Source organism: Saccopteryx leptura, chromosome 2 (assembly GCF_036850995.1).
Source record: "Saccopteryx leptura isolate mSacLep1 chromosome 2, mSacLep1_pri_phased_curated, whole genome shotgun sequence".
Taxonomy (NCBI): Eukaryota; Metazoa; Chordata; class Mammalia; order Chiroptera; family Emballonuridae; genus Saccopteryx; species Saccopteryx leptura.
This window is the reverse complement of record NC_089504.1, coordinates 345,162,090-345,231,073: the sequence shown is the minus strand read 5'-3', so window position 1 is coordinate 345,231,073 and position 68,984 is coordinate 345,162,090. Positions and strand designations below refer to the sequence as shown.

Genomic DNA, 68,984 nt, shown 5'->3' with positions numbered 1-68,984 from the left:
CCAGCTCAGAAAAGGAAAGAGCTGCCCAAAGCTCAACAGCAGGGGTCCCCAAACTACGGCCCCCTGAGGCCATTTATCCAGCCCCCCCGCGGCACTTCTGGAAGGGGCACCTCTTTCATTGGTGGTCAGTGAGAGGAGCATAGTTCCCATTGAAATACTGGTCAGTTTGTTGATTTAAATTTACTTGTTCTTTAGTTTAAATATTGTATTTGTTCCCGTTTTGTTTTTTTACTTTAAAATAAGATATGTGCAGTGTGCATAGGGATTTGTTCATAGTTTTTTTTGTAGTCCGGCCCTCCAACGGTCTGAGGGACAGTGAACTGGCCCCCTGTGTAAAAAGTTTTGGGACCCCTGCTCAACAGGTACCATCGCGAGGAGAATATGCAGTCTCCACGATGGCAAGTTCCTTGGGGTAAGGGCTGCCTCTCTCAGCTGTGGTCGTGAGCCCTGACTGCGCGCCCGCCAGTGCCCTGAAAGAGCGGCCCTCCACCACGCCTTGCTAACGGGAGGGAGCACATACTTCTATTTGGTGCAGTCGCCACCCCCACCCCCACCCCCCGCGCAACCAGCCTGCGGAAGAGAAGCCAGGGGGCATAACCCGCCCTCCCTGCCGCCCGCCAGTGGAAATTAAGTCTTGGTTTTCTGGAACAAACAGAACTCTGCTGAAAGCTTATAATTTTCCGTTACCATAGCAACATGAACATCTCTTTTCCCCAGGATGTGAGCAGAGCTAGCTGCTCTTGCCCTTCTCCTCAAGCCCCCTCCAAGTCCCTTCCGTCTCTGAGATTCTGTGATTCAGTTATTATCACCAATGCCCACACCACTCCTTTTGTCATTTACATTTAGTCCATCTGCTGAGTCACCGAGACCTGCCCTGGATGGGTGGTTATTCACCAGAACATTCGACACTGGTTGCCATGGATACCTCACAGCCTCCTTCCTTCATCACCTGTTAATTCTCGGCAAAGCTGGCTGTGAGCGTGGATACCATTGCCCGTTAGGCAGGACCCAAGGGGTCTCAAAACTCCTCCAGACCGGAAGGGGCTCCGATGACGCATGAACAAAAGCAAAATCTCTAGTCCCAGCTGCGGAAAAATAAGAACAGCCTAGAGTTTGTTACTTCTGTCCAAACCAAGTCGAGGCAGCAATTTATCAAACAGGACAATAAAGCGTTCTATTTGGTTTTCTGGAACATCTTGGACAAACACTTTAGTCTCTTTGCTAACCATTTGAAGATGTATCTTTATATTGAAAAGTGGTGAGTGCGCTATGCAGATTACTGTCTCCCCTTGAGCCTTGATGTGCAGGAGTCTCAAGGAACTGGCTCTGGGTAGGGGGTTTCCAAGAGGTGGAGGATGAGGGGCAGAACAGGGGAGATGCAGGGAGGAGGCGTGAGCCCAGCACAGCCCAGCACAGAGGGTGCAAGGAGAGGGGGCGATACTCAGGGGTTTCCAGGTAGGAGAAGGCGACGGGCCCAACCAGGACACGGCCACTAGACAGTGAGAGCGGAGCCATCAGCCCATGGCCCATTGCTCCTGATAACTATGACACGTCCTGTTTGCAGAGCCTGGCAGAAGGGACAGGGCAATAATATGTCACTCTATGTTCACACACTCCCTGACCTTCAAATATCAATATATGGTGAAATATGCTTTCTCTGAATCTAAGGTCATTTGGTCCATCTGCCTCAGCTGCCCCCCAAATGGAATATAGCCTGAGGGATGAGCACCACGCCTCTGACCTCAAGGACATGGCGGGGATTTTGTTCCTGACCCCTTTCCCCTGCCTGCCTTCAAGCCCAGCCGAAGTATCGCTCCTACCCTGCTCCTGCTCCTCATCATGAAGGTCAACTCCCCTTCGCTTCCCCCACATCCGGGTGACTGACTCTAAATGGCAGGATGGGGCAGGGGTTCTTCTCGCTGTGGGGAGCCTGGCGTCATGGGGGAGGAGGCCTTGGGAGGGGCCTTGAGGGCTTTATAAGGCAGGGCTGGAGCATCCAGTCCAGCAGAGAACCAAGAGGCACCAGACAGACCTCAGCATCACCCGACCCCCAGCTCTGCAGGTGAGAGCCCCCAGGAGGGAGGGAGAGGCTGGAAAGAGGGCTGATGGCACCCCAAACCCTATCAGGATTCCAAGCTCACAGCTCAGGGTTCCCACGCCTGGGACCCTTGCCTTAGCCCAAGGCCCTACTAAGTCTTAGCACTAGGACCCTGGCTTCCCAAACCTTGCCTTCGAGCAGACCTGCTGCTTCACCTAGGGCCCGGCCCTGACCCTCTTCTGCCACATTCACCCCAACTCTGGGAGGTGAGAAGGACGGAAGCTAATCTCCCATCTCTCAGGTGAGAAAACTGAGGCCCAGAGGGAGATGTAGCCCAAACTATTGGATAAGGCTGGGACTGGAACCCAGGGTTCCTGAACCCCATCTCAAGCTTTTTCCTAGGCCAGCACTGTCCAAAAGAACTTTCCATGATGATGGTAGTACTCTATATACTGCACGATACGGTATCCAGCAGCTGCATGTGCACTACAAATATGGCTAGGGCAAGGGAGGACCTTTTTATCTTAATTAATTTAAATATAAAGAGCCACGGGGGGGAGTGGCTACCATATTGGACAACACATGCGGCTAGTGCTGGGCACAGTGAATATGTGGGAGGTCTCCGAAGAGATCCGGTGAGGTCCATAACACAGCTGAGTGCCTATGTTCCTTTGGTGTTCCTTTTAAAGTTCACCTTCAATTACAAGACTGAAACATGCAGAGAGCTGCTCACAGGGACTCTGGCCTCAAACTGTGCATAACCATTTAGAAACCATTCCTCTAAGTTTTCAATTCCTCTGAGAAAAGCAGTCACTGGAATTAGGGTAGGCAAGGAGGAAAGGTTTAAGACTTGGGGACAGGGGGAACTGGCAGCAACAGTCCACAAGCCCCTGCAGAACCACAGACCTGACGGCAGGGAGGGGCCTGGAGTCCATCTGGCCCCTGCCTCTGGGTGCCTGGACGCCCCGCACTTAAGCTCGGCCATTCTCTCCTTTGCAGACAAGATGCAGCGACTGTGTGCGTCTGCGCTGATCTTGGCGCTGGCTCTGGCCACCTTCTCCGAAGCTTCTTGGAAGCCCCGCCCGCAGCTGCAGGATGTACCCTCAGGTCCAGGGGCCAAGAGGGGCCTGGAGCCACATTGGCTGGACCAGATGGACCCAGCCTCTCACCACCAAAGGCAGCTGAGGTTCCAGGGCCCCCCACACCTGGTGGCAGGTAGGAGCTGCTGACAGCCGTCCTGCTTGCCTCACCCAGCCAGTTTGGGCCCTGGCCTCAGTCCCAGAGGCCAGTCGTCCTTCCCCTTCCTCACCTCCTCTCCCACTTCTGGCCCTCAGACCTGTCCAAGAAGCAGGGGCCATGGCTGGAGGAAGAAGAAGAAGCGTATGGATGGATGGACTTCGGCCGCCGCAGTGCCGAGGAGGAGGCCCCACTTCCCTAGGACCCAGCTTCGGAGCTCGGTCATCCCCCCCCTCCCACCGCACCGCCCCCCCCCCCCCCCCCCCCCGCCCAGCCCGGCCCCGTGAAAAACCAATCAAAATAAACTAGCTTCTAACGGATCACATTGTGTCAAGTGTCATGGAGCAAGGGAGGGGAGCTGGGGTTGAGGCAGGGAGGAGAGTTGAGCACCCCTCTAGGTGATTCATCCTTCTTGGTTTCCCCAGAGCCTAACACTGAACACGTGTGGGTGGGAGAATGGGGGGAGGGGGTCACAACCAGAGCTCTTTAGAAGATAAACCCAGCCTGACCAGCGATGGCACAGTGGGTAAAGTGTTGACCTGGAACACTGAGGTCACCGGTTCAAAACCCCGGGCTTGCCTGGTTCAAAACCACTAGACACATATGGGAGTTGATGCTTCCTGCTCCTCCCTCCTTTTCTCTTTCTCTTCTCTCTAAAATAAATAAAGAAAAATCTAAAAAAAAAAAAAAGATATAGAGTGGCTCTGGTCGAGGCAGAGCGACACCCCGGAGGGGCAGAGCATCGCCCCCTGGTGGGCAGAGCGTCGCCCCTGGTGGGCGTGCCGGCTGGATCCCGGTTGGGCGCATGCGGGAGTCTGTCTGACTGTCTCTCCCCGTTTCCAGCTTCAGAAAAATACAGAAGGAAAAAAAAAAAAGATAAACCCAGTCGTGCCACTCCGACCCTCCAGCGCTTCCCTTTGCACTTAGACTCAAATCTATACTCCTTGTCGAAGCTCCGAGAGCCAGTCTTCATGGTGGGCGTCATCACAGGTGCCACATTTCTTCCTCCTCTCTCTTCCTTCCCCTCATGCAAATGCACTGCCCTCTTTCCTGCTCAGAAATCCGTGTCCTTGTGGTTCCCTGAGCACAAGTGTAGCTTGCTCCTCTTGCCCTCCTCGGAGTCTTGGTTGAAATGCCTCTTCCTGAGAGAGCCACCCTTTCTGTTCCCCGCCCTTCACACACAGCCCCATTATTCTCTAATTGCAGCATAATATTTTCTGTAGCGACCGTTTCACAGTCTGTAGTTATGTCTCCAGCTTATTGTCTGCCTCCCCAGTTAGAAGGGAATCTCTGAAGAGTGGGGACCGTATGTCCCTCTTCCCTGCTGTATCCCCAGTGCCAAGAACAGGAAGTACCCAATAAATATTTGTCAAATAGGCTCACCCTATGGCTGTGTCTCACCCACAGCCCCTCACGGTTCTCAGGTCTGCGGGCAGCATCCTCCCACAGACTCACGCCAATCCACCTGGGGGCTTTCCGAGCACCAGGCAGTCTGGAAGGGCTAGGGCAGAGGTCCCCAAACTTTTTACACAGGGGGCCAGTTCACTGTCCCTCAGACCGTTGGAGGGCTGGACTATAAAAAAAAATATGAACAAATCCCTATGCACACTGCACATATCTTATTTTAAAGTTAAAAAAAAACAAAATGAGAACAAATACAATATTTAAAATAAAGAACAAGTAAATTTAAATCAACAAACTGACCAGTATTTCAATGGGAACTATGCTCCTCTCACTGACCACCAATGAAAGAGATGCCCCTTCCGGAAGTGCGGCAGGGGCCGGATAAGTGGCCTCGGGGGCCCCATGCGGCTCACAGGCTGTAGTTTGGGGACCCCTGGGCTAGGGGGTCAGAACCTCCAGAAGCATCGCTCAGCCAATGACAGATAAGAGTTGAGTTGGAGGAGAATTGCAGTGCAGGAGGCCCCTCAGGCTGGCAACCTTTCTCTAAAAGGGTCAGATAGGGTGGTGGGCACACAACGCCATCAACAGTTCAAATGCTATAGAAGATGTTTACCCAAAACCTGTGTGTTCTGCCTGACCTGTGGTGGCGCAGTGGATAAAGCGTCGACCTGGAAGGCTGAGGTCGCCAGTTCAAAAAAACCCTGGGCTTGCCTGGTCAAGGCACATATGGGAGTTGATGCTTCCTGCTCCTCCCCCTGTCCTCTCTCTATCTCTCCCCCCTCTCCCCTCTCTCTCTAATAAAAATGAATAAATAAAATCTAAAAAAGTAAATAAATAAAAAATTTAAAAAAAAACAAAAAAACCCCTGTGTGTTCTTATTGACCAATGTCAATAAATAAAAATGTATCTATTTCTTATTAATTTCTAAATAAAAAATAAATAAATAAAAGGGTCAGATAGAAAATATGTTAGGTTTTGTGGGCCAAAAGGCAAAATCAAGAATAGTGTGTCAGTATTCCAATAACCATTTAAAATGTCATTATTTATTACACAAAAACCATTCTTGGCTTGCAGGATGTATAAAAACAGGTGGCAGATGAGATTTGACCCATGGGTCATAGTTTGCTGGCTCCTGTTCCAGAGCAAGTCACGCCATCTGCAGAGGAGAATCACTTACTACTTAAAAAGTCACCCCTGGCTTCTCCCGGGCCCTCATAAGGAATGAGCGCTTGACCATTGGATGTTTTTTGTTTTTGGTTTTTTTTGTATGACCATTGGATGTTGAGGTTATTATGCAACCATAGTGGCCCATCATGAGTTGGGTATTTTCAGACCCACCACGTCACAAGCTTGGGTGGGCCAAGCAGAGATTTAGTTTAGGATGCAAATAATGAATTTGAGATTGGGCCTGAGGAGGGCCGGAGGGCACAAATAAGTTACTCAAACAGTCACGCACACCCCCAGGTCCCGTTGTCTATTGCAACCCCACTGGCTCACCTTCATGGCCTCACTGCATGCTCCCTGCGGCCAGCTCATAGAGGAGGAAGAACCCCGGCCTGGTTCCCAAACAGGTAGACTTGATATACTGGTAAAAACTGAAAATGGACTGCTACTGAATTATGGCCCGCTCAGGGGTGGTCCCAAAAGACCGTGGTGAGGGACAATTCTTCCCGTGGGTAGAGTTTCAAGTAGTAGACCTGGTCATCGACTTGGTGTGGAGGGAGAAGTGGCCTGGGGGAAGGAGACACACGGACTTCTGGGCATTGGCGGGTGGCTCTCCTGATTGGTCCAGGGACTTGTAGAAACGAGGTTAGAAAACCAGAGACAAAAGACTTCCGGGGGACAGGCACGTAGATGGCTCTATGGAGAAGGTTCCACGTGTGTGGATCTGTCTGTCTTACATGAAGGCCCTCCTGAAAGCAGCCACCTGACAACCAGGCGGATAGGAGGGTTCATCCCGTGGAAGTCAGTCGGACATAGCCGGCAGCCACTCCACACTTGCACAATGGACCCATGAGTACAGTGACAATAATGGCAGAAACAGGTCCTGCACGGGTCTGACAGCCAATCTAACTGCTACCTCTGCTGAGTATCTGACTCAGCAGCAGTAGAGACCGGCTCTGGGCCCCTGATAATCATGCCTTGTGGAACCACCAAGCTACTTGTTGGTAAAGTGGTTACATCAGATGCCCTCCATCCTCCAGGGGGTGTTGAACCATCTTTGTAGGGACTAATACATGTTCCGAGTATGAGTTTGCCTTCCTGCCCACGGCCTCCACCAGCACTACACAACCACAGAGCACCTAAAGATTTACGGTGTACGACTTGCCACCATGAGATCTAAAACATGTCCTCAGACAAGGGACCTACCTGCTTTCTCGTGAAGGAGGTGCAGCGCTGAGCACATAATCTTAGGACCCACTTGTCCTATTACATACCATGTTACCCAGACACTGAAGGCCTGACAGAAAATTTGAATTAAAAGGTACAGCTAAGGCCCTGGCTGGATAGATAGCTCGGTTGGTTAAAGCATCATCCCAAAGCACAGAGGTTGCCAGATCGATTCCCTGGTCAGGGTACATATAGGAGCAGGTCAATGTTCTTGTCTTTCTCTCTCTCTTCCTCTCTTACTAAAATCAATAAATAAAAATGGGGAGAAAAAAAAGATACAGTGATGGCATTAACTTGGGGATGGAGAGAGATTGGGATGCAGTATATACTTTGAATCAGTGGTTACTAAACAGTGCTGTGTCCCCAACTGCCAGAACACATGGGCTCAAGAAACAAGGAAGGGATAGAGGAGAAATGGCCCCTATCACCATCACTGCCAGCAGCCCACCTCAGGAATTTGTGCTTCCTATCCTCTCAATTTTACACACTTCTGGACTAGAAATCCTGGTTTCTGGAGGAGGATGCTTCTTCCAGAGAATAAGCTAAATTCCCTTATCCTGGAGGTACAGCTGCTGCCTGGCCATTTTTTGGCTCTTTGTGCCATTAGACCAGCAATCAAAAAAAGTCAATTACTATCAGAGGAATTGACCTTGATTAGCATGAGGAGCTAAAATCACTGCCTCACAATGAGAGAAGGAAGGAGTGTTCAGGGTCTGGAATGGGAGGTCACTGGGGTGCCTCTTGGGGCTTCCTGCTTGGTGATATCCATAAACAGGAAGTTGCAGCAACAACAGTCTGACACCAAGGGCTCAGACCTCTCAGGAATGAAGGTATAGATTATTTCACAAGGAAAGGACCTGGGCCCTGACCACTTGGCTCAGTGGTAAAGTGTTTGCCTGGCGTGTGGATGTCCTGGGTTTGATTCCTGGTCAGGGCACACAGAAGTGACCATCTGCTTTTCCACCCCTCCCCCTTCACTCTCTCTCGCTCTCTCTTTCCCTCCTGCAGCCATGGCTCATTGGGTTGAGCAAGTTGGCCCTGGGTGCTGAATATAGTTCCATGGCGTCACCTCAAGTGCTAAAATAGCTTGGTTGTGGAGCAATGGCCCCAGATGGGCAGTGCACCACCCAATAGGGGGCTGTTGGGTGAATCCTGGTCAGGGATGCATGCAGAAGTCTGTCTCTCTGCCTCTCTGCCTTTCACTTAATTAAAAAAAAAAAAAAAAAAAAAAAAAAAAAAGCCCTGGCCGGTTGGCTCAGCGGTAGAGCGTCGGCCTAGCGTGCGGAGGACCCGGGTTCGATTCCCGGCCAGGGCACACAGGAGAAGCGCCCATTTGCTTCTCCACCCCTCCCCTCCTTCCTCTCTGTCTCTCTCTTCCCCTCCCGCAGCTGGGGCTCCATTGGAGCAAGGATGGCCCGGGCGCTGGGGATGGCTCTGTGGCCTCTGCCTCAGGCGCTAGAGTGGCTCTGGTCGCAGCATGGCAACACCCAGGATGGGCAGAGCATCGCCCCCTGGTGGGCAGAGTATCACCCCATGGTGGGTGTGCCGTGTGGATCCCGGTCGGGCGCATGCGGGAGTCTGTCTGACTGTCTCTCCCTGTTTCCAGCTTCAGAAAAATGCAAAAAATAAATAAATAAATAAAAATAAAGTTTAAAAAAAAAAAAAGGGAAAGAAACCTAGACCAGCTGCCCAAGGATGAGGGGAATATAAGAAGGTTAGAAAACAAAGGTGAGAAATAACTTCAAGGGCATTAGGCCCAATCACAGCAACAGGGATCACAGCTTATTCCATTTGCTTTCCAAGGGCAAATTTTATTTTATGTGACCAGCCCATCTTAAAGAAGCCATGTCAGCCAGAGTGAACTCCACATGGAAGTTAAGTACATCTTACTGGTACATGGGTGGACTGTAGCAGACACCACAGTGCCCTGCCCATGTCCTTGACACTCACCATTCTGGTACATGCTAACCATGTTCTGCTACAAGCACTTTTTCTGGCTGCAGGCCTTCTCCTCTGGCCATGTATGGGGAGCTCAGAGCGACAGTGAATTAATGCCCCCAGAAACAGCCCTTAGGACAAAGGAGAGCTGCCCCAGCTTCCCCAGCCCTGCATGGGATAACTGATGTGGGTTCTATTTTGGTGCATCTCCACTTTAATATGCATGGATATTGCCCAAGGACCATGTTAACATCTATACCAGTGGCTCTCAAACTTTTTGAAGTCGGGGCACATTTAAAATCCTACAAATAATTGTAGGCACACTATATAGAAATTTCTGAGAAATATTTTATAATAAGTCAAATATTAATGAAAAAATATAAAGTCCGAGCGTGCTTTTATGGTAATTAAATGAAACAAATATGGCAAAATTAAATTTATTCTGACATTAAAAAACATTTTGCTACATTTTTTGAGTTATGCTTTTTAGAATTTGTAAAAAAGAGGGGTTAAAAAATTAAAAAAACAACAAAACAGTTATCTTCTTTTTTTTTTGGTATTTTTCTGAAGTTGGAAACGGGGAGGCAGTCAGACAGACTCCCACATGCGCCCGACCGGGATCCACCCGGCATGCCCACCAGGGGGCGTTGCTCGACCCATTGAGGGCATTGCCCTGTTGCAACCAGAGCCATTTTAGCGCCTGAGGCAGAGGCCATAGAGCCATCCCCAGCGCCCGGGCCAACTTTGCTCCAATGGAGCTCCTTGGCTGCGGGAGGGGAAGAGAGAGACAGAGAGGAAGGAGAGGGGGAGGGGTGGAGAAGCAGATGGGCGCTTCTCCTGTGTGCCCTGGCCGGGAATCGAACCTGGGACTCCTGCATGCCAGGCCGATGCTCTACCACTGAGCCAACTGGCCAGGGACAGTTATCTTCTTATATATATATAGATACATTCTTAGTAAGATTTAGTAAATTTGGCAGGTCCCAGCGCAGATGTGTTAAGTTTTTTCATTCTTGTGTTTATGAGAAACATGAGCCTGATGTGTCCTGAAGATTTCTTCAATATTTGGGCATATATTTTAAAGGCAAACTCTCATTTCCTCGTCAATACATTGAAGAATTCCTCTCTTTCACTCTTAATAGTGTTGAGTGCAGAAAACTCCCACCATACATATCATCCTAGCTTTACACCAAAGGATAGAAGAAACTTGCCTCCAGTCTTTCCAGGGAACATGGGGGGGGGGGTAGTGTAAACAATCCAGCACCACAGCTTAACAGTCTTTTGCAACCTAATCAGGCAAGTGAGGTGGAGGGTTGGGCAGACTGTCAGCTTACAACCAATTCCCCACATCTCTGTCCCGCAAAATTCTTTAAGTCTTTATTTATTTATTTATTACAGAGACAGAGAGTGAGTCAGAGCGAGGGATAGACAGGGACAGACAGACAGGAACGGAGAGAGACGAGAAGCATCAATCATTAGTTTTTCATTGTGCTTGCAACACCTTAGTTGTTCATCGATTGCTTTCTCATATGTGCCTTGACCATGGACCTTCAGCAGACCGAGTAACCCCTTGCTGGACCCAGCGACCTTGGGTTCAAGCTGGTAGACTTCTGCTCAAACCAGATGAGCCCACGCTCAAGCTGGCGACCTCGGGGTCTCGAACCTGGGTCCTCTGCATCCCAGTCCGACGCTCTATCCACTGCGCCACCGCCTGGTCAGGCTGTCCCGCAAAATTCTAAACTCCAAAACCCTTGTTGTTTTTTTGGTCCCCAACAGGCACATATTTCTCTGGAATACCATAGGGCATACTTGGAAATCTTTTAGGGCGCACCAGAGCACCCTGGCACACACTTTGAGAACCACTGATCTAGACTGTCATTCTGTAGGTCTGGGATATGGGCTTAGATTCTACATTTCTGATGAACTCCCAGAGATGTTAATGATGCTAGTCCACAGACCACACTTTGAGTTGCAAAACACTACACTTCCCTGCGGAGGTCCCCAGGGGGCTGTGCTCAGTTACCTAAAACTCCCTTTCATTAGCTTCCTTCTGTTAAGTCCCCACTTCTCCCAAGAGTGCTTCCTGGGATCATCTTCCAAACATACTACTTATTTTCAAACCCTGTTCCAGGTCTGCTTCTGGAGGACCTCTCCCCAAGACAATGAGTGACTCTCCCCCCTGCTTCACACTTTGCAGCCAAAATGGGTCCGAGTCCCTGGAGCAGAAAGGATCAGGGAGGGAGCCTGTGCAAGCATGGGGTCCGGAGGTTCAAAGGCTCGGGTTCAAATCTTAGCTCTGTGACCACCTGTTAGACCCTTGGGAGGGTCACTTAACCTGCCTGGACCTGTTCCCTTATCTACAACTTTGCCCCACAGAAGTGCATTTGCACACATACGCACACACACACACACACACACTCACACACATACACACACACGCATGCCCCCTGAGAAAGATGTCTGGAGACTGAACCAGATGGATGGCACACGGGTACTTTATTTCCTGCACTGACACATACACAAGCTGATAAGCAACGGGACACTGAGAAGCACTGCGGGGAGCAGGGTCCCGAGCCCCTGACTCCAGCTGGTTATGAGTAAAGGGTGGGAAACAAGGAGATCCTATGGAGGGAGGAAACAAGGGCAGAAGGGAGGGCGTGGCTGGGCCTTGGGCAGGAGCCAGCACACTCATAGGCCAAGGCAGGGAGGTTGGGGAAAGGCACACCACTGGGCAGAGGGACTCTGCTCACACATAGAAACTCTCCAGGTTATAAACTAATTAGGGACTAAGAAAGGACCAAGAATGGGGGTCCCTAAAAGTCAGCAAGGACTCAGGCGCCTCCTTTAACTTGGGGGTCAAGGAATGAAGGGCAGGTTGTTGTTAGGAGGGTACTCAGAATAACTTCCTGCTCCCAGGGCCTGCGCCCTACCCCCAGCTCAGAGCTGGGTCTGGCAGCTGGTGCCACCCCCCCAGGCTGCTTCTGCCCCGGGGCCACCATGTGACTCAGGCCCAGCAGCCACAGCTCTCATACCAGCTGCAGGAGGGCCACCGTTCCTTCAACCTGTCCCAGAAGAGGGTCGAGGTCTGGGCCCTCAAGCTCTGGCCCAGGTTCATCAGGACAGAGGGCGGGCTGGTGATAGACAGGGGGTCCTATTTTGGAGAATGAGAAGGACGGTCTGGGGGTGCTGGAACTTGGCCAGGCAGCAGCAGGAGGGGTCTCAGGCTTTGTGTGGGGCCTCTGCAGGCTGCTGGGAAACGACGCCTGGAAGAGAAGGGGGCAGGATGTGAACTGGGGGCCTGAGGACCACAGGCCTGGCTGGGGCAGTGGGCAGAGGCAAGGACCTGATCAGCCATAATCAGAAAGAGAGAACCACCATTGCTAGTTATGCAGGTTGCCCACTGCCCAGCCATAGAGGTCACCATTCAGTTTACAACCTGCATGACCTTACCTGCTGACCCTGATGAGGCCACCCAGTGGTGACCAAAGGGCCATCTGAGTGGGAAAAGGCCAGATATAATGGTGAGGCTGCCAACAGATTATACAATTCACAGCTGACCCAGCAGGCCAGGCAGGCTTCCAGACAGGGAGAGGAAAAGGACAGGCCAGGGAAGTCATGATGGCAATGGCATAATAGTGACAAGATCAGGCTCAGATCCACTCTCGCTGTGTGACCTTAAATGGGTTCCTTTCCCTCTCTGAACCTCAACTTCTTTACCAAATAAATGGAGATAGTAATACCTACCCATAGCAGTGTGAAGATTAAAGAAGATAACATGTGACAGTAAATCATCTTTGATATCTCTGCAAGCTCCTTGGAGGCAGGGCTCACACAGCCTCGTGTAACACCTGCACTCAGCAGATACAGGTGCCCGAACTTTGGGGTTCTTAGCTGGGGGGGGGGGAGACCTGGACCCAACCCCCCCCACCCCGTAAGGAGATCTTACCCCACTTCAGACTCACCCAGGGGACTGGTCCGACTGTGGCCCTTGCTGGTGGAGGCCTTTTCCCCAGTGGCCTGGTGGCCCCGGAAAGCCCCTCCTCCTCCCAGGCCACGGGAGGGTTGTTGCCCTGTCCTCCTCCAGCCTTCCAAAGTCCCGAGTCCGCACCCTGGGGTGCTGCTCCGTGATCCCACCCCCCATGTTTGCTTTGGCCTGCTGCTGCCACTGCTGCAGGGTTGGGGAGCCTTGGGGATGGGGGAGGGAAGACGGGGGGGGGGCAGAGATAGGAAGCTGAGGCCCAGTGGGGAGCTGTACTCCCGGTCCTGATCCCCAGCCCAGCCTTCAGGAAAAAAAGGGGGTAAAGATCTGGAATCCTATGCAAAGTCCATGTAAATGAGCATCAGGGCCCCAGTTCCAGCTGAGGGGAACTTGAGGTACCTATGCAAATGAAATACAGAGTCCATGCAAACCAGCACACTGGGCAGGACCAAGCTAGAGTAAGTGAGCACTTGGGGGGCTCACCTACCCTCACTATTCATCGGCTTGACAATCTGTGGTGTGTCCAGCTGGCTGGAGGGAGGTCCCCATGGGAGCACTCACCATTCTGAGGCGTCTGCTGCCCGTAATGGGAATCCTGCCAGTTGGCCAGCTGCTGGAGGACATACTTCATGTCCAGGCCCGAGGGGCCCAAGTCGCTGGCCTCCAGGGACTGAGCTGCCTCATCTGGTTCCGGCTCCACCTCTTCCCAGGCCTCCGTGTCCTCTGACACCAGCTCTGCCTCTTCTGTCACGCTCTCCTCAGCTGACACTACCTCTTCTGCAGGCACCAGCCCCTCGCCGGGCACCAGCCCCTCGCCGGGCACCAGCCTCTCGCCGGGCACCAGCCCCTCGCCGGGCACCAGCCCCTCGCCGGGCACCAGCCCCTCGCCGGGCACCAGCCTCTCGCCGAGCACCAGCTCCTCTGCAGACATGAAATCCTCGGCCGGCATGGATCCCTCCTCAGACTCCTCACTGGAGTGCGGCTCAGACCTGGGCAGGGGGGCAGGAAAGCCTTTCCATGCCCCAGCCAGCCAGCCGGCCGCAGCCAGAGCCCCCAGGCCTGCTCTTCCACTCCAACACCTCCAGCCATGGGCCTACACACAGACCCAGAACAACAGTTCTGTCCCAGCCAGGGGAAGGGGAGCTGGGTACCAGCCTCAAGGCTTCAAACACCCAGCGCTCGCTCCCAGTACAAAGGAGGAAGAATGGGCTCTAATACTGCATAGGCCCTACCTTTCTCTAGGCCCCCAGGCCTGCTGCTAGCAGAGACCAATAGGGATAATACTCCTTCGGCTCCCTACTTCATTATTTAACCTTCCCACAGCTAGTTGCCATACGAACAAATCCATTCTAGAAAGGTTCAGATAGGTCAAGTGACTTGCCTAAGGATACACTGGCAGTAAAGAAATAAAAACTGGGACTCAGTTCCAGGTGTTTCCAGCTCCTGGAACAGTGCCCATTGGCCTCTCAGCCCCTGGTCAGGTAAAGGGAAGGTCTGGTCTCCACTAGGAGCCGTCTTAAATCAGACAGCCACCTTCGGGGCAAAATGTGAAGTAAAGGAAGCAACTCCTTCCCAGAACAACTTCCTGCTCAGCAGAAATCAGGCCTTCTCCAGGGCTGCAGGGTCACAGAACCGGCTTCAGGTGACTGGCTGGCTGCTGAAAGGTGAGGGAAAATGATGGGGGAGCCCCTGGCTGGCTTGCCCCAGGTTTAAAATCTCCTCTGAGTTCATCTCATAATTCCTTCTACAGAGAGAAGGGCCATTACTGTCCCAAGGCAATGAAAGCTAAACTTGCAAAATCCCTGGGGCCCCATTATGCAAAAAAAAAATCTCAGAAAGAAATGATGAGCCCAGATCCAGACTCTGTGGATACAGAAAAGGGTGGTGAATGGGTGGGGCTGGCTGACAAACAAGGCGGAGGGGGGGGGCGGGGTAAGGAGGCAAATGAAAGAAGGTAGAACCAGGTGGGCAAACACTTCCCACACTGCAGGAAAGGCAAGAGTGTGGGTCAGCACGGGTCTGGGGGCCTAGCACGTACCTTTCCATAAAACACGCAGGGTCTGAGACCATTTTCTTCACTGACTTTCTGAGCTCCACAGCCATGGCCTCTTGGAAATCAGGAAACAGCTCCTAGAGTAGAGGGGGAACGTTCCCAGAAGATCCCCACTGAACCTCACCCATATTTTCAGGCAGACAGGGACTGAGGCTAGAAGTCATTCAGCAGGGCTGAGATACGAGGGATACAGGTAAAAAGGCCAAGGGCAGGGGAGGCAGGGGGTCCTCACCATAGGGACAGTGTATGTGTAGTGGGTGACATTGCCCTCGGACTCTGGGGCTCGTTGGCGGGAGGTCCTCGCCTCCCTCTTGCTCTCCTTCCGTGTGCGCTCACCTTCCCTGCGCTTCCGCTGAAGTTCATCCAGCTGGAACACACCCACAGGTTCTGTTGGGACCCACGCACACCCAACCCACTGTCTCCCCAGGGTCCCAGAAAGCTGGAATAAGAGGCAAGAAGCCCAGATTCTAGACCACATGACATGCAGGGTGACCCCAGGCAGGTCCCCGGACTCCACTCCCCTCAGACTCCAACTGAACTGCCACCTTCCAGGCCCAGTGCCAGACACTGAGGGCACAGAGAGGGACAGACCCATCCCTGCTGCCAGGAGCCTGTCCTCTTAGGAATCAGGGTCAGGGGTTCTCGAGGACCTGGGCAGGAGCCCTGGGGGACCTCACCTGCTTTTGGAGATACGAATGCATTCCTTCCTCCAAACTCAGCCGGTGCTTCAAACTCTGATTCTCCGTTCCATACTGGAAAAACCCAAAGTGGGTGAGCCCCACCTGGAGCCTCCCCACTCCCACAGGCCCCCCGATTCCGGCAAGTCTTCCCAGGCACACGAGTGAGTCTTTGGCAGCCTCTTAAATGAGAAGTCACGCGGAATAAGGCCAAAGAAGGGGGGTGGGGAGGATGATGTGGTCTGACTCCTGGGACTCCCTGGTCCCTTCCTTGGGATGAGGGGACAGGCTAGGGGGCTCTCTGAGGTCTCCTCCCGAGAACTGGGGCCTGGCTGCGCGGAGCGCTCTAGGAGACGGGGGTAGAGGAAAGCTGCCTTGGGTCCCCTGGGGCCATGACCGGCGGAGGGAACTCCACATACACCCTGACGCACCAATTCGCAGTACTCCTCCAGGTTCTTGATATGGATCCACATCTCGAAGGCCTGCTTTTCCTTCTCGTCCAAGTTCTCCATCTTGTCCACCAGCACCTCTGACAGCTGAGACATCTGCTCGCTGGCCTCGACTGAGGAGAAGTGGGGAGAGGAAGTCAGCCCTGGCTCCCCTGTCGGCACCCACCCTCCGCTCCTGCAGAGTACCCTTGGGTCCACCAGGGTAGCATTCCCAATTCAGGTCTTCTTCCCAATGAACCTTTAGTGACTGACACGGAGCAGGGCACTGGGTGCGCAGTCAATAAGACTTGGTCCCACCCCACACTGAACCCAAGTTTAGCAGGAAGGCTGATGGCAAAAGAAATCACAATGGAGTGCACTACATACAGACTGTGACAGGGCAGGTGTAAAGGACGCATTGGGGGGGGGGGGGACGCACAGATGTGGCGCCCAGCCCAGCCTTGCTCTCAAAGCTTTGAAGCAAAGACCTCCACGGGGCAAATGGGGCTCAACCAGGCAGAAGGGAAGACATGGCCCAGGCAGGGTGTGGGGAGGCCCAGAGGACACTGGGTGGGAGCGGCTGGGGCAGCGGGCAGGGTCCAGGTCTCAAAGCTGGGTAGGGAAACTGCCTCATTCTTTGGCTAATGGCAAGTTATTTGGGGTTTTTAGGAAGAGGACTGACATAATCAAATCTGGTTTTAGAAAACTGATTTGCACTGTCTGCAGAAGAGCCTGAACAAGGGCAGGAGTGGAGCAAGGAGACCAGGTAAGAGGTGGTCTGGCCTAGAGGCAGCCGGGGTAGGAAGGAAGGAAGAGACTCGAGCCTATCCAAGGAGGAAGAAGCAATAGAGTATGAGGACTGGCTCTTCCGCCAGGGGTCTGGGGACCAGTGGGGCCACTCAGGGAGCTGGGTGGGAATCCAGGGGGAAGAAAGGTAAAGTTTGAGGTGAGGAGAACAGCTGTTGCCACCTTGAGTGTGCATCTGAGCTCTTCAGGGACTAACACCGTGCCTCACTCATCTTCATAAATGCACAGTGCCAGGCAAAGCCACTGTTGAATGTGGAACTCTAGACTGCCCCAGGCCCAGCGCCAGTGCCCTGCAGTGCCTAGTCTCTGGAAGCTCACAGCTCCCTCCCTTCCTCACTTCCAGCCCCCTCTCTCCTCTTACCCCAAATAACAAAAGGAAACTGGCTTAGAGGAGACCCAGAGCCTCTGCATAGCTTTTCACAGTTTGCATAAAGCTGTAGTAACCCCTGGAGAGGTCAGCATGGTTGAGATTATAAATCTCCGTTCTAAAAATGAAGGTTCAGAAAGGTCAAGGAACTTGTCCAAGCTCACACAGCTAGGAAGTGCCAGAAATGGGACTTGAATTCAGGTTTCTGAGTCCTGAGATTTGCCCTTTACCCCAAGTTACAACTTCACGTACAAAACTGCTCCATATATCCCAGAATGAACATCTGATCCTGCTCCTCAAGGACATCGAGTTGAGAGGCCTGGAGGGAGGAAGAGAGGACGGGGCAGGGGAGTCAACACTCGCTGCCCAAGGCTAGCCCTCTTCCCCCATTCTCACCTTCTCTCTCAGCTGCTCATTCTCCTTCTCCAGCAGCCTCAGCTGCTCCCGCAGGGCTTCCAGCTGTGGGCAGTGGTGCAGTGACTCTGAGGTCAGAGGTGTCCTAGGGAAGGAGTCGTAAGAGTCAGGGTGCTGCCAGGGGTGGGGGGACCCAGCTCCCAGCCCCACTGGGCTAAGTGTGAGTCTCAATTAGCCCAGCAACCCTGCTGGCAGGTGCACTGTTCATTCATGCCCATTTGCAAACAGGCAAACTGAGATCGTTCAGATAAATGCAAAGCCAGGACACTCACAGCTCAGGGCCTTTATTGGGATGATCATGCTGCTGCTCCTTCTCTTCCTTTTTCTTCTCCTTTTCCTCTACCTCTTCCTCTTTTTTCACCTCTTCTTCTTCGTCCTCCTTCTCATCATCAGAGTCTGAGTAGAGCTGAAGGAGGCCATCTCGCAAACTCATCTGGTGTCTAAGCTGTAAAATCTGGCAAGGGAAGAGGAGCCCAGGGTCAGGTGGGGCAAGGGCAGGTGAGGGTCCTGGCACTAGGGAATGTAGGAAAGCCTGAGAGAGCACACCCCTTACCCCCTCCTCCCTGCCCAGGTACCTCCTCCCTAGCTAAGTCCAGCATGGCTTCCAGCTTGCTGTTCTTCTCCTCCAGAACACTGTTCCATTTCGTCAGGGACTGGCTTAGGAGAGTTGCTGTATTCAGGTCCTGCTCTCTCTGCAGAAGAACCCCCAACCATGGTAAATAAATTCCTGATTTCTGGGATCTCCCAAACAGGTGAGAGAAGCCAGGGAGGACACAGGGCTTAGAGGGAAGCTAGGCTACTGGGGGAAAACCTCCCCACCCCCTAGTTTTCCAGAATACTACACAAGAGTCTGTTACTCATCCACTGTAGGACCTTACTCAGTTTTCCCCTATAGAAAAAGAGCAGAGCTCTTTCAGCCTGCTTACATCTTACATCTACTTGCTTTTTATAAGAGAGACTCCTAGTTTGGCCCCCAGAGAGGTAGCCAGGCAGGAAACAGCCAAGTCTCCTACCCTTACAGGATAGAATTAAAACAGGTCCCGGCTAAGGCTCAGGTCAGCCAAGGTAGGCAAAGCAGCACACCTCATCTAGCAAATTTAACATCATTTTGACATCTTCTTGGGTGATCTTCTTGACTGGCAGTGTTTGTTCAGAAGACAGTGCTGCAAAAGAAAGTGGAGCAGCCAGGTCAGAAGAAAAGGGGGTAAATGCCACTCTGCACCCACTATTTCTTGCCTTATCCCCATTCTCTCTCAATAACAAAGGTTAGCAACAAGACAGAATACTAATCCCCTTTTCTGCCCCCGTTATCCTCACCATACCCCCCAGTACTCAGTGCTCCCTCCCCTGCTCCCAAGACCAACTAGACTTTTTTTTCCCCCATTTCTGGAGGGGCTAGACTCTAGCAGGACCTCTAGCAGCTAGAGTGAGGTAAGGGGATCACAGTCCCCCCAGGCTCAGGTGGAAATGGGCTCTCAGGACGCCTGGGTCCCTGACACTACGAGAATGGAGGCAGCTAGCAGAAATACAGCAACAGACTGATTCATTACCCCTTACTCCTTACCCAGAGGTCAGTCAGCCTTGGCCAACTCATAAGCCTCATGGGTCTTAAAAGATATAGCCACCCACTCTGCACCTGTTGTGCGCGGAGAGAAGCAGTAGAGAGACTTCTCCGGCTCTGGAGTAGGGACACCTGAGCCCCTGGTCCCAAACCAGAGATCTCCCGCAACCCAGTGAAAGATGCGAGGAAAAAGTAGGGGCAGATTCCGCCGCAGGCCCCGCCCACTCCCAGACTGTAAGGGTAGGAGAAGCCGCACTTTGAACCCCGCAGCCAAGAGTTTGGCAAAACCACCTCCTCTGCCCACCCACCTTCCGGTCGCTGCGAGCCAGCGCAGGCTCAGAGCGCGCGGGCAGCGCCCTCCCGCGGCGCGCCCTCCCGCAGCCCCCCCTCCCATCTCCGGCACTGCGGAAGCCCAAGGAGGTGGGCAAGCGAGTGCGCAGCTCTACCACAGCAACAGGCGCGCGCAGGGGGCGGGGGAGCGCACGGGCCCCGGGACTTGCTGCACCGACGGAGATCAGAGACCGAGAGAAAGGGAAGTGGGGAAAAAGGTGACCGGACAGACATTGCAAACAGTGATATCGCGTAGGTGGGTGGAGGAGTGGGACTGATTGTCAGAGGTGGCGGCGCCCCCTCCTCCCTTAAACTGCCCTCGTCTCACCCGCTTCGGGGTCCCGGGACCTAGTTTACCTTCCTCCACCTCCCGAATAAACGTGGCGCACTCGCTGTCCGACATCCTCTGCCGCCCGCGGATAGAGGCAGCCGGTGTCTTCGAGATGTCCATCACCTTTCCAGTCCCCAGGTCAGTGGCCCGAGGACCAGAAGGCCCTGGGAATAAGCGGGTCCGCGGCTTGTCCGAGTTGCTGGGCACAGACTGAGCCTTCCCCTGGACGGCCGAGGATGCGGACGCGCCTCGGGCTCCCGCTGGGGGTCCCGAGACAGATGGAGATCCGGATGGGGATCGTGTTGAGGATTGGGATCCTGCTCCCTGTCCAGCAGCCGGTGCCTGCTTAGAGACGAGTTTAGGCTTGGTGGAGGGCTCTGGAGCGGGACTGGCTGCGGGCGGGAGTGCGGGGTTGTTCGCTGGGGGATACCCGGGCCCGGGTTGATTCCCCGCGCAGCTCTCCCCAGACTCCTTCGGACGCATCTTGAATCCGCAGTCGGCTGCAGAAGCTCGGCCTTTATAACCTGCGTCTGGCTAGGCGCCCACCGGGCCGGACCACGAGCGGGAGGGGGCGGCCCAGAAGCAACAGGTAGTGCCCAGGACCGGGAACCTCGCGGAGGCAAGCTAATGGTGGCGGAACAGAGCGGAAAAGTAAGAAAAAAGCAAGAAAAAGACTTAAGAAGAGGTTCCAGGTGGTTTTGTGGGCTTGGTTCTGAGTCCAGGGCTTCTCCTCCCCTCTCTACCTCTGGAGAATGGTTCTGCCCAAGGCCTCAGCTTCTTGGGGACTTGAAGGTCCTTAATTGTGGGTACCCCCTCCCTTCACTCTCGCCAGTGTTTCAGCTACCCTCCCAGGAGTTGGCTTGTGAGCTGGGCAAAACTGCGTCATTTCCCGATGGTTGAGAGATCAACTCAAACACCAGGACGATCCACGCGCTGCCCGGTCTGGTGCATCACACGCTCACTAATGCTCGCGCTCACACCTTCGAGCTCCAGCCACACGACAGCCCTTTTTCCTATTTCTTAAATCGTCTTATTGCCTTTCCTCGAACTTACATCCAGCCTGCATTCACTTTGCCCACCCTTTTCCACCCTGGCAAACACCTGTTCTTCCCGGAGAGCCTGCTTGGGTATCTCCCGGTGAAGAACTCCGCCGCGGTCCCCCACTCCCGCCGTAGCATCCCTCATCTGATGGCCGGCAGTGGTGTGAGTGTGTCTGTCTCCAAGACCAGACTTGCACCCCTTCCTCTCAGGGAGTGTGTCCCTCTGCGCGCAGCACAGGACGGATACTCCTGAGTCGCCACAAATTCTGAATGAAATGTGGGCGGTGGAGGAATCCGGTGGCCATTTCTGTGCCTTGGGACTAGAGCAACCTGAGAGCCAAAAAAGAGATGGCTATGACACTGGTTCTTTTGGAACCCTGGGATGGTTCTTGGTGCCTCAAGTCCCTTCTTTTCAATACCCAATCAATCAGCAAGTCTGGCTTAATTGACCCCCGGTGTCTCTCCTCTTCAGCCCTGCTGCTGTTGAACCTCTTCCTTTCCTAATGTAATACTCTCTCCCACCTTCCATCCTTGTGAGTCCTTCCCCAGGCCATCCCTCTCACTCATGCCCCTATCTAGTCTAAGAAATTCCAGGAGTCCCCTCCCCACAACCCCTACTGCAAGCCTGAGCCCAGGACAGGGACCCAAGATCTACAACTGGGACAAAGGCATCTAATGCTGACAAGGTGCCTTGGGGGCCAGATGTCCATGACACAGCATGGAACAAGAGAGACACAACAGGAAGGAGGATCAGGCACACAGGAAGGAGGATCAAAGAGCACACTGTCCACCAGCTCTCCAATGAAGCATTGCGATAAGAATGTTCCCTTATTCATCTGACAAATATTGATTACTATATATACCAGGCACTGAGTCTATTTTTTATACATCTATTACTATAATTTATTCATGTTTTGCCATTTGTCCCAATAATGTGCTTTGTAGCAGAAAGACCCCATCCAGAATCATGCATTGCACTGAGTTGCCATACCTCTTTAGTCTCTTTCACTGTGAAATGGCTTGTCAGTCTTCCTTTGATCATGACATTGTAAATTTTGAATATTACAAGTCACTGGTTTTGTAGGGTATCCTTCAGTTTGAGTTAGTCTATGTTTCCTCATGATTCGATTTAAGTTCTCTATTCTGGAGAGGAATATCACAGAAGCGATGCTGTGTTCTCACTGAATCTTATCAAGTGATGTATGGTCTCAATTTGTTCCATGATTGAGGATGTTAACTTTGATATTTTGATTAAGATGTTATCTACCAGGTTTATGTACTTAAAGTTATTCCTTTCCCCAATGTAATTATAAATTTGTGGGTTGGAGAGTACTTTGTAAAGTACTATGTGAAGTCCCATTCCTTATCCAAATTGGATCCATTTTAGCATCCTTTGATGTTTCTTGGCTAAAATATTTTTTATCATGATGGTTGCCAAATAGTGATTATCAAATTCTGTCATCCCTTCGGTCATTTATTCAATGGAAAAGTTTATTTTTTCTTCACTTATTTATTCATTTATTTATATCAGTATTAACAATTTATTTTGATGCTCAAATTGCCAGTATTCTATTAATGGGAGCCTCTTCAAACTAGCATTTGGGTCTTTTTATTTTTTTAAGGTTTTATTTACTGATTTTACAAGAAGAGGAGGGGACGGAGGCAAAGAGCAGTTGATTCACTCAAGCTGTTCATTGGTTGCTTCTCGTAGTGCCTTGACTAGGCAAGCCGAGGGTTTTGAACCAGTGGCCTCAGCGTTCCAGGCCAGTGCTCTATACACTGCACCACCACAGGCCAGACCATTGGTGTCTTTTAGATTTGTCTTTGTTTTAGACTAAATTATGTCTTTTCAAAATTCACACTGAAGCTCTAATAAAAAATGTGACTGTATTTAGAGATAGGACCTTTAAAGATGTAATTAAAGTTAAATGAGGTCGTAAGGGTGGGATCCTCATGCGATAGGACTGATATCCTTATAAAAAGAGAAAGAGCCCTGGCCAGAGAGCTCAGTTGGTTAGAGCATTGTCCAGAAGCCAGGCACTGAGTCTTAATTCGTTCAGGCTGCTATAACAAAATACCATAAACTGAGTGTTTACAAAGAACAAAAGTTTACTTCTCACAGTTCTGGAGGCTGGAAGTCCAAGATCCCATGTCTGGTGAGGGCACACTTCCGGGTTGATAGACAACCATATTTTCCCATGGTGTCTTCACATGGTGGAAGTGGGAGGGAGCTCTCTAGGATCTATTTCTATTTTTAAAAAATATTTCTCATTTTACTATATATATATATATATATATATATATATATTATATTTAAGGGGGAGAGAGAAAGAGAAAGAGAGGGTGAGAAGCATCTACTTGTCACTTTAGTTGTACATTGAGCTTCTTGTGTGACTGGGGCCATGCCAGTGTCCCCTTCCTCAAGCCAGTGACCTTTGGGCTCAAGCTGGTGAGCTTTGGGATCCTGTGGATGATCCCCTGCTCAAGCCAGCGACCCCACAAGCGTGCGCTCAGAGCCAGTGACCTCGGGGTTTCAAACTGGCAACCTCAGCATTCCAGGTCGATGCTTTATCCACTGTGCTACCACAGATCAGGAATTAAGGTCTCTTTTTTTGTGTGTGTGACAGAGACAGAGAGAGGGACAGATAGGGACAGGCAGACAGGAAGGGAGAGAGATGAGAAGCATCAATTCTTCGTTGTAGATCCTTAGTTGTTCATTGATTACTTTCTCATATGTGCCTTGACCAGGGGGCTACAGCAGAGCGAGTGACCCCTTGCTCAAGCCAGCAACCTTGGGTTCAAGCCAGCGACCTTTGGACTCAAGCCAGAGACCATGGGGTCATGTGTATGATCCCACACTCAAGCCAGTGACCCTGTGCTCAAGTTGGTGAGCCTGCACTCAAGCTGGATGAGCCTGCACGCAAGCTGGCGACCTCGGGATTTCGAACCTGGGTCCTCTGCTCTATTGACTGCACCACCGCCTGGTCCAGCTAGGGTCTCATTCTTTTTTTTTTTTTTAAGTCAGATTTTTTTTATTTATTCATTTTAGAGAGGAGAGAGAGAGAGGGAGGGAGAGAGAGAGAGAGAGGAGGAGGAGGAACAGGAAGCATCAACTCCCATATGTGCCTTGACCAGACAAGTGCAGGGTTTCGAACCAGCAACCACAGCATTCCAGGTTGATGCTTTATCCTCTGTGCCACCACAGGTCAGGCCGGGTTTCATTCTTAAGGCCACAGTTCTCTTTCATGAAGGCTCATGTCCTAATCACCTCCCAAAGCCCCAATCTCTTAATACCATCATGCTGGGGGTTAGGATTTCAACATATCAATTTGGGGAGACACAAACATTAAGTCCATAACAACCTTATCACTCTTTAAATAAACTGCTTCATTAAGCTATAATTTGCATACCATAAAACTTATCACTTAAAAGAATCTAGCGGTTTTCCCCTCTTTTTCTCTTCTCTCTCTCCTCTCTCTGAAAATCAGTAAATTAAAAATAAAATAAAATAGGCCCTGGCCGGTTGGCTCAGTGGTAGAGCATCGGCCTGGCGTGTAGAAGTCCTGGGTTTGATTCCCGGTCAGGGCACATAGGAGAAGCATCCATCTGCTTCTCTACCCTTTCCTCTCTCCCTCCTCTCTATCTCTCTCTTCCCTTCCGGCAGCCAAGGCTCCATTGAAGTAAAGTTGGCTCCATATCCTCCACCTCAGGCACTAGAATGGCTCTGGTTGCAACAGAGTGACACCCCAGATGGGCAAAGCATCAACCCTTGGTGGGCATGCCGGGTGGATCCTGGTTGGGTGCTTGCCGGAGTCTGTCTGACTGCCTCCCCGCTTCTAACTTTGGAAAAATACAAATAAATAAATAAACGAATAATTTTTAAAAGCCTGACCAGTGGCACAGTGGATAAAGCATTGACCTGAAACACTGAGGTCATTGGTTTGAAACCCTGGGCTTGCCTGGTCAAGGCACATGCGGGAAGCAACTATTACTGCTTCCTGCTTTCCCTTCCTCTTTCTCTCTTCTCTCTCTCTGACTCTCTCCTCTCTCTGAAAATCAGTAAATTAAAAACAAAATAAACAAATAAAGTATCTAATTAGCGGTTTTTAGTGTAGTCACAAAGTTCTGCAACCACTACTGTCTAATTTCAGAACCTTTCATCCCCTCAGAATGAAACCTTATTATACCCATTAGTAGTCATTCCCCATTCCCCCCGCTCCCAGACCCTAGCAATCACTGATCTACTTTCTCTCTCTAGGGATTTGCCTATTCTAGACATTTTATATAAATGTAGTTATATAACATGTAGCCTTTTTGTGTCTGGCCTCTTTGACTTAGCATAATTTAGCATGTTTTCAAGGCTCAGCCATGTTGTAGCATGTATCAGTACTTTATTTTCTTTTCCATTTTAAAAGTCATATTGAGGTATAAAATGGACACTTCTGAGATATAACAATACTTTTTTTAAATTATTGTTCCTTTTTTCTTTTTTTAATTTTTATTTTATTTATTCATTTTAGAGAGGAGAGAGAGAAGGAGAGAGAGAGAGAGAGAGAAAGAGAGGAGAGAGAGACAGTGGGGAGAAGCTGGAAGCATCAACTCCCACTCCAGGGTTTTGAACCGGCGACCTCAGCATTTCCAGGTCAACACTTTATCCACTGTGCCACCACAGGTCAGGCCAACAATACATTTTTAATTGTGCAATTTGATAAATTTTGATATACATATAAACTTATGAAACAATTATCATAATCAAGATAATGAGCACTGTCATCACTCTTGTATATTATTCTTTTTTTAAATAGTTTGTCTTTTAGGCCCTGGCCTGTTAGCTCAGTGGTGGAGCATCAGCCTGGCATGTGGAAGTCCTGGGTTCGATTCCCAGTCTGGGCACACAGGAGAAATGACCATCTGCTTCTCCATTCTTCCACCTCTCTCTCGCGCTCTCTCTTTCCCTCCCACAGCCATGGCCCAAATGGTTCTTGTTTGAGCAAAGTTGGCCCCTGGCGCTGAGGATGGCTCCATGGCCTCGCCTCAGGCACTAAAATGTCTCAGTTGCCAAGCAATGGAGCAACAACCCAGAAGGGCAGAACATCACCTGGTAGGGGTTTTGCTGGGATCCCAGGTCAGGTGCATGTGGGAGTCTGTTTCTGCCTCCCCACCTCTCACTTAATAAAAATAAAATAAAATAAGAGTTTATATTTTAGAGCAGTTAAGTTCACAGCAAAATTTAGCAGAAAGTACAGCGTTTCCCTGTACTTCCCACTTCCCCCTTACACAGCCTCCCCCACTATCAATACCTCACACCCGAGTGTTCCCTGTGTTATAATCAGTGAGCTTCACTCTTGGTGTTGTACATACATTCCATACATAGATTTTTACAAATGTATAATGACATGTATCCAGCATTATAGTATAATACAGATGAGCTTCTCTGCCCTAAAAATTCTGTGTTCCACTCTGGTTGGGTAGCTCAGTTGATTTGAGCATCATCCCAATACACCAAGGGTTTTGGGTTCAATCCCTGGTCAGGGCACATGCAAGAATCAACCAGTGAATGCATGAAAAGGTGGAACAACGAATCAATGTCTCTCCCTCTGTCTCTCAAATCAATAATTATTTTCTAAGTTTGTGTTCTACCTCCTCATCTCTCCCTCCTCCCAACCCCTGGCAACCACTAATCTTCCTACCGTCTCAGAGTTTTCTATTTCCAGAAAGTCATCTAGTTGAAATCATATCATATGTAACCTTTTTTTAAAATATTTTCTTTTTTTTTAATTTTTAAAAAATTTTATTTATTCATTTTAGAGAGGAGAGAGAAAGGGAGAAAGAGAGACAGAGAGGGAGAGAGAGAGGAGAGAGAGACAGAGAGAGAAGGTGAGGAGGAGCTGGAAGCATCAACTCCCATATGTGCCTTGACCAGGCAAACCCAGGGTTTCGAACAGGCGACCTCAGCATTTCCAGGTCGACGCTTTATCCACTGCGCCACCACAGGTCAGGCAGTAACCTTTTAAGATCGAATTCTTTCACAGTAATATGCATTTAAGGTTCTTCCATGTCTTCTCATGCCTTGCTAGCTCATTTCTTTTTCGCACTGCATAATATTCCATCATCAGGATGGAGGGACCACGGTTTATTAATCTGTTCACCTTCTGGTGTCCTTATATTCTTGAAAAGAGCCCTTATCTTTTAGAGATAGGTATTGAACTGTTGCATGTGAAATTAAATCTGAAATTTCCTTCAAAAGAACGCAGGAGACGGAAGCACAGATGAAACAAGGTTGGCTATGAGTTCAGAACTATTGAAGTTGAGGAGCAGATACTGGGGAATTGTAATACTTACTGTTTTACCTGTCTTGTGTAATTTAAAATAAAGTCATTTTAAAAAATTATTGAGCCTGACCTGTGGTGGCACAGTGAATAAAGCGTCAACCTGGAACACTAAGGTCGCTAATTCAAAACCCCAGGCTTGCCCAGTCAAGGTACATATGGGAAGTAATCACTGCAAGTTGATGCTTCCCACTCTTCCTCCCCTTTATATAATAAATAAATAAATAAATAAATAAATAAAGATTTTATTTATTCATTTTGGAGAGAGAGAGAGAGAGAAGGGGGGAGGAGCAGGAAGCATCAACTCTTATATGTGCCTTGACCAGGCAAGCCTGGGGTTTCGAACCAGCAACCTCAGCATTCCAAGTTGACCCTTGATCCACTGCACCATCACAGGTCAGGCTAAGTAAAATGTTTTTAAAAAATTGATGATTTTAGAGAGAGAGGGAAAGACAGACAGACCGAAACATCCATCTATTCCTATGTGTGCCCTGACCAGGGATTGAACCCAAAACCGCTGTGTATGGGGATGACGCTCCAACCAATGGAGCTATCTGGGGAGGGCAATAATAAAAAGTCACTTTTAAAGTAATAACACAGAGAAATACATTACTTCCTGAAGACTCCCCGTCCACTACAAGAAGGGCTGAAAATCAGTTGTCAGCCTCTCTTCTTCCAATTTGAACTAGTTTTACTGTCATCATGCCAATAAGAGTCCAATGTTTTGACACCATGTTCACACTGTTCCTGTTTGGGGCTTCCATCTCACCATCTGCACCTCTCTCCTCCACTCCAGCCACAGAGGACTCCCCACTCGTGGAAAGTGTCTCATTTTCATTTATTTGTGAAGCTGAAGCTCCGCCAAGTGGCTCCCCACCAGCCTCCAGCTTCCTGGACAGTCTCACTGTGGTTTAAACAGCTCTGTAGCTCCAACACCCAGCACAGGGCGTTCAGTAGAGAACCTTTCAACTCCTGATGAATAGATATTTGCTGAATTGCATTTTCCCTGATCTTGAGAAAGCTGCCCTGACATCCCTAGAAAGTTTGGAGTAAAGAAGGAAATGAAATGGAAAAGATAAAGAGATGAAGGGGATCCTCCAGGTTCCCAGTCAACCACACCACCTAGGTCCAGGCACTAGTGCCCAGCAATTCCAGCCACTGCCATCAGAGGGCAGTGCCAGCCCACATACCAGCACCCTCCAGCTCCCTCACAGGCAGGGTCAGTCACCCCACAGAAGAAGCAGAGTAGTCAAAGTGACCCGTTTTACAGACAGAGAAACCAAGGCTCAAACCCTGGGTCACTCTTCAAGTAAGCATTTGGCCCAGCTGCTAGATGTCTGCCTTTGCCCAGAAGACCCAGCAGACTCCTCTGGCATGGTGCCTTTCCGTCTTGTTCCCCTCCCATCCCACTGCTGCGGCTCTGACCTGAGAAGTCAGCAGAGCAGAGACCCTGGGCCTCCTACCCTCCCTCCCAATACTTACCAACAGACTCCTGCTGGCCCAGAGAGGGGCCAAAAGGAGGCACATGACTCACCAGGCTGTGAAGACAGGCACACGCCACCATCAGAGCCGTGAACTTGGGGCATAGTCACTCTGATGCCCAGCTTTGGACAGCACACACCTGGCTCAGTCCACTTCCCCTAAACTGACCTTGGAAAAAGTCATCATGGTGCTGGTCAGTGCCAGGAGTCTGGGCGGGGCCAGGCACCATAACTACCTTCTACATCTGACTGGGCAGCAGGACAGAGAGGGTGTCTCAGACAGGGGTCAGGTGAAACCACACACACACACACACACACACACACACACACACTCTGCTGTATGTCTCCTGCAGGACTCAGTGGAGCCGTCCTCCCTCTGGCCCCTCTTCCGCCATCACCACCCCAAACACCCAGGGTCCTCCCCCGCAGGGCCCCCTCTTTCCTTACTTCCCCTCTCAGGACCCTGGCTGGACTCCTGGGACATTAAGCCCCTCTGAGCCTTTCCCCGGCCTGGGAAAAGGATATGGAATGTGTCGGGGACCTGAGCCTCTCAGCCTGCTGTCTTCTGTTTTCTAGGATGCCCTGACTGGGACAGGGAAGGTGGAGAAGTAAAGAGAGAGGGCAGAGGGGGTTACCTGGGCGTTGGTGAGGGGTGTGGGCTCCAGCAGAGGTGGCCAGGATCTTGGGAAGAGAGCAATTTCCTCCCCTCTGACCCAACCACACTCTCTTCCACCAGGAGGATCTTGTCCTTATGGAACCTACGCAGTCTGCAGGCTTAGTCCTGCTCACCTCTGCCTCTTGTTCAGAGGTCAGCCTCCTCCTCTGGGAAGCCTCCCTGCTCCCAGACCTATGTGGCATCTCATTCTGCCCTCTCCTGCCATCCTCTCCTGCTTCTATTCTCTTTCTAAGGTTCTATTGCTTACAAGATGATTGTTTAAATAACAAGGAGGATAGTGTCTGTTCTGCATCCTTGGGACTTTAATAATTAGAGTAAGCACTCAGTGTTTGTCAAGTGAACACAATGGAATTTTATGGTGAGTCCAGGGAGGGGTTTGTAGTGACCCCCAAAGGCTCCGGAGAGAGCTGACCTGTCTGGTCAGGGTGAGAGACTAGAGCTCTGGACTCTAGGACAAGTGCTCCAGCTCCCCAGTGCTGTGAACCAGCATGGCTAGTAATTCCAGGTCCTGAGTGAGAACGATGCAGAATGAAGAAAATAGACTTAGAAAAAGGGTGGGATCCGGAGGCCTCTGCAAGCTGATGGCAAGTCAGAGCAAAACAGCTCCTGGTTTGCTTTATTATATAGCTACATACAAATAAGGAAGTCTCTGATACAAAGCCACAACTCTGAGGCAAAAACAGGAATTCTCTTAAGGCATAAACAGGAATCCATTTAAGGCATAAACAGGAATCGCCCCACCATGCATAACTGAAATCAATCAACATCTGAACAAACAAAGGGTGAGAGGAAGGGCATGTAAATTGCTTCTAGCAACTTAAGAAAGCAAGTGAAGGGGGGGTATGGGATGAGTGCAAATACTCAGCTTCACAGCCAATATGGGAGGGGGGAGCATTTAGCTTTTTGCTAAGCTTCGAACTTACAAAGGCTTTTTGCCACTTGCAGTTTCCCACACCCCAGTGCGGGCCAGCCCCACCAGCAGGCCTGCAGGGGGCGCCTGTTGTGAGAGAAGGAATTCAGGCAAGGACAGGAGCCACAGATCATCAGTGGGGCACCCCCAGCACAGTTACCACAGTTACCTCCCTCTCTTTTCATTTAGAGTCCCTCAACCCAGCCACCCACTCACTTCCTCCAGGAACCCAAGATGAAGGCCTAAGTGGAACACGGATCTGTGTTCTGCAGGTAGGCGGGTCACAGGGCGGGGCCTGACGTGGGAGGCTGCTGTGGAAGCAGCTAGGAGTGAGGTGAAGGGGCCCACAGCACCCACTATGAGGGAGGAAGGGGCAGTCAGACATGTCCAACCTGTGGGCAGGGAATGGTGGTGAGCCCAAGGTGCTGTCCTTTGGCCCTTGGTCTTGTGAGCTAAGCTACCTCCAGGCTCAGGGAGAAGTCTGAGGAGCCCCTTGTTCTCTGACTTCTGTCCCGAGTCAGCAGCTTCCTCTGATCCTTGGGTCCATGTCCAGACTCTGAGCCTTTCCCAGGGCAATTCACGGGACTGGAGGGCAGGGAGGGAGAGAGAAACACACATTCACTAAGCCCAGACTAGGTCCATGCTTTGTATGTCTTATTTCAGTTTATCATCACTGGAAGGATTTTATAAATGAGTAATGGCCCAGAGAGGTTAAGTGAATTAACCAAGGCCACACAGCCAAGAAGTATCAGGCAGATCAGATCAAAAAGTTTGACTAAGACCCCATGTGCTGGCCACTGTCCCACACTGCCTCCTCCTATGTGTTTTATCTTGGGCACTTAAAAACATTATTCCAAGAGGGGGCCCATAGACAACCCCAGACTGCCAAAGTTGCCTGCGGCACAACAATGGTTCGTGACCTCTGGGTTAGGGGAGAGCACTGAAGCATTGAGAGCTGGCCTGGCATAATGTCAGCTTTTACTTAAACAGACTCGGCGAAATGAGGGTGGTAGACACAAGAAGAGAAGAAAGTCAAATACTGCTGAAGCCCACGAGAATTCTTTGTTCTCTTCTCTCTACTTTTATGTATGTTTGCACATTTTCCAATAGTAAGTTCTTATAGATGTTTTCAAATATTTGCATGTGACAAATGTAAATAAACAAAAAGGTTATTAAATCACCCGCGATTCTGTAGCTACGCGGAGTAACCACTGTTGAATTTGCCAACACCTGCTTTGAGGTGTGTTTCTGTTTTGTTTGTTTTGTGTGTGTCAACCTTTCCATGCTGATAAGTGGATTTCTATTCTCGGTTCAATGCCTCCCGGGAAGTAGGTAAATAAGTAAATAAATGAACAAAGCCTTTGCTGATCTTGACTTAGAGACCCCACTGAAAGGACTGGGTCACAGAGACACCTCCCTCCAGGAAGCGCTGGATTCTTCTTCTCTGGGGATCACCTGTCCACTTTCTCTTCTCTCTTTTCGCAGCAGAGCCATCCACCTCTCAGAAAGCCAGAACCCCAAACAGCCCCAGTGATGCCCACCTCGCTGAACCCTGCAGCTCAGTGTGGGGAAAGGGGGCCGGAGAGCCACTGGCTGTGGGCGGGACCAAGTGTCCACGCTGAGTGTCCACACTGACTCTGTGAGACCAGGCAGAGCCTCAGCTCCCCCCAGTGTACACACCCCTGTGCCCTGACAGCTTGGAAACCTGAGCCCCACACCATCAGCCTTCTCGGCCACAGGACCGTCCAGCCCGTTGCCTCTGGAGGGGCTGGAGGTAAAGGAAGAACAGATGCCTGTGCCTTTGCAGATACTATGCCCACTCTTCCTTCTTTAAGCCACATTTCAGGTGCCACCTCCTCTGAGAAGCCTTCCCTGATGTAACCTGGCTGGATCTGGGCCCCTGCTCCCCACTGTGCTCCCCTCTCTCCCAACCCTCAACACACGGGGGAGGGGGGGGCAGGGGCAACAATGGCCTCTTGGCCCGCCATCAACATCTGAGCCCATAGTCAGGGGGAAACACTTTCCACCCTGACATAAACCAGAAATAACAGGGCCACCCTCACTGGTTCTAGTCTTCAAAATAATTAAGCCTGAGTTTTTCCCATGAACCTGGGCTCTCTAACAACAATAAGTCTGTTCCTGGACTTAGTTGTGCCCTTTGGTGAGTATGATTTGTGAAACAGTTGCTGTATCTCACCAGAGACCGGGTCATGTTGGATGGTTTCCTCTCAGTCCTTGCTGCTCCATATTTGGCCAGCAGTTCCTTCCTGCTCTCTTCGTTGGTAGACTTTCCCTTCTTCTAAGCTTCTGAGTCTCAAGTCTTCCTTCGGCCCAGGCTGTGAGCAGTGATTTCCCGGGCTCAGAGCAGGGGTTGGTGGTCTCCATCTCCACATCCCAGAGCCTAGCACAGGCTGCCAGGCTTCGATGCTCAATAAACACTTGAGGAATAACTTAAGAGGGCCAGCCAGCGAGCAGAATCCTTGTCCAGGAAGCCTAGAGCCTTCTCTGTCTTCTCCACCCACATCACAATCACTGGGCTCCCGGGGGCTGTGGGCTGGGTGAGAGTGGTTATTTAACTTTTCCTGCATGGAGAGGTCACACAAGGTCTCCATGTATGCTTGAGGTCACTCCACCTTGCCCCTGGTGGGAGCTGCAGAAAGGTGCATGGCTCCTTCGTCCTGCTGGAGGGTGTCGTGGTGCACATGGGAGCAAGGTGGTACCAGGGATGCCCAGGTGGGCTGGGCCTCTCACCTCTTCAGATGTCCTGCAAACGGGGAGGTGGCATCCACTCCTGCTCTGAGCTCTCAGTGCCCACTCAACAGTGGATGTCATAGAGAACCTTTGCAGAGAGTAAGAGCTCTCTGAACCTCTATGTTCCTCATCTGTAAAATGGGGATAACGAATCAAGGTCCTACTTAGTAGAGACTTCATGGCCAGGAAGTGCAGTAAGGAAAGGGAAGCATTTAGCATGCTTTGTAGCAGGTGTTCAGCAAGTGGCTACAAGGGTAACCCCTCAAGACCAGAAACAGATGGCTCTGGGGGAGTCCAGGGGAAAAAACTCTCACACCCCTCTCTTGGAGAGGGAAGAACAAAGAGCGGGGACATGTTTTTAAGTTTTTTCATTGTAAGGCTTACTTTAACAACTTATTTTTTTAATAACATTCTTTTTGTTGTTTTTGGTGGTATAACAGCTTTATTAGTTCAAATCAAGATATCGCATGTTCTCGCCCATCATGATGATGTAACATTTAGCTTTCCTTTGTAGCTGGAACTCAGTAATTCGTTTCATTCCATTTCAATGATTCCTGAGATGTTGTCATGGACACCAATCCTCCCAAGTGGTCATATGTTCTGTTAGAAACTTGCTATAAATTATTTCAAAGTCCTGCTTTCTTGTCAACACGCGAATCAGAGGAATGTTCTTATATTCAGCATATTGATTATTGTCAGTCTTATTGCTGCCGGGCCAGGCAAGTTGGGGACAGAGAGAGCTCTCTGACAACCTAATTGCCCTGCATACCTCATGATAAAACATTTCTTTAGAACTCAGACTACTAATTTCTTCGCAGAGCGATTCCAGCTCACATGTTTCACCTTCCAACTCACACTCATCTGAATCATCAGGAAGCACAATGTTTAAGGTAGCATTTTTGTTCAAACACACTATCTTTCAATTTAAGAATATGCTCCTGGCCTGACCTGTGGTGGCGCAGTGGATAAAGCGTCGACCTGGAAATGCTGAGGTCGCCGGTTTGAAACCCTGGGCTTGCTTGGTCAAGGCACATATGGGAGCTGATGCTTCCAGCTCCTCCCTACCTTCTCTCTCTCTCTCTCTCTCTCTCTCCTTTCTCTCTCCTCTCTAAAATGAATTTAAAAAAATAATAATAATAATAATTAAAAAAAAAAAAGAATATGCTCCTGGCCTGGTTCAATTACCTATTCCTGGACTCTTTTTTTCTTAAGCATTTTAATTTTATTTATTTATTTTGTGATAAAGACAGAAAGAGTCAGAGAGAGGGACAGACAGGAAGGGAGATGAGAAACATCAATTCTTCGTTGTGGCACCTTAGTTGTTTGTTGGTTGCCCTCTCATATGTGCCTTGACTAGGGGGCTACAGCAGACTGAGTGACCCCTTGTTTGAGCCAGCAACCTTGGGCTCAAGCTGGTGAGCCTTGCTCAAACCAGATGAGCCCACGCTCAAGCTGGTGACCTCGTGGTCTTGAACCTGGCTCCTCTGCATCCTAGTCCGATGCTCTATCCACTGTGCCACCGCCCGCTCAGGCTATTCCTGGACTTTTTCCTTGATCCTGTTGTTGTCTGGCAATGACTCTTCATTTGCTAAGGGCATTTTCTCAGGGGGCCTGGCCAGCTCTCCATCCTCCAACCAACTCACATCACACTGGATGGCTTCATCGACTTTGTTAACGGGGCCAACCAGGCAGCAGAGGAAACAGGTCCCTGGGGGTAGCTGTCCCTTTCTCCCACTTCCTCCTTATCCAGCTCCCTGCACAGCACCGACTCTTCCCTTGTCCCCTTTCTCCCTTCTGGTGATGGCTCAGAGGACCTCTCCAGCTCTGCATCCTGCACCCGTTCATATAGCACTAGATGGTTTCAGCAACTTCGTTAGACTGAGCCAACCAGGCAGCAGAGGGAATGGCCCCCTGGGGTAGCTGTCCCACTCTCCCACTTCCTCTTCACACATTTTATCCCGGAGGGGTCTTCACTCTTATGAGGGTTATCGAGCTCGCCTCTACTTTCATGGGAACTCTCTGAAGTCCCATTTTGCTGCACCTGCTGAAGTTCAGCTTGAGTCCCTTCGTTCTCGCATTCCCCATCGCCGCCGCCACAGTGCCGGCCTCTGTGCTGGATTATAGCACAGGGAATTCAGATCTTCAGTTAGGTGGAGCAGGCAAAGGGGGCCGGGACGTGAGGAAAACCGGATACTCACTGGGAACCACTGAACATGGAAAATACAGACTTCCATTTCTGAATCCTGCCCCAGGAACACAGAACGGATTATAGGCAGATTTTGGTACCAGAAACTTGGGTAAGGCTGCTGGGTCATGCCATTCATGTAATAAAAGTGTCTGTGGTGCACTGGCCTGATAGTTTGGTTGGTTAGAGGGTTGTCACAATACACAAAGGCTGCCGGTTTGGTTCCTGGTCAGGGCACATACAGAAGCAGATAAATGTGTTTGTTTTTTTGTTTCTCTCCCTCTCTTTCTAAAAATCAATCAATAAATTTTTTAAAGGGTCTGGGGTTATTTTATTCAGAATGTTTTTTCTTCCTTTTTTGAAATTAAATTTAGTGGGGTGACATTGGCCCATAGGACACACAGGTCCGTTGTCACACAGGTTTCAGGTGTACGTCTCCATGGCATGTGATCTGTATTTGCATTGTGCGCCCATCACCCAAAGTCAAACCACTTTCCATCACTGTACATCTGGCCCTCTCTACCCCCTGCAGAACGTGTCTTCTAGAGTGCATCTTCTCGGCTGCTCTGCTTTGAAGTCTGACTGGGAGAGCCCACAATGGCACGTCGACCTTATGGCCTGACCTCTGCAACCCGGAGCGTCTACGGTCCAACTTATTCTTTCTAATTGACAGACTACTTTTTTTAAAGATTTTTTTATTGACTGATTTTTAGAGAGAGAGAGAAGGGTAGGGGGAGGAGCGGGAAGCATCAACTGAGTTGCTTCTTATATTTGTGGACCAACCACCTCAGCATTCCAGGTCAACGCTCCACCCACTGCGCCACCAACAGGGCAGGTGACAGACTATTTCTTTAAGAGCAGTTTTAGGTTCACAAATGGTAACTTGTTTTTAAGACTTTTCTGTCTCTCACCCACTTGTCCCCATTTTTTCAGGCCTTGGTTCTTCTGCATTTGATAGAGGAACCTTCCCCTGCCATCAGCATAGCGCCTGCCATTGTGGTAGGCGAGCGTCTGTCTCCACTGAGACTGCCAACACCAAGGAAGAGAGGTTGACTGTGCAGGTGGACAGACAGGGCCAGGCTTCCTTGGGTGTGGCTGCTCAGTCAGGTCTGCCCACCTCACCCGAGCCTGTTTCCCCTTCTGGTCTCTACTCGGCCAGCGCCTCTGCTGAAGCCCGGACACTCACTCTTTGCCGCCTACCCTCTGTGCTTACGTTCAAGGATGAGGCTGGCGGGTTTTCATTCCTAGTCGCCGCATGTCTACCCTTGTCTCCTATGCCTCCTTTCATTTACTATCAGAACGCTGATTTTGATCAAGGGGGCAATGTGTGCAGCTTCCCATGCAATGAGGGAGGGCCATGTGACAATTTCCAGCCAATGTTCAGATATGTCCCCGGGCGATGTCTCTTATGGAAAAAAAGAAGAAAAAACTCTGGAAAAAAAGCTTCTCACCCTTTCCCCTTCTTCCTGCCTGGAACCCCTGTGTTTTCTCATTTCATCCTCATGTGCAGGAGGTAGAGCAGGTATTATCCCATTTTACAGATGAGAAAATGGAAGTTCAGAGAAGTGAATTGACTTTCTCAAGGTTATGGGTCTCAAAGAGCCCCTACACAAAAATAAACCAGCTAACCTCACTCCATTCAGGTGAAGTTGCCATAAGCGCCCCTTCTGGCTGGGCTGCCAGGAAGCTCGGCATCTGAAACAAAGCTGTCATGGCTAGTATTAACCCTTAGCCTGGGTTTTTTTCTGCCCCTTCCTTTCCTGTGTCCTCACTGCCTTCTGTTAAATTTGAGAGAGCAATCCTTCCTTGTCTATTGTCTCCAGTCTTCTTTCAGGAAGACTGGCTGGGGGAGGGGGCATCTTTCACGGGCCTCTCCAGGCCTTCACTCTGCTCCGGGCAGCAGGAGACAAGATGGACATCAGTAGGCTCTCTGGTTTCTACTTGGGTTAGGCCAACAGGGGGCACTGGTGGGAATGAGATCACAGCCTCTCTGGGCCGAAGGAGGTGCCTCCCCTTGAGGAATCCTCTCTGCAAGAACTCTCTCCCTTCCTGCCTGAGGACACCATCATCAGTACAGAGTACCACCCCCTCACCTGTTCCCTATACCTGTCCACACCTTCGTAAACTGTCTCCTTACCGAATTCTCAAATTATCCAAGTTGAGTATTTTCTGCCAGTGCCTTATTATGGGCTGAATGTTTATGTCCCCCCAAGTTCATGTTGAAGTCCTAGCCCTCAATGTGATGGTATTTGGAGGCAGGGTCATTGGGAAACAGTTATGACAAAAGTCATGAGGGTGGGACCCCTCCACTCATGGGATTAATGCCCTTATAAGAAGAAGGAGAGTTCATTCTCTCTTCAGGGGCATGCACCCAGGAAAGGCCATAGGAACATGATTTAAAAACGAGTAAGTAGGCTCTCATCAGATGCCGCATCTGCTGGGACCTTGATCTTGAACTTCCAGCCTCCAGAACTGTGAGAAATGTCTGTCATCAAGCCACCAATCTAGGATAATTTGTTATAGCAGCCTGAACAGACTCAGACAGGCCATGAACAGAGTACAGAGAAAACTGCATTGTTAAAAGGTCTCTGAGAACTGCCCCCTCTTCTCCCCAGCTCCCCTCGACGGAGCTCAGCTCAGCACCTCACCTCCACCTGCCTACACCTAGAGCTGGCTCCGGAACGGGCTCCCTGCCCTCCCCGCGGCGCCACGTCGGCTGCGGTGCCAGGAAGCCTGTGCTAACACGGTCAGGGCCTCCCTCCACTGCCCGAGAGCCAGGCGATAGAAACGAAGCAATGGACCTGGCCAGAGCACAGGTGCCACTGGTTCCCAGGCTGGGCAGGTGTGTTGTCACCAGACATCCCCAGGAAGGAGAATTTGGGGATGGGGGGGGGGGGAGACTACCACATAAGCTGATGAGTGAAATGATAACCTTACCCACGGGGTCAGGGAACAGAGAAGGGGTAGCAGCTCAGTCTGGCTGGGAGCCAGGAGGTTTGGAGGTGGTGTTGCTGGAGAGAGGGCTGAGTTAGATCCCAACAGGCGAGCAGGTGAGGGCCTTCCAGGCAGAGGGAACAGCATGCACAAAGATCAGGAAGCAAACAGTGTGGGGGAATGTTGGCTGAGGGGACATGGGGTAGGTGGGCAGGGGCCGGGGCGGGCCCACTGCAGACCACAGCGGGGCCTGGACTCCAACCCGGGTAGGTGGGCAGGGGCCGGGGCGGGCCCACTGCAGACCACAGGGGGGCCTGGACTCCAACCCGTAAGCCACAGGGAGTGTTATGCCTAGGAGAAACCCCCCAAGTGTATACTCGGGGCAGGGCTGGAGGCTGAGAGGCCAGTAAGAAGGTGGCCCAATGGAGAGACGAGTTAAGGCCTGGCGTACTCAAAGGCCATGTCTTGGCTCCTTAGCCTCCTAACGTTGCAGCTGGAGCCCTACTCTGCCTCTGCCTCCTTAAATGTCTCTCCTGGACCCTCCTCTCTCCCACAAACAACATGGCCACGAAGACACTTGCAATCTGCCAGCAAGGTTGTGAGGCTGCTGAGAGAGCCCTGTCTCCCCGTTACATGAACAGCCTCCACTGGATCTGTGTGTCAGTTTTATTTTCATTGCTTTGGTCTATACAAAAAACCAATAACCAAAAACATAAAGCGATAACAATGAAACTCTCCACAGGGACCTCCGCCAGCCCCCACACCCATGTGCAGGAGGTGGGCGGTGAAACAGGAACAGGAAGAAAAAGCCCCTCACCACATACCAGAGGGGTCAGCCAAGAGCACTTCCGGGGTCAGCTAGGGCAGCCACGGGTGGGACCGGAATGTGAGGGAGCTGTCCCTGGAGCCCCCTGGGGAGGGGGCCAAAGCCAACTGAGCATCCTAGGGAGGCAAGCAGGCAGGGTCTTGGAGCAGGGAACTCACTCTCCACATCTCTGCCCCATCATCCTGGAGAGTCCTGAACTTTTCAAGATGAGCTTTGGATTCTGGGGCTTTAGGCCTTGAACCTGTGTCCTGGAGACCCCAGGGGCTCAGGACAGCTGGCCAGGTGGAGTTCAATAAGAAAATCAAACCCAGAGAAGGAGTAAAAAGCCCCACGGGGCCCAGGTGCTGGAGACAGGCAGCCAGGGCAGGGAGAGGGGCTGCTGGGAGAACGGAGTCTAAAGCTTTAGTGCCAGGACCACAGGGCCGGGGAAGGGGTACTGGGCCACTGACCCACATCCCAGAACGGAAAAGCAGGAGCAGACCGCCATCCCAAGGAAGAGCCTGTGGAGGCACGGGGCTGGGCAGGAAGTCAGGGCCCCGGTCCTCCAGGCTCAGGCACTTTTCTGTCTCGCCCCACCTTCTGCAGAGAGCCTCCCAGATGAGGAGCTGCACCTGGGGACGGGGCAGACACAGGGGGGTCAGGGCAGGCCTGTGTCCCCTAGAAGCTCGAGCCACTCCTCCCTCACCCATCAGCACACACGGAAGGGGCAGGGCCCTCGTCCCCAGATAAAACGAAAGAACAAGGCAGGTCTTCCTTACGGGAGCTCAATAGCAAAAGGCCCTACACTCATTCCCCCCAAAAAAGGAGCCAGAGTTTCAATAGAAACATGAGGGCCTCCGTGAGAAGGAGGCTCTAGAGAAGGGAAAGTGTGTCTCTGCAGCCCACAGGCATGGGGGAGGCTGCACTGCAAAGCGGGAGATGCCATACTGGGGTCCGGACGGCTAGGCCAGCATGTGGTCCGCAGTGGGGTAGGGGGGCCGGAGGCCATCGCTGTAGGTGTCGATGGGATAGTCCCCGTCCATGTCCATGTGCATCTCCAGGGGGTCCAGGGGCACGTCACTTGAGTACATGGGGCGGTAGGTGGCATCCATATCTGGGAAGAAGAGGGACTCTGTCCAAGGTCTGCAGGCCACCCTGTGTGGGGGTCTAGACAGCCCTCAGCCACCTCCTCGAGCTCTGCCTAACCTCAGTTGGCCTGACCGACCTCCCTAAATTTCCACGTCAAAGGACCCGGACAGGAGTGCACGTGGACGCCATACAGTAGCTGCCACTGGTCCTCTGGACCTAGAGACACAGTGCCTCTCCCTCACCCACACCCACACCCTCAGGACCCCTCCCCTGTGCTTTAGGGTCCTGAGAACTCTGCACACACTTACCATCTACATAGGGCTCGTTGATGGGGATCATACTCTGGGCCTGAGGAAGGAGACAGAGAGAAACACTGAGGGAGGGAAGCCTGGGAAACGCAGGGGTTGCGGGTGGGCAGCTAGAGATGCTCCGAGAGAGCAGTTCAGGGGAAAGCAAAGACCCCCGGAGGGAACAGAAGATAAAATGGGGTTACCCAGCACCCTGATGAGCTCCTCTCCTCAGGCACCTTCCCAGGGTGGAAGGCCCCACTCAGAGATGCCCACAGAACAAGAACAGCTAGCTTGGGGAGGGGCGTGGAGGGGTGAAGTCTCAAGAATGGGGCCAGGAGCTGCCCACCCAGGATCAGGACAGCCCGACAGCCTCCATGGAACTTTTGTACAAGTTAGAATAAGGCACTCCTGCCTCAACACCTTATATTAGGTTGGACAAAATTAAACCATCATTTTGGTAAATGTCAAAAACAGAGATATGCTTCAACCTACTCTTTCCATCTTCTAAGAATCGTCATAAATGATCTAATTATAAAATAAAAATCGGCCCTGGCCGGTTGGCTCAGTGGTAGAGCGTCGGCCTGGCGTGCAGGAGTCCCGGGTTTGATTCCCAGCCAGGGCACACAGGAGAAGCGCCCATCTGCTTCTCCACCCCTCCCCCTCTCCTTCCTCTCTGTCTCTCTCTTCCCCTCCTACAGCCAGGGCTCCACTGGAGTAAAGTTGGCCCGGGCGCTGAGGATGGCTCCATGGCCTCTGCCTCAGGCACTAGAATGGCTCTGGTTGCAACAGAGCAACAGCCCAGATGGGCAGAGCAGCGCCCCATGGTGGGCGTGCCGGGTGGATCCCAGTTGGGCACATGCGGGAGTCTGTCTGACTGCCTCCCCATTTCCAACCTCAGAAAAATACAAAAAATAAATAAGTAAATAAAATAAAAATCTATGAAGTTGCCAGGACAGTGGAAGCCCTCATAAAAGTGCTGTCCTTGTGGAGGGTGCAACTTGCACACCTTATGCTGCAGTCCAACCCAGGATACTCACGGCCTCCCAGGCAGCTGGGTCATGCTTGAAGAGGGAGTTGGTGAGCTCCACGGACACGCGCTTACGGTAATCTGGGTTCTTGTCCTCTGAGATGCGGAACAAGACAGCTGCAGCGTAGGTGGCTAAGCAGAGAGGAAAGGCCAAATTAGACACCTGCCTCCACCCCGGCTGGGGGCACAAAGCCCAGCCTGCTCCCTTGGCCCTTCGGCCCCCGGCACAGCCTCTCACCAGTCCCCTCATTGCGAGAATGAAGTAGCTCCATGAGGGGGGCCGAGGCTCCCTCTGCATCAATGGCGTCGGCTGCCTCCTTGTCCTGGGCCAGCTCGCACAGGACCCCGGCAGCCACACGCTGGATATTCTCCAACGATGAGTACAGGAGCTGGAGAGAGGGGGCGCAGGGTCGAGGTGAGGCAGGCAGCGGCGCCCTGCAGAGCCCTACCTGTCTCTGCCTCCCTTTCTGGGATTTAACTGAAGCTCATACTAGAAAGTGTAGAAAGCATATGACATGTATGAAGAAGAAACAGGAAAGAAAGCCACCCACAATTCCCCACCCAGACAGACACAGCCTCTGTAAACACCATATTTCCACTGGATTTTTATTATAGTCATCTATATGTTCTATGGTTATCATCTGACATAGCAGAAAGCATTTTCTATATTATTAAAAAGCTTTTCCCAACCTGGAAATGTTTTATCTGAACATATGTACCCTGATTTATCAATGTCACCCCATTAAAATTAATAAATTTATTTTTATTGAATTTTTTTAAAAAAGTAAAAGAGGCATGGAAAGAATTTCTCTAATATGTATTCCCTGACATGCTGCTTAAAAATAAAAGATATGATGGTTTCAAAAAAAAAAAAAGCTTTTCCTAGAAATCTGAGTTTACACCGATACTCAAAAAAGAGAAGGCTACAAAGCAAAAACAATAACCATAACACATCAATCACCAAACCCATGGCTGCCAGCCTTCCCAGATCAGCAGTGGGGAAAGCAGGGTCGGGGCACCTCTCCTGCCCACCTGCCCCAGACTCACCTGCACAAACAGGGGGATGGTGTTGAGCCGGAAGATCTCCATGCGGTTCATGGGGTCCCGAGCGAGGATGTGCAGGGCTCCAGTGCAGCCCTCCACAATCTCCTCCATCCGCACGCCATCCTGCACGAGAGGAGCCATTGGGGCATGGCGACAGGTGGCCCTCAGACGTGGCCTCACACCCCCCGACATTCCTACAAACCTCGCTAGTCGCATCAGTTGCAACTTGCCTCCCTAAGAACACCCATGTGCCCATATATTCACACCAGGACAGACATCCCGACCCCCAGGGACGGCAGTCACAGGCACCACCAGCTCACTTACCGTGTAGGGCTGCTGCGTGCCTGCAGCCGCGTGGCGCTGGGTATCCTGATGGGCCTTGACCAGCAGCTGGACGAGGCGGGGAATGACCGCTGCCTCCTGCAGTGGGGCATGGTTGGCTGGGCACAGAGCCAGATTCCTGATCAGGCCAATGGTTGCCTGGCAAGAAAAGGGACAACAATCAGGGTCATTTTTGGTGTGTCTGGAGGCTCCCAACTTCCCAGTATCATCTCTTTCTGTCCTATCATCTCTCTATTCCCCAGGCTCGACCTAGACCTGCTAGAAGATCTCTAGAGAATGTGACCACCTCAGCCCGTGTTCCTTATTCCATGGGATCTGTGGGTTCTCATCTGGCTAACTCTAACAGCCTCTGCTAAAATGATACCCATTTCTAGAATATTCCAGTGGCCCCATGCCCTGACCCCTCACCCTTATCCCCCCTCTCACCCACCTCCTCCAGAGACAACATATTCTGATAGTTCTGAAACCCCGCTTATCAGGGAGTCCTTGTTATGACTGACTCCAAAACCTCTTCCTTTGGTGATGCTCATCTAATAATCAATCCCCGGTAGGGCAGAGGTCTCCTCCCCAGGGTCCCGATTCCCAGAAACCACTCTGACCTCCCAGGGTCCCTCAAGGTCTTTCTTGGGAAGCCATTTATCATCTCATTTGATTCTCAGAACAAGAAGCCGTAGGGCAGTGATAAAAATCACATGAGAGGTGAGGACGTAAGCAGAGGGTGGGTGAACGGCCAAGGTCACTTGTCAGGTCACTGTGTCAGGATGCAATCCCTTCCCCCACCTTGGCAGCAGGCACCCAGCCCAAGAAAGGGCCACGAGCTGCCCTTTTATTCTCACTGTGACTTTTTTTTTTCCTTTTTAGAGAGTGAGAAAGAGAGAGGGACAGACAGAAAGGGAGAGAGATGAGAAGCATCAACTTGTTGTGGCTCCTTAGTTGTTCATTGATTGCTTCTCATAACTGTCTGGACTGGGGTCCTCTAGCCTTGCTCAAGGCAGTGACTTTAGGCTCACAACAGTGACCTTGGGCTTTAAGCCACTGACCTTTGGGCTCAAGCCAGTGACCATGGGGTCATGTCTATGATTCCATGCTCAAGCCAGCAACCTTAGGGTTTCGACCCTGGGTCCTTGGTGTCTTAGATCAACACTCTATTCACTGTGTCACCACTTGGTCAGGCTGAATTTTTTTTTTTTAATTGATTTTAGAAAGGGTGGAAGGGAGAGAGGAAGAGAGAGACAGGAACACCAATCCATTCCTATATGTGCTATAATCAGGACTGAACCAGCAGCCTCTGCACTTTGGAACAACCAAACCATTCGGCCAGGGTTGATTTTTTTTAATGTATATAATAACCTTAGTCTTTTTTTTTTTTTTTTTTTGGACAGAGACAGAAAGATAGGACAAACAGACAGCAAGGGAGAAGATGAGAAGCATCATTCTTTGTCATACCACCTTAGTTATTAATAATTGCTTTCTCATGTGCCTTGACGGGGTGTGGGGGGGAACTACATCAGAGTGAGTGACCCCTTGCCCAAGCCAGCAACCTTGGGCTTCAAGCCACCAACCTTTGGGCTCAAGCCAGTGACCATGGGGTCATGTCTATGATCCCATGCTCAAGCCAGCTACCCTGCGCTCAAGCTAGTGATCTTGAGGTTTCGAACCTGAGTCCTCTGCGTCTCAGTCCGACACTCTAGCCACTGTACCACCGCCTGGTCTGGCCCCTTAGAGTCATTCTTATCTGTACTGTTAAATTGTCTAAAAATGTAGCCAATGCCAGCTGGCTCTCCCAGGCACCATCTTAAGAAGACCCAGCCTCTTCATACCCTAGACTCCCTATGGAAGATGCCAGGTGTTCCTCTAAATTCATCCTATCCTGTGTCTTTTTAGCATCACTCCTGAGTCTTAGCAGACATGTGACCCTCTGACACATGACACATTGCTAGCTTCCTAGTACCTAGATGTAGCCAAGTGACCATGTTCCAGGATATGGGCTAAAGGGACATGTCCCACTCCCCGGTCACTGCAAGCCTCCCATTTTTCTGGGGCTAGAATGCATCCGTGGAGATGATACAGCCCGCTCATTGGTGTGAGTACAGCTCTCTTGTTCAGACCCTCTAGCGTGAGAAGTGAGCTCCATGGGCCAGCAGCAATACCTAGGAGCTTGTTAAAAAAAAATGGCAGAGCCTGACCAGGCGGTGGCGCAGTGGATAGAGCGTCAGACTGGGATGCGGAAGACCCAGGTTCGAGACCCCGAGGTCGCCAGCTTGAGTGTGGGCTCATCTGGTTTGAGCAAAAATTCACCAGCTCGGACCCAAGGTCGCTGGCTCCAGCAAGGGGTTACTCGGTCTGCTGAAGGCCTGCGGTCAGGGCACATATGAGAAAGCAATCAATGAACAACTAAGGTGTCGCAATGCGCAACGAAAAAACTAATGATTGATGCTTCTCATCTCTCCGTTCCTGTCTGTCTGTCCCTGTCTATCCCTCACTCTGACTCTCTCTCTGTCTCTGTAAAAAAAAAAAAAAAAAAGCAGAATCTCACCAGCCCCTCCAAGGCCTCCAGAATCAGAACCTGCAGTTTATTTATTTATTTTTTAAGTGAGAGGAGGGGAGATAGACTCTCACATGCGATCCAACTGGGATCAACCGGCAACCCCGTCTGGGGCCGATGCTCAGACCAACCGAGCTATCCTCAGTGCTCGGGGTTGACACTCAAACGAATCAAGCCACTGGTTATGAGAGGAGAAGAGAGTGAGAAGGGAGCAAGTGACGGGGAGAGAAGCAGATGGTTGCTTTTTATGTGTGCCTTGACCAGGAATTGAACCCAGGACGTCCATATGCCAGGCCAACGCTCTATCCACTGAGACAACTGGCCAGGGCCAGAACCTGCAGTTTAGTGAGACAGCCCAAGGTGGTCATGGGCCTATTAAAGCTTTGAAGCTTTCCCCATGGAGATGATTGAGCTACAAGACAGAAAGGCTCTGAGTCTCAGGAGCAGAACTGCTGTGGAGGTCTAGACCACTTCATGAGAGAGGAATGAATTTCTATCTTATTTTAGGACCCCTCTGTTAGAGCAGCTTTGCCTATACCAATGCAGCACCTAATCCTGACTGCAGAGCGCTCCTTCCCGGCCTGCACCCACCATGGCAGCGGTCGTACCTTGACCAGTGGCCACTGGTTGGGCTGGTTGAGCAGCTTGACAATGGCTGGGATGCCATAGTTGAGACGCACGGAGTTCTGGGCCATCTCAGCCTCCGGGTGGCGGCTGGTGAGGTGGCGCAGGGCACAAACAGCAGGCTCCGTGATGTCGTCCTTGTCACCGGCACGCAGGATGGCATGGATGAGAGCCTCCACGCCACTGTTCTGCGTCACCAGTGTCTTGTTCTTGCTGTTGTTACACGTCAGGTTGGACAGAGTGCCTGTGGCACAGGTGAGGACATTGACGTCGTCGACACTCAGCTGGTTCACCAAAATCTTCAGCACATTCTCCAGTCCCTCCTGGGGGGGGGGGGAGGGAGGACAGAGATGAGGGAGAGAGACTCCCAATTGCTCCCACGTGCGTCCCAGGGGAGCAGGGGAATGAGATGGCCTGACAGGGTGGGAAACCCACTCGGCTGACACTTGGCCCTGCCTGTGTGCCAGGGAACCTTCATCCCTGTGATCCTGTTGATGCCTGTGAACGGGCAGAGCCTTCCCGTGTGGCTCAGAGAGGTTACGTGGCCTGCTCACGGACCCACAGCTAGTGAGCCGGATCTGAACCCAGGCCTGTCTCTGAGCTCCAAGCTCTTTTCTCCAGCCCCCCTGCTCCTCCTCTGCATCCTCAGACCCAGGCTGGGCCCCACACAGGTCGAGGGAGGCCCCCAGGAGGAAACTGAGGAGGAGGCCACATGCTTCAGTGGCGCAGCTGACCCATTTATACGTGCTTCTACCTTTCTTGGCCTTCACGGCTCCCCCTCAGTGACCCCCAAGGCCAAATCTGCTTTCACGGAAATGTCCCTAACCCAAAGGGTGCCATTTGGCCTTGTGGTAGAGGAGAAGAACCCCAGGCTCTGGGAACAGACAGTTCTGGGTTCACACCCCACGCCTGCCATTTCTTAGTTGTGACCAAGGGCCTTACTTAACTCCCTGAGTCTCTTTCTTCATTTCATCAACCCTGTCTCACACTACCTCCAAATGTTGAAAGGGGTAAACAAGATGATGTCCAAGGGTCCAGCATATGGCAAGTGCTCATTAAACAGCCTACTGATGGGGTCTCTTAGGAATGGTAGCCAGGTTAGAAGGAGGGACCAGGAGACCTGTCCTAAAACTGAATCTTTTCTTAAATTGTGCTGTTAGCCACTGAGGCCTCCAAGCTGTCTCCTAGCACCCTGCTGATCCCCACCCCAGGGTCTAGGTCAAAACTGTTTCCCTAGTACCTACCACCTGAAACCCAGCTTAGAAAATCAGCCCCCTTCATTGATTTCCTGTCCTGAATTCCTAACAGGGACTAGAGCCTCAAGCTAAATGGCTGAGGGTCTTTAGGATACTTCCAGCCCAGCTAGGACACAGCAAGATTTAGAGGCCTCAGGCCTCGCACGGTCAGACTCTCCGACAGGAGGCTGGGCATGCTAGGACAGGAGGTCAAGGGGGCTGAAGAGGCAGACCCAGGCTCGAACGTTTTCCTCACCTGCTTGGTGGCCACGTCTGAGAGGTTGCGCAGGGTCCAGAGGCAGTTCTGCACGAGGCGGGGGCTGTTGCTTGTCAGGTGTTTGCCCAGAGCCTGCATCCCACCTGGGGTGGGGGACAGGGGGACGTCAGCCACAGGGGAGGACAGCTAACTGAGCCTGGCCACCAGGCAGGGCCGCACCTTGGCCCTCCTACACAAGCCATAGTACTCACCGGCCTCCACAATGGCAGGCTTATTGCTGGGACACACCGACAGCACCTTGAGCACACGGCTGGTGGTCCAGAGCAGCTTCTCGTAAGTGTAGTTGCGCATGATCTGTACGAGGGCCTGCGGTCCTCCGTGGGCCAAGATGATGAGCTGTGGGCAGAGGGGGAGGATGAGTGTAAGTCAAGGAACATGACGATGCACAGAGAAGAAAAAGGGGGAAGAAAAATGGGGCTGACAGAGCGGCCACTATCAGCTTCAGCTAAAACCTGAATAGATTTTGTGACTATTAAATAAGCCAAGATCTTGAAAAAAGAATAATACACAATGCTGGCAAAGATGAGGTGATACTGTACTAACAAACATCACCATTGATGGCAATATAAATACAATCATTTTGAAAAGCAATCTGATAATCAGGGTAAAAGCCTAAAACTATTAAAAACCCTTAGCCCTGCTGATGAAAAACTTCCCATTCTTTGGGGAAAGCTGTGTGCCTAAAGATGTTTATTATAGCATGGCTTACAAAGGTAGGAAATCAGGAGCAATTCAGATGCCCTCTCTCAGAATAAAGTCTGGGGCATCCACTTAATGAAATGCTATTTGCTATTACAGACGATGATTTTGAGGGACAGACAATATAACAACAACCGCCACCAAAATTTTTTGATGTTATGTAGAAATCAGAAGCAGTTACACATTTGCTATGACTACAACTACATACAAACATGTCCACAGGATAGCGCCGGTAGGAACACACTGAGATAACAACTACATTGGCACAGTGGATGGGGGGTCGACCTGGAATGTTGAGGTCGCCGGTTCAGGACCCCGGGCTTGCCCAGTCAAGGCACATAATGGGAGTTGATGCTTCCTGCTCCTCCCCCCTTCTCTCTCTATCTCTCTGTCTCTATTCACTAAAATGAATAAATAAATAAAAATCATTTAAAAAAAAATAGAAAAAGAGATAACAACCATTGTGTGAGGATAATGAATTTTTTTCTTTTCCTTATCCTCAAAATAGTCAGTTAAATGATGAAACATGTATCATTGCCTGTACATAGATATTTAACCTAAAAATGGCCAGGAGGCAGCAGCCAGAGGCTGCAGCTAGACAGATGGTCATGTAATGGTCGTCTGTGGCACCTGGCTGGGGGTGAGGAGGGCCCACCTTGCTCTCCTGGTTGCCGTAGGCCAGGAGCTGCAGGCAGTCGGTGGTGATGGCCAGGAACTTGGGGTTGTTCTTGTTGAGCAGGGGCACCATCTTTTGCAGCCCGTCAGCCAGGCGCACTGCCATCTTGGCACCCTCCTGGTTGAGCAGCAGGTTGTGCAGCGTGGTGATGGCGTAGAATAGGACCGACTCCACAGGGGAGCTGGGATGGTGGGCATGAGGTTAGTGTGAGTTGGGTCCCAGGGGCCTGGCATAAATGTAGGCTACCTCCCCCAGAAAGCCACCTCCCCCAGGAAGCCACCGCCAGTACCAACAGCCCCAGGGAAATAGCTCTTTGTTAAAATCTCACTGTCCCTTGAGCCCAGCCCAGTTGTATGCACAGAGCACATAGCACCTCCCCTCTCCCCACTGGGACCATGACACCTTCTGCTCCTAGGCTCCCAGTCTGGTGCTGAGCAGAGTCCCCCTGATACCCTACCATGTTGAGTAACTACCATATAGGAGGCCACAGGCTAGAGAGGCCCTATAAGGAGCTCAAAAGGAATTAGGATCAATATCTACTCTCAAGGAATTCGCCGCCTGGTAAGGGGATGAGGAAAGAGACCAATCACATTGCAAGGCCAGAAAGATAAAGGTAGCAAGAGGGCATGCTGTTCTCTACTTCAGAATACTCTTCCCTTCATCTCTAACAGCCAAACTCCACTGATCCATCAGCCCTGCCATTAGTCAATAGCTTCTCAGAGATATGAAAATCTCAGACACACCTCTGCCCTAGTCTATGTTGTGGTCTCATAACTAAGCTGCTTGGTACATAAGCAGCTAAGCATAAAGACTGGGCGTGGTTCTGCACCTGGCACATAGTAGGTGCTCAATATATGTTGTATGGAAGCCCAGGGAAGGGAGGAAGAAGAAAGAGGGAGTAGGGGTGGGTACCTGAGCATGCGAACCAGGGCGGGGATGCCACCCGACTTAAAGATGGCGAGCAGCCCTTCACGGTGGTGGGAGAGGTTGTGCAGGATGCTGGTGGTGCAGCGGGCCGTGTCCAGGTCACTGGTGTTCTGCATGGTTCGCACAACAGCTGCCACCAGCTGGGGCGAGCCCATCAGTGCCCGTCGCGACGCCTCCTTCTTCGACAGCTGATTCACAATCATGGCTGCCTTAGTCACCACCACCTGGGGACGTGGAGGGAAGGATGAAAGGGAGCAGACTGCCAGGTCCAGCTGCCCCTGTGAGAAGTAGGTGACCAGGAGACCCTGTTGCAAAGCTCAGAGGAACCCAGGTCAGACTCTTCCTGAAGATGGCAGTCTGGTTCAGTGACTGCCCTCTACCCCAGGCAGGGCTCTCTCCTGTGGATGCCTGACATCTGTCTCCCTTCCCTGTCTGCCCCACCCCAGCTACACCCCTCACGGACCGGGTCCTCATCGTTGAGCAGTTTGGTGAGCTCAGGGAGGGCCCGGGTGGCCAGCTCAGCATCATCCTGGTAGTTGATGAGATGCACAATGGCCGACTTGAGCAGCTGGGACGGCTCAGCCAGCCGCTGCAGGTTGGTAGTCTGTCCCTCCACCTGGGTGGCCAGCAGCAGCGAGCTGTCCTCCCCTGTCATGCCAGGACACATGGCCTCCCGCACTCGCTTGGCTCTGGCCGTTGTGGACATCTGGTACTCCAGGTCACCTAGGGACCAACGGACAGAGACTGAGCTGCAGGAGGCAGGCAAAGGGAACCTGGGAGCCGGGCAGGCTGTACAAACTGCCCATCTGGACCCTCTGGGCTGTCTCCCAACCGGACCAGAAGCCCGGCATACCACCTATAGTTCTGCCTCTTCCCAGTGACCTTGACCTTGGGGAAGTCACCATCATCTCTGTTATGTCATCTATAAAATGAGGCATCACCTGTTCTGTCCCCTGCAAGGAATTCTTATGAGAATTAAATGAGATAATAGTTGTGAACTGCTCTGAAAAAAAGGATTCATGTGTCTGGTACATCTCACTACAAAAATAAAAAAAAAAGTTAGTGATTATTTTTTATTTTCAGGGGAGAGCACAAATGCAGTCCCCCACTACCACAAATTATGCAGATGAGTTTCCCATATTTGGAGAAATCTCAGAGAGTGATTATTATTATTATTAATAGGAATATCTAACATATTTATTATGTACCTAGAATTGTTTTTCTTATATTTTCTCACTTAATCTTACATCAAGCCTACAAGATAAGTACTATTATTATTTCCACTCAACAGATGGAAAAACTGAGGCCCAGAGAGGTTACAAGAACCCAAGCTAGGATCTGAACTCCAGAGCTCAAACCCCAACTTTACGTCCCTCCCTTAGCAACCTGGTTGTTACCAGGTAAAGGTCAGATGAGACAACCTGGTTCTCTTCAACCCTGAAATTTCATTATTCTAATTATACCCTCATCACCCCCAAAGGAGGCAACTCTCCTATTATACGGACCAGCAAATTGAGGCTCAGAGGCAGTAGACATCTAGTGTCATACAGCAGATCAGAGGGAAAGTCAGAACAGTGGGTTTCAGAAAAAAGGATGTGGGTTCTTAGCTCAGGCTATAGGCTCCACCTCCTGAGTGGACCTGGGAGTTGCACAAATAGGAGCCCAGGCTTCCCAGGCGGCCCCGTCCTGGCCAGCATCCCAACGCCTCAGGGAGAGGGAGGCAAAGTTTCTACCCTCCAATTAACCGGGGAGGAGACATCCACATAGCTTTCTCACCTGAATGCTGGTGGGGCATCCCTCTCCCTAAGCCTCAGAACTGGCTTGGTCACTTCACCACCTGGTCTTGGCCCATTTCCATGTCAGCATGCATTTCCATGTCAGCATGTTCCACACACTGGCCTTGGCTCCTCCCCACCCCCCACCAGGAGCCCTGCTGCACATCCTCTACCAGACTGGGGCTCCCTGAGGGCTGGAGCTCTGCCTCCCCATCAAACTTGAAAGTCGTAGAACAAAAGGACTATGAATTTTCAGTCTATGGGTTCCCTGAGGGCCATAGTGACCAATATAGTGACGCTTCCTGGTCTCCTCATCAGACTATAAATTCCCCGGAAGGGGAGGAATGTGCCTCTTCCTTCAGACTGGTGGGCAGGGTCTATGCCACCCTCCATTCTAGAGGAACACAAAAAGAATTGTCTCCTTCCCAGACGAGGGCATCCTGAAGCAGCTGTGCCTCCCCCCTCAGAATGGGAGACCCCTAAAGTCTGCCTCCTTTTACAGCCTGGTTTTCTGCGGGATTATTTCCCCGGAAGAGTCCCCGGGGCTCCCTACCTTGGCTCTGAGGCCCGCCCTGCGTGTAGGTAGTGGTCTTCTTGAGCGTGTACTGGCGCCCGCAGGCGTCCTCCTCCTCCATGATGCCCTTGCTGCTGACGGAGGGCACGCCGGTGTTGGCGCCCGAGTGGATGCCTGAATCGTAGGTATATGTCTGTTGCCACTCTGTCACCTTGATGGGCTGTTCGATCAGATTCATCACCTCCATGGTGGCTGCTGGGGACACAGAGAAGGGGCAGAAAATCAGCTGGCCCCATCAGGGCAATCCCAGGGACCGGCCCAGGCCCTGGCTTCCTCGGGCCCTGCTCTTGACCCCTTACTCCCACTGCAAACCAGAGGGTCCCAGTGAAGGGCACCAGGCCCAGGGAGGGGTCTCCACATGTGAGTCCTGGGCTTGCATCTCTGACCTCCTGCCAGGGTGGGGTGAACCCCATGGGGGGCTAGAGCAATAAAAACCTAGATGCCCCCACCCAGCCCTGGGCTCCTTCACCTTACTGACCCTTCCCAACATTCCCAGAGCGGAAAGCACTCTGGGCCTCCAGCAGACCCACCCCCATCCTTGTGGCTCCCTGGGAAAGGCTGCTGGAGGTGAGGTAGCTGCACCAGAAACCGGTTGGTTGGACAAGGAAGCAGTCAGACAGGTTTCTCTGGGAAGCTGGGGAGGCTGCTGGAAGCAGTCAGAGGCGCCCAAGGGTCCCTCAGGACCTCACTCTTCTGCAGATGGGGCAGGATCACAAGTAGCCCCAGAGGCCCAGGGCCCAAGCCCACCTACAAGTCTGAATCCCACCAACATTTTCACACTAGCCACATACTACCAGAGCAATGTACCTGTCCGCTGAGCCTCAGTGTCCCCATCTGTAAAATGGAAGAGCACCACCTCTCTAGCAGGTTGTTGTAAGGACTATAGTTCTAAAGGACCCAGCATGGTGCCTGGCTCACAGTAGGTACGGATGTGGGTGACAGTGGCGTGTATCAGCATTGCCTCTCCCCTACAGGTGTCTGCCCACCTCCTGGCCTCCTCTTACCCAAGCTAGGGACAAGGACTGAGGCAGGCCTCTGGGTGGTCACTGCCATTCTTGCGCCCCTCTCTCTCTCTGCAGAGACTTGGGCCACTTAGGGTTAGAAGAGTTGGGCCCTACTCTACCAGGGAGGTGAATTCCCACCGGCGTCTGGCTCCCAACCTTGGGAGCCCCGGCACCAGGGAAGGGCAAGGGAAGCTGTGCCCCAGTGAGGCCGACCTGGCGCCAGACCTGTCCCCACTGCGCCATCCTCACAAGCGGGTTTTGAAGCACATGCTCTGTTTCTTCATTCACAGATGTGGAAACTGAGGCTCCACCAGGTGAGGCGGCACAGCAGAGCCAGGGCCGGGCACAGGCACGAGTGACACCCAAGTCTGCAGTCTCTGCAGAGTGAGTGTGGCTTCAGACAGCAGGCAGAGCCCAGGCGGGCCCACCCTGGAGGCTGGGCAGCACCCAGCACCTCAAACCCACTGTCCTGGCGGACCGGTGAGAACAAGGGTGGGGTGGCTGCTGCCAACTGGCCCCACCCCACGAACAAAGATCACCAGGGATATGTCTTCCCGGAAAGGCCTGGCTGCTGGCGGTGCCACCCTGAAGTTGGAAAGGATGACAAATGGTCCTTCAGGTCTCACTGCCTTTTATGGTGTCACCTGGCTCCTCCCCTGCCCCTGAGCACACCTGGAACAGGCAGAGGCAGGAGTCAGACTAGCTCCCAGCGCCTCCTTGCCTCCTTCCCCGCCTCCTGGGCAGGTCACCGAGTGACTCAGAGTTTCGGGCTGATAAACAGAAGCAGGCCCAGGACACCAGACAGCCGCCAGATGTGCCAGCTGCTCCCCAGTCAGTGACCCAGTGTGGCTCTTTCAGGAGGAGTCCCCCCTCACCACCACCACACTGCCCAGCCCTCACTCCTGCCTTCTCTGGGAGTTTGGGAGGAGTTGGGAGGAGCGAGCCTGTCACAGAACCAGCAAGCATGGGGAGAAGGGGAAACTGCATCAGGAAATAAGCTCCATTAACCCTCTAAATGCTGCTTGGCCAGGAGGAGGGTTGAGCTGACACCCGGAGGCTGAGCCTCCGTCAAATCCACTCAGGACAAACTGGACACTTCCAAAGAGATCAGTAAAAACACCCCAAAATCGCAGTAGGAGGAAGCCCGCCTGCCCTTAGCAGAGACAGCTGCCTACTCTTGACACTTTGAGTCAGAGGCTCACAGGCCTCACCCAGAATCTCAGGGTTCGTCCCCTCTCCTGCCTGGGTGTCCAAAGGGACCACCAAGGTCAAGGCTGGCCACAGGACGGGTAATTCCTCAGCAGGTCCCTCTCCACCCCACCAGCCCAGGGGGACAACAGAGGCCTCACAGAGGTCAGAGATCCCTGGGGGAGGGAGTACCTGCCTGCTTTTACTATCAAATGAATCTCCTTCCCACCAACCAATGCTGGCAGGCATTTTATTATTCTCAATTTCTTTTTTTTGTTGATTGATTTTAGAGAGACAGAGGAAGATGGAGAGAGAGAGAGAGAGAGAGAGAGAGAGGCATTCACTTGGTGTTTCACTTAGTTGTACATCCACTGTGCATCTGGGGATTGAACCTGCAACCTTGGTGCTTCGGGATGATGTTCTAGCCGGCCAGGGCTATTCCTGGTTTCTAGTTGAGGAAACTGAAGCTCTACATTGAGGAAATGGGGGCGTTCTGCTCAAACCCAGGTCTGCCTCACTGCAGACCAGCCTCTACCCACTAAGCAGGCTGCTCTTCTGGTTCCTGACAGGGAATCCAGGGAAAGAGAGCCCCCTGGGGTAGAGGAGCGAGGACTAGACACCTAGCTGCAGAGGAGAGTGGGGAGTGGAGGGGCAGGTGGGACTTGGGTGGAGCTGAGCCCCCTCACCAATGAGAGAAGCAGCAGGTGAGGCCGAGGGTGCTTGCAGCTGGAGGCAGAGCACAGGCTGGGCAATCAGGAGGCCCAGGGTCCGGTCCCAGCTCCACCACAAGCTTGCTGAGTATTCTTGGACTATTGTTTTTCCTCTCTGTGCTTCATCTCCAGAAGAGTGGCCCAGGTGATCTGAGAGGAGTGTTGATCTCTAAGATTTTAGGACTAAGGCACCAGGATTTCCATGACAGACAAGAGAAGGCTGAGGATGGGCAGCACTGGAAAGCAGCTCAGAGAGGACACACACCAGAACTCATCCTGAGTCAGGATCACAGGGAGAGCTATTCCTGCAACAGGAAGTCTAGAAAGACGTCAGACCTCAGGCAGGACTGCCGACCCAGCCGCACCTTCCTCCCCACAACCAGGGAAATTCTCCCACAAGAAACAAAAAGTGCTGTTTACGCAGTTCCCAGGGTGGAGGGGGCCACACCCAGTTTGGTCTCATCCCTCTCCACCCTGGACCTGCAGCGAGACCTGCCACAGCCCCTGGACAGAGCCAGGGTGGAAGCAGGCGAGACAGACGCGGGCCCTGCCCATGTGCCCCGGACACAGATGGGCAGGGCCAGACACAGGGCAGTTTTCAGTGTTGAATGGGGGGCCTTCTTTTTAGCAGCACATTCTATTCTTGGAATCACAGGAGGAAGAAGTCAGCTCAGAGATCATAGGGTGGGGTGGGGGCAATGCCAGGGACAGGAAGAGAGAAGACAGGGCGCTGGAGAGGAACCTTCCCCCACCGGTTCACACTGGGGAGGAAGCTGCGAGGAAGCAATGAGGCTGTTCTGGGATGCTCTGCCCACCGTTCCTGCTTCCTCCTCGGCATGGCCAACCCAGCAGGCTTGCACTGGGCACACTAACTCCACGACTGTCCTGGCAGAGTGTGGACCAGCCCTGACATTAAAAATAACTCCCACCAGAGCTACATCAGGCTGCTGCCCCTGCCAGCACCCCTGTCAGTGACGGGCACAGCTGGGCTGGGCTGCAAGATGCCAAGTGTCAGTAAGACACCTGGAAACGGGACTGATCAGGAACATCGCATTAGGGGACTAGAAGAGCAGGCTGAGCTGTCCCCCCACCCCGCCCAGGTTCCCGGGGCCAGAGGCCAGCGCCCTTTGCAGACTCAAATCATGGACCCAGATAGTGACAGAAAAGGGAGCTGTCGGCAGAGTGGGCGAGCATGGGAGTCAGGCAAGGGGCTTCAGCTCACTGGCTGTGCACCCTTGGGCATGGCACTCCATGTCCCTATACCTCATACTCCTGACCTATTAAGTGGAGACGATCATGTCGCTGTCTTCCTCAGATGGCTGAGGACCAAACACAACTGTGACTGAGAAGCCCTCTACGGTCCAGGAAGACCCAGGCAAGCATACTTCTGTTAAAGAAGCAAAGAAATGGGGCCCTGGCCGATTGGCTCAGTGGTAGAGCGTCGGCCTAGCGTGCAGGAGTCCCAGGTTCGATTACTGGCCAGGGCACACAGGAGAAGCGCCCATCTGCTTCTCCACCCCTCCCCCCTCTCCTTCCTCTCTGTCTCTCTCTTCCCCTCCCACAGCCAAGGCTCCATTGGAGCAAAGATGGCCTGGGCGCTGAGGATGGCTCTATGGCCTCTGCCTCAGGCTCTAGAATGGCTCTGGTTGCAACAGAGCAATGCCCCAGATGGGCAGAGCATCGCCCCCTGGTGGGCATGCCGGGTGGATCCCAGTCGGGCGCATGCAGGAGTCTGTCTGACTGCCTCCTCGTTTCCAACTTCAGAAAAATACAAAAAAAAAAAAAAAAAAAAAAAAAAAAAAGCAAAGAAATGGCAGAGGAGGAGGTCAGCAGCCAGCCTACTCTTGACCCAGGACCTTGGGTCGTCTGATGAGGATTAGGGGGATGTTGCCTCTTAGGACCAGGCCAGAGTCCTGGGGTGGGGTGGGGTGGGGTGGGGTGGGGCACGCAGGGAAAGTGTTATGTCCAGGTCCTGGGAGGGGAGGCCAGGTGCAGACACTGTGCTGTCCCCTCCCCAGTCGCATGTGCTGCCTTCCGTGGCCAGGGCAGTCAGGCCAGTCAGGCATGGACATTCCCCACATAGCAGCCCCAGGGGAGAGGCGGGCTCAGCAGGGTCACCAGCCTCCAACCCTCCCCACTCTGGCTCTGGCTCCAGCTGAGATCTGGCCAGCAGTACCAATGAAAACAGACTCTAGGAAAGAACAGAGACAAATATGACTGCTTCCCTTGAGAGCCCTGTCTCCCCCACCAGGCCGGGGCTTCCCAACCAGGCCTCTCCCCTCAGACTGGCAGCTCCAGGAGGAAACCCCCAGCAGTCCCAGTGTTCCCTGCAGGCTACAGTCTCCCCCAGCAGACTCGTCACTCCAAGTGGGCAGAAACTGGAGCGGGTGCTAGGTATGGCCAGGGCCCCGGGGACAGGAGAAGACAGAAGCCCATCCGGAGCTCCTGGAGCAAAACCCTCATTTCCTTTCTGGAGGACACCCAAGCAGTGGCCAGAGGACCGGCTGGGCGGGGGAGGCTGGGGTCAGGCCGCCCCAGCTGCTGTTTGTTTTCTTCCTCTGGGCTCCTTCCCAAAGCCAACAAACCCGGGTGGGAAAATGAAGGGACTTGGAGGAGAGGGAAATGCCAGGCCAGGTGGCTTGACCTGCGGACCTCCGGGCTCCCCTGGAGAGTGCTTCAGCTGGTGCTCCCTTCCCTGCTGGTGGCAGCTGTGTGCGCAAAATCCCAAGCTGGCAGAGGACCCCAGCCAGGACTCCTAGGAGTGAAAAAACACTTCACCCAGCCTCAGAAAACAACAGCAAAGGGCTAACACGTCCGTGATGAATCTCAATACACAAGTGCTTGCTGCCCCCTCACTCCACCCACTCCCACCCACCCAAGGGGTTTGGGTGGCCCGATGACCTCAGGTATGATTCACTGGGTTTTTAGCTACAAAGATGGCTGCCCAGTCCTCTTCTGAGAGCACAGGGAAGACCCCACTGTTCGTTCCCTGTTCAGCATTTGCTGGAGAAAATGAGAATTTGGGCAAATGTTTGCTTAAAATTTGGCACTGGGCCCTGGCCGGTTGTCTCAGTGGTAGAGCGTCAGCCTGGCGTGCGGAAGTCCTGGGTTCAATTCCCGGCCGTGGCACACAGGAGAAGCGCCCATCTTCTTCTCTACCCCTCCCCCTCTCCTTCCTCTCTGTCTCTCTCTTCCCCTCCCGCAGCCAAGGTTCCATTGGAGCAAAGTTGGCCCGGGCGCTGAGGATGGCTCTGTGGCCTCTGCCTCAGGCGCTAGAGTGGCTCTGGTGGCAACAGAGCGACGCCCCGGATGGGCAGAGCGTCGCCCCCTGGTGGGCATGCCGGGTGGATCCCGGTCGGGCGCATGCAGGAGTCTGTCTGACTGCCTCCTGTTTCCAGCTTCAGAAAAATACAAAAAAGAAAAAAAAATGTTTAAAATTTGGTACTGTGTACAGAGCAGAGCGTGAGATCATCAAGGTTGAGACTATGGAACAAGAAGATGCTAAGAAAGGAGAACGGGGAGAAATAGTCACAGTAATTGCTTCAATGGAGGAGGATTTTTTTTCTTCCCTAGTAAACTTTTCTAATTTTCCAATTGTTTTTTATAATGAGCAGATAGATAGTAATGTTTCACTCAAGAGGGAGGGGAGTCCAATCTCCTCCTCACCTCCAAACAAGAAGTATATTCACTGCCCAGCCCCATCCCAACTCTCCCCTCTGGCTGCCTCTCCTTAGAGATAAGAATCCACAAGACTCCACTGTCTCCAGTGAGGAAAGAAAGCAGATCTGTTAACCCACACTTTGCAGGTCACAGAAAACTGAGCTTCCTGACCTAGGGGCCCTCAAAGGCTGAGGTGTCCACAGGCTGAGCAAATGGGAATGGTCAGTGAACTTTCTCTTCAGGACTGGCCAAGAAGTTGCTGGAAACTGGGGCAGTACATGCCCCCTAGAGCTTTACCAGATTCAACCATGTCCCAAGAGAGAGGCCTCGTGGTCTCACTTGCAGGGACACAAACCCTGATGACCTGCCCCAGCCACACTTCTCTTTCTCTATACAGGGAGGACTGGGCCAGCTGGTGGCTCATGAACACCCACCTGCCCCTTGCATGGTCAGGTCTCTTTTCTCCCAAAAGACCTGAGACCAAGAATAATACCCCAGGGACCCCAAAAGACCTCAGATTCATCCTGGTCAGGACTGCTGCCAGCCCTCCCTCCTGGGGCAGGACGGTTCTCCTCGGCTCACAGGGGTGGGGCTCCGCTTCATCCTCTTCAGAGAAGATTCTACTCTGAGCCTCCATGTCTCCCTCTTATCCGTCAACTCAAGATCTCATCCCTAATACACAGAAGTCCTTCCTCCTGTCTAGCCTCATCCCTTCCATAAGAGCATCAATCCTAATTGCTCTTGTGTCCTTGGGGGGTGATGAAATACTCCAAGCCCCTCACCCTCTTTATAGCTAACAGCCACGACTGAGTTCCTTCTCTCTCCCTCTCTGTCACATCAAGCCCCTTCAGCCTTCTCTTCTCCAGCCTCCGTAATCCCCATGCGTGAGGCCCCTCCTGCCCTCAAGGGGTCCAGAAGTCCAGTGCAGATGGGCTCAGATAGAGGCCCCTATTTCCTAGGTTCATTCTGGTGGCAGGTGCCCAGGTGGCAGAGGTACCAGAGCTGGGCATATCTAAGAGGACAGTGACACCAGCTCCTCCTTCAAGGACCCCAGACATCAATAAACAGAAAGACCCTCCCAGCAGCCAAAAACCCTTACTGCAGCTCCCCAGTCTCCTGGGCTCCAAAGCAGAGAGGATGGTCAGCTCCACGCCCCAAAGCAGCCTGGCAGTACTGCCCAGTCCAGTCCAGTGGGACGTTGGCCCAGTCCTAAATCTGACTCTAGTTTCTCTCCATTCTCCAGGGAGCAGGCCCCCCTTTATCTTGGCAGAGGCCCAACCCCAGCAAAGCAGTCAACTCCCGCTTCCTATACAGGGACAAGCCCAGAACAGCCATGGTTCCAGCCAGAAGGCAGCAGAAGCTTCTACCCCTGCCCTCCTTTCCCCACCCCCAACCTCCTCCACACATCCACCACAGACCTTAGCCTTGGGGAGAGGCCCCCCACCCCAGGAATTAAAAACCAAGCCACGGGGGAGGTTTCAGAGGGCTGGAGGCTAGGACATGAGTCACCCCCACTGACAAACCTGCCCCCACCTTCACCACCCACACATACCTTCCTGGGCCCGTTTTTTTTTTTTTTTTTTTTTTAACAGAGACAGAGAGAGAGTCAGAGAGAGGGATAGACAGGGACAGACAGACAGGGACAGAGAGATGAGAAGCATCAATCATTAGTTTTTCGTTGCACATTGCAAGACCTTAGTTGTTCATTGATTGCTTTCTCATATGTGCTTTGACCGAGGGCCTTCAGCAGACTGAGTAACCCCTTGCTCGAGCCAGCGACCTTGGGTCCAAGTGGTGAACTTTTGCTCAAACTAGATGAGCCCGCGCTCAAGCTGGCGACCTCGGGGTCTTGAACCTCGGTCTTCTGCTTCCCAATCCAACGCTCTATCCACTGCACCACCACCCGGTCAGGCTCCTGGGCCCTTCTGATGTCTCTCCTCCCCAAACTCCCTGAGCAAAGGCTCCCAAAAAGGAGTGGCAGAAAAACTCTACCCAGAGCCACAGTCAGGTGATACAGCAGGATGGGCACTGGCCAGAGGACCAAACGCCAGTCTTGGCTCTGCGAGTCTCACTGTGCAACCTTGGGCAAGTTACTTAACTTCCCCGAGTTCCAATTTCCTCACCAGTAGAATGGGGTAATGATACCTGCCTCTAGGGACAGTCCTAAGGATTAAGTGAGAATAGTTCATGAAAGTGCTTGGTATTTGTAGAGAACTCCCTTATGTTACCATTTATCCAGTCTTCCTTGGCATAATATCTATTATTATTCCCATTTTTATCAAGGAGGTCACTGAGGCTCAGAGAGGTAAAGTGACTTGACCAAGGAAGGTAATCAGTGACAGAGCTAGGATTCAAACTCAGTCCAAACTCAAATCCCTATGCTCAGGACTGCCTCACTATAACAACTCTTCAAATAAACAGCCCTTCTGTTGACAAGTGTATCACCCCATGTCATCCTAAAGTGGCTCCTCTCCTCATCCCTCCCAGGCCGGGGAGTGGACCAATCATGAGTACCTCCCCCATGGCCTCCAGAAGGGAGGTGGGCATCAGCCCCAGCCCTGCATTCTCAGAGCCTCAGCCTGGCAGCCCAAAGAGAGGCTCCAAAGGGAATGGGGTGGAGCTGGGGGTGGGGAGGGGAAAAAGATTCGTCACCCAGTTAGACCTCTAGGGCTCAATCTAGCAAGAAATGACTAATTGGATCCTACCTCCCCGCTTCCCTCCACTTCCATCCAGTAAGTAGCCAGTTTTCACCAGGCACCTCCTAACAATCCTTCCTCAGTATTATCTTGTCATCACAGCCACAAACCAGATTAGGTAAACTAATCATTTAACCAATGTAATTACAATGCTTCCCCTCCTCCACTTAGGCAGTGAGAAGAGGGAAAACAGGTTATTTTGGCCCAAATTCCATGCCCCCATGGCTCCCCACAGGTACACCAACCACTAGAGCAGAAGTGGGATTGGGAGAATGCCTGATCCCTGGGGGTGAGGGACACTCCATGGGGGTCTGACCCCACCCCCACTCTCCCACTCCAAACACAAACAAGGTGGCAGTCTCCCCGAGTGAGTCAGGACAAGCAGCCCTGATTCCCTCCAAGCCTCTCTTCACCTTAGGACTGAGGGAAAACTGGCTCTTATATTCCCCCTCTGTTCCCCAAGGAGGCTGGGCTCCAAGTTCCTGCCAAAAGACCACACTTCAGATTTTTTTAGAAACCAGTTCTGGAAGCTTGGTGGAGATCCCCAACTCTGGCCAGGGAAGGACTCTCAAAAAATTGGGAGTGGGGGAGGCGCTAATGTAGCTCTGCCTGAAAAACCTTACTTGCAGGAGCCTTTCTTCTGTACCCTGTTCCCCATCAAACTCTCTCAGGAAAGGGGGTCTGTGGGGAAAGGACAGCAAAAGCCTCCAGAAGGAATGCGCCTTCAAAATCCAGAAATGAAATGGAAATCAAGCCCCATTGCTCTGCGTTTTTTGGCCTCAATTACCAGCCAGCTAAATAACGTGGGGAACGGGATAGAAAAAGAAAAAAAAAAAAAAAGACCAAAAGAGTCGCTTCCCCTACATTCGTCATTTGGCCCGGTCCTGCCCCACCCCCATTCCTGGGGAGGGGGCAGAGCTTGGCCAAGAGCCACTAGCGCAGGCCTCAAGTGAGGGGGTGTGGTGGTCCCCGGAGGCAGGAAGAGAAGGAAGAAGCTGCTTCCCCTTCGGCCCACCCCACCCCCACCTCAGGCTCCAGGGGCCCAGCAAACAGGATGGAGGTGGAGGCTGGGAGAATAGGGTCAGAACGCAAGCACTGGCTCTGGACCAGCCTGGCCAACTGGGGGATGGGGCTTTGCTCCAAGAAGGACCCCATAAACTTGAGATAAGCCCTGGATGAGGAGGCAGGAAAATCCCGAGAAAACGGTGCCGTGAATACTACTCCTGGAAAGTTTGCTTTGGGTAATTTTTTTACAATAAGATGTTAGAGAAAGGGGTAGTCCTGTTCCCATATCAACATTCTGGAAGCCACAGCTATTGGAAACTGGGCCATTGAATTCTTCAACCATGCACGTCCCCTCTGCCCAGACCCCAGTCCGAGCTACGGGTGCCAGACACCGGCTGAGCGCACAGCCAGCCCTTCAGAAGTCCCACTGTCATCCCACCCCATCTCCACTGGTGAGCCCTATCCCGGCACCCACCGTGGAGGAAGGAGGCGCCGCAGGTACAACGCCAATGAGGCTCCGGGTGCTGGAGGACAGGGCCTTTGGACTATGTGTGCTCACCTGCTAGGCAGGTGGGGCCCGTGTCGCTGGGAAAATGTGCGTTCGGCCCCCACAGTTGGGAAAGCCGGGCGCAGACAATAGGGCCCCACCCAGGCCTGGGGGAGTAGAGAAGGAGGGAAAGCAAGGATGACGCGTGAGATGGGGTGAAGGTGGCCCCAAAGAGACCAGTGGCAGCAAGTTTCCCAAAATGTAAATTCCTAACGAGAGTGAGCCCTGGGACGCCGGCGGAGCAGGTCAAAGTCTCCCCCGCAAGAGTCAGGCGAGAGTCAGGGACGCGGCGTCGGGTGAATTCCGCGGGCCCCGGGGAAGGCGCAATTCTGGAGGCACCTGCCCTTACCACTTCCCGCACTTCTTAGATGCCCGGTTCACCGAACCCGCTAGCGCTCCGGTCCCCTTATAAGGTCGCCGCGCCCAGAACCCCGGCGCGCCCCCTGCTGCCGGTGCAGGGTGACGCTCTCTGGCTCCCGCCCTCACCTGCGCTGAGACGGAGGGTTCGGCCTCTCCGCCACTCGCCGCCCTACCCTCGCCCCAGCGATACCTGCCGCGATCGTCCGCACCTACGTATGGAGCCTAGCCGGGCTGGGTTCGGGTCGGGTCGGGTCGGGATGGGAGCCCGCGCGGGCAGCGAACTGAGCTCGGCGCACTCGGGCGGCGGCTGCTCCGGACTCTGGCCAAGGCAGCAACTCTGTAACTGAACAAAAGGCGAAGGGACCTGACAGCCAAACCACGCCTCTCGCCCCCTCGAAGCCCCGCCCCTGAGGTAGACGCCCACCCGCGAATGCGGGCTCACTGGCTGCCTCCTCTGGCTGTCCTATGGAGGGGCGGGGCCTCGCCCCCCGGTCCTCTTCCACCGCCGCCTCTGTTTATCCACTGCCCATTGGCCCCACGGAATGCCAGTCGGCTCTGGGGACGACCTCCCACTTGAGGTTCCATCCCAACTCTGCACCTATTGGCAAATATAAGGTTACTTTCTCCTGATTGGACAAAGAACTGTCAGTAAGCCCAAGGAAAGAACCAATGAGAGAGATGGGGTGTGTCTTGCCCCACCCTACCTCTGAGCAGGTAAGACTCATTACTCTCCCCTTCCCCCTACCTGTCCAACAGGTGAGTCGGGGGCGCCATGGGAAAGGACAGATGCCTTCACAAGCCAGCCAACTCAGCATCAAGTATGATGCTTCTTTGGACTTATTCACCCTTGCCACAAAGTCATAATAACATATTTGTATTGGATTTCATAGATTTTTTGCTGGTTTGAGAATTTGTCCGCAAAGGTAGAGTGCCCCTGAGATTTAGAATTACAACGCCAGGGTTTGTGTTCTGCCCCTTAGTAGTTGTATCATCTTAGCCAAGTTACTTCATCTTTTACCCTGTTTCTCCTCATCCGTAAACTGGGTATGTTACCTACATCTCTCACATGGCTGTGTGTGGGGATGATTTGAAGTAAGTTTTGTGAAATCACTCAGATAACTGCTAAATGTTAGAATCTTTTTATTTTTATTTTTTTTCCTTTTTTTAAATTTAAAAAAAAAATTTTTTTAATTTATTCATTTTTAGAGAGGAGAGAGAGAGGGCGAGAGAGAGACAGAGAGAGAGAAGGGGGGGAGGAGCAGGAAGCATCAACTCCCACATGTGCCTTGACCAGGCAAGCCCAGGGTTTCGAACCGACGACCTCAGCATTTCCAGGTCGACACTTTATCCACTGTGCCACCACAGGTCAGGCCAGAATCTTTTTAAAAGATTTTATTTATTGATTTGAGAGAGAGAAAGGTGGGATGGGGAGGAGTGGGAAGCATCAACATTTCCTATGTGCCTTGACCCAGCAAGCCCAGGATTTTGAACCTGGCGACCTCAGCATGCCAGGTTGACGCTTTATCTCCTGCACCATCAGAGGTTAGGTGATACGTGGTTTTTTAATTCTCATGACAATTCTGAAAAATCATTCGGACAACAAACTAATCTTCATTTCAAAGATGAGGAAACAGGTTCAGAGAGGTCACAAAACTAGAAAACGGCACATACTAAATTAGAACCCCTTCTAATTTCAAGGCCCACTAAACCACGTGTTCTCCTGATGAAATAATAGCATAGACATAAGATGGCAAAGCAATGGGAGAGACCTGGAGAAAAGGCAAAGACTAATATTCTGGGTAGAGACAAGAGAGCAATGACTTGGAGAAAACCATTTGTAAAAGTCGTTTGTAGAAAACCAGGCAGCAGATCTAAGGGAAATCAATATTGGCATTAAAGAAAATGAGTCAGTTATCAGAAAGAACTTCCCAGTAGGCAGGTTAATTAGACAGGGTCTTTCCTTTGTGTGGTTGATGGACTGAATGCTTGCTGGTAGCTGTACAACATACAAGAGTCCTACTGACATTCATTCATCAATATTTAAGTATTGAGTACCAGCTGTATGCCAAGCACTGAGTTAGACCCTGATGACACGGAAGATCATAATTAGCCCAGACCTCAAAGGACTCCTGAAGGGCAAAGTGTAAACAGGTCACCTTAGTCGTTCTGTGCAGGAGGGGCGTGGGAGGAGTGGGGAAAGTGTCCTTCCTCTGAAAAGCTTCATAGCCCCAAAGCTAGCACACAGGATGGGCTGGGCAGAGGTACCCTAGCAGCATCCTTGACCACTTTCCCCACTGGAGAAAGGAATTGTGGCTAAACAGCCTCACTTCTGAGGCTTGTGCCATCCAAGAAGTCTTCTGGATGTCATTCTTATTGCTTTGTTTCCCTTACTTCCCCCACCTCCGGCTTATCCCCATATCTTTCTCTCTCCCTTACCCCTACCCCACCCAGCTGCTTGCCACCCTGCCACACAGTGCAGTGGCCAGTCCCCTGCTTGGGAGGAAAAGACCTCACAATCCTAGGCTGCTGCCACCTCCATGGTTTCACTTCCTCCCTCCCCCACCTCCTACCTTCCCTGCCCACCTCCCCACCCCCACCCCGCACAGTGACACGCGCACTTCCCAGACCCAAGACTGGCTTAACTCCTTCCTTCCTCCCAACTTCAGCATACAGGCAGGGTAGGGCTGGTTAACTGCAGAGGAGTGGAGACGCCCGAGTGAGGTGGAGGGGCAGAAAAAAGGTTTCAGAATGAAGCTCTGTGTGTGTGTGTGTGTGTGTGTGTGTGTGTGTGTGTGTGTCTCCAGGATGCTCCCTGTCAACCTGGAACATGCTGCAACATGATGGCCTCTGAGCTAAGCACTTGGGCTGGGACTGGGTGGAGACACCACCACAGCAACAGGAAAGACTGGGTTAAGAGCTGTGTCTCTCCTCCCAGATCAAGGAATTTTCTGCACATTTATTAAGTGCCTACTGTGTGCCTGTCCAGCACTAAGTGTACAGAAAAGAATCAGAAAAAGGCCTGACCAGGTGGTGGCGCAGTGAATAGAGCGTCGGACTGGGATGCTGAGGACCCAGGTTCGAGACCCCGAGGTCGCCAGCTTGAACGCGGGCTCATCTGGTTTGAGCAAAAGCTCACCAGCTTGGACCCAAGGTCGCTGGCTCCAGCAAAACTTGGTCTGCTGAAGGCCCGCGGTCAAGCCACATATGAGAAAGCAATCAATGAACAACTAAGGTGTTGCAACGCGCAATGAAAAACTAATGATTGATGCTTCTCATCTCTCTCCGTTCCTGTCTGTCTGTCCCTGTGTATCCCTCTCTCTGACTCACTCTCTGTCTCTGTAAAAAATAAATAAATAAAAATTAAAAAAAAAAAAAGAATCAGAAAAAGATATTTACTATAGTCCGCTGACTGTATGGGAGATGTGGTCTCATGGGCTGAGGAGGTGCATAGGGATAAGGGGTCAGATGGGAGTCGCTGTGGCCAGTCTCCTCTGTAACTTGAACTTGAAGGAAAGACCACAAGACCATCTTATCCCCTCCAAGCCTTCAAAGGCAAGGATTTCTGTTTGCCAGGTCTCCAGAAAAAGAGATTCTCCAGCTCCCTTATATGATACCCTGTCTCCTTATGGTAACACTGGTAAGTTCCTCAATTCATATTTCTGCAGTTTTAACTAATTTCTGTTGCCCAGAGCTCAATGGAAGCAGAGTCCTTGGGCCGCCTTTGTTCACTCAATCTTGCAGCGTTTTGGGGCCTCAGAATAAAGAAGGAAAAAGCACCAAGTGGCCCATCCCAAGCTTCCCCCGAGACAGCAGTTGATGGCAAAGAGGGGTCAGGTGAAGGGCTGGTGAGAGGGAGGAAGTTGGTGAGGGATGGGGAGGCACTTGGCTGGGGGAAGGTGAACAGCAGCCAGGGGCCTCCTCCACTCATTTGATTCCCTGGTCCTCCATGGGCCTCTGTGTTGTATAAGGATGCAGAAGAGATTCTGTTCTCTGTTCAAACTTGGCCCTTTTGCTGTGGGGGCCCCTTCCCCAGACAAAGACAGGCAGAGATGTAAGTCTGCACAAGTCACTCACATACCCACACACAGCCTCCGCACCCATGCCTCGGGGATATACACTCATGGACACGGATGCAGATACAGAGATGCCAGCCCTGTCAGCTGTCTCCCCAACACACACACACACACACACACACACACACACACACACACACACACACACACCCCTTCTCTCCTCTTGGGCCTAAGGTGGCCTCAGGAATGGCCACCTCTATCAAGAAAGACCACTGAGCAGATACATTGCTAAACCTCAGACTGATGATGGCCCCTTGTCATCACACAGCAGCTCTCCCTGGCCTTATAGCAAGGAGAGCAGACAACAGGGCCGTCCCTGCGGCAGGCTGGAGTCAACGGCAATGCAAAAATCCAGAGGCGTCTTGAGCATGGGCTTTCTCTCAGCCAGGGGACAGCCGCCCTAGGGGAGAAGGGGCTTCAGCCCGGGCTCCTGCCCTGGAAGAGCCCCTGCTTTGGTCCTCCTGGGGTTGAAGCCTCCAGACAGGGCAGGGGGACAAGCCTGCAGAGTTCATACCTCTCCCCTTCAAGACCTCGTTCTGGGTACCGGTCACTCTGGAGTTCCCTGCCCAGCATGGACCCCTGCTTGTTGGGCCTGCAGGTCCCTTATTCTGGCCCGTCCTCCTGAGAATGGACAGCAGCACCACGCATTGTATGTGCACACTTAGGCAAAGGATGACCAGGGGCAGTTATGCAGGAAGGGTGGACGCAGAACAGACATGCACACTGGGAATGTACACACATGCACTGGAGGCCCTCTACAGTGTGGGGAGGAGCCAGGGCGCAAAGGGAAGGAGATGGCCCAGGGCTTGGGGCCCTGGGGTCAGTTATCCCTGGGCTGCCCTGTTCTAAGAAGGAGACAGAAGTCTCAGTTCCATCCTGAACCTTCAGTTCACTGTGGAGGAATACTTGTCAAGGAATATCTTATTTAACAGTTTGTTAACTTGATCTGTAAGTTATAGATGTACGTAGCAGCCTCCATTTACACTGCTGCCCCTGTCCTCAGGTGTGGGGGACTTGCTCAAAGTGACACCTGAGCGGGGAGAGGACAATTGGCTGCTGCAGAAAGGCCTCTGGGCTCCCAAACTCCCCTGGTGGGAGGGGACACACATCCACCAGAGCAGGAGCAGGGTAGGATGGTACCGGGCCCTGGGGTAGGGGTGTTTCTGCCTTCTTCACTGCCTGGAAGCCAGAGGCTCTCCAGGGCCTGGGTCTGCCCAGGGCCATGGGGGGAGTGTTTAATTATAGAGGTAGCTCCAGCAACACTTCACTGTAAGACGTGTGGGTGGGGATGGAATGTCAAAGGGAAAACAGGGAGACAAGAAAATAGAGATAGGAGAGGCCAGAAATAGCACAGGTCAGGGGCCTTGGTGCGGGAGAGAGCGCTGGAGGAATGTCAGGATCCCTGAGGAGAAGGTCTACCTTAGCTTTGCCTCCTTTGCTCATGCCAATCCACCCAAGGTGCAATCTCAGGACTTCAGGAGCCCAGCAGGGTGGGCTGCAAACATCAGAATTGTACAGTATTCCAGTCCTGGGTCCCTCTGGCTGTCTAAACACC

At 52.1% G+C, this 68,984-nt stretch overlaps 3 protein-coding genes and 1 long non-coding RNA gene across 11 annotated transcripts; 2 read left to right on the top strand and 2 right to left on the bottom strand.

Annotated features, from left to right (window-relative positions):
- Positions 1-1,954: 1,954 nt before the first annotated feature.
- Positions 1,955-3,532, top strand: GAST (gastrin). Of its 2 annotated transcripts, XM_066366335.1 has the most exons (4): positions 1,955-2,062; positions 2,240-2,339; positions 3,038-3,253; positions 3,373-3,532. In XM_066366335.1, the coding sequence occupies exons 3-4, from the start codon at positions 3,043-3,045 to the stop codon at positions 3,474-3,476; spliced, it is 315 nt and encodes a 104-aa protein (XP_066222432.1). In that variant the 5' UTR covers positions 1,955-2,062; positions 2,240-2,339; positions 3,038-3,042; the 3' UTR covers positions 3,477-3,532. The 2 variants fall into 2 exon arrangements, with proteins under 2 accessions (XP_066222432.1, XP_066222431.1); XM_066366334.1 differs by lacking the exon at positions 2,240-2,339 and having other exon boundaries at positions 1,971-2,062.
- Positions 3,533-11,491: 7,959 nt separating this feature from the next.
- Positions 11,492-20,551, bottom strand: HAP1 (huntingtin associated protein 1). Its single transcript, XM_066364197.1, has 12 exons — positions 19,978-20,551; positions 18,813-18,892; positions 18,305-18,421; positions 18,002-18,183; positions 17,712-17,814; positions 17,568-17,634; positions 16,145-16,275; positions 15,714-15,788; positions 15,269-15,403; positions 15,022-15,113; positions 13,545-13,972; positions 11,492-12,267 (listed from the first exon to the last, which is right to left on the bottom strand). Exons 1-12 carry the CDS (start codon positions 20,432-20,434, stop codon positions 12,224-12,226), a joined length of 1,911 nt encoding a protein of 636 aa, XP_066220294.1. The 5' UTR covers positions 20,435-20,551; the 3' UTR covers positions 11,492-12,223.
- Positions 20,552-35,617: 15,066 nt separating this feature from the next.
- LOC136392142 (uncharacterized) lies at positions 35,618-39,845 on the top strand. The gene is made up of 2 exons (XR_010748919.1): positions 35,618-38,463; positions 38,528-39,845. It is a non-coding gene; the product is annotated as an uncharacterized lncRNA (long non-coding RNA).
- Positions 38,910-63,721, bottom strand: JUP (junction plakoglobin). 7 transcript variants are annotated; one of them, XM_066364186.1, is made up of 15 exons: positions 63,566-63,721; positions 52,166-52,381; positions 50,301-50,560; positions 49,823-50,061; positions 48,890-49,091; positions 47,727-47,871; positions 47,515-47,618; positions 46,008-46,346; positions 42,837-42,992; positions 42,516-42,635; positions 41,707-41,857; positions 41,479-41,600; positions 40,460-40,499; positions 40,011-40,176; positions 38,910-39,694 (listed from the first exon to the last, which is right to left on the bottom strand). In XM_066364186.1, the coding sequence occupies exons 2-14, from the start codon at positions 52,371-52,373 to the stop codon at positions 40,025-40,027; spliced, it is 2,238 nt and encodes a 745-aa protein (XP_066220283.1). In that variant the 5' UTR covers positions 52,374-52,381; positions 63,566-63,721; the 3' UTR covers positions 38,910-39,694; positions 40,011-40,024. The 7 variants fall into 7 exon arrangements, with proteins under 7 accessions (XP_066220283.1, XP_066220278.1, XP_066220279.1 ...); XM_066364181.1 differs by adding an exon at positions 53,404-53,567 and having other exon boundaries at positions 38,910-40,176; positions 63,566-63,715; XM_066364182.1 differs by adding an exon at positions 53,416-53,567 and having other exon boundaries at positions 38,910-40,176; positions 63,566-63,715.
- Between the last annotated feature and the right edge of the window lie 5,263 nt (positions 63,722-68,984).

Coding starts and splice junctions, on each gene's coding strand:
- GAST (XM_066366335.1), top strand. CDS start 3,043: ATGCAGCGACTGTGTGCGTCTGCGCTGATCTTGGCGCTGGCTCTGGCC. Junction 3,254..3,372: donor CCCCCCACACCTGGTGGCAG/GTAGGAGCTGCT, acceptor TCTGGCCCTCAG/ACCTGTCCAAGAAGCAGGGG.
- HAP1 (XM_066364197.1), bottom strand. CDS start 20,434: ATGCGTCCGAAGGAGTCTGGGGAGAGCTGCGCGGGGAATCAACCCGGG. Junction 18,893..19,977: donor TATTCGGGAGGTGGAGGAAG/GTAAACTAGGTC, acceptor TTTCTTTTGCAG/CACTGTCTTCTGAACAAACA. Junction 15,789..16,144: donor TGGAGGAGTACTGCGAATTG/GTGCGTCAGGGT, acceptor GGGTTTTTCCAG/TATGGAACGGAGAATCAGAG.
- JUP (XM_066364180.1), bottom strand. CDS start 52,373: ATGGAGGTGATGAATCTGATCGAACAGCCCATCAAGGTGACAGAGTGG. Junction 49,092..49,822: donor GCCCTGGTTCGCATGCTCAG/GTACCCACCCCT, acceptor CCACCATCCCAG/CTCCCCTGTGGAGTCGGTCC. Junction 42,636..42,836: donor GCACGCAGCAGCCCTACACG/GTAAGTGAGCTG, acceptor CCTCTCGTGCAG/GATGGCGTGCGGATGGAGGA.